Genomic DNA, 72,089 nt, shown 5'->3' with positions numbered 1-72,089 from the left:
TGCGTTGCAGATCCGGGTAGTTGGCTGGCTACCCCAAGTTGGAGAACTGGTTCGAGAGAAGATCGATAACAAGAAAGAGTTTGGTCCCTCATATCGTGCACCAGTTCGAGTTCTTGGAGTGAAGGGCACAAGAACAGTCATTTTACCACCACTTCCAGGTCGTAAGGAAAACAGATTTATCTCAATTGATAATGTCAAGACACACAGGGTGGCCGATTCTTCATAGCATGACACCGGCTGTATCCTCTCCTTCCATGGTGAGGCACTCTGTGCCAGGACCGGACTGGCTACCGGGCAGTTTGGAATGCTGCTGAGCTGGGGGCTGATTTCGTTGATGGGGACCTGCATGTACTAAACAAAATTCGTTCTGCTTTCATTATTTCGAAGCACACGCAGGTCTCCATGAACGAAATCAGCCCCCACTGCAGTAAAATCAGCCCCCAGCTCGGCAGCATTCCAAACTGCCCGGTAGTCAGTCCGGCCCTGCTCTGTGCTGGCTATTACTTCTGGTGCAGAACCGGAGGTGTCCCTCGAGATGCCTGCTGTTTCCAGTCCTTTATTAAATACTATTCCTGTTACTAACATTGATGAGCTGAACTACACATATCCTGCGGATTTATCAATGCCTGATTGGCAGACTCGCTTGGCCGACCAGTCCAGATTCTCTTTTGACTCTGTTTCGGAACTTTCAAAGAAACCCTCAACTATTGTGAAATATGCCACTTTATTTAAAAAACATTTTTTAATTCCCCCTTGGACATACATTTGGTTGATCCTATTTTCGTTTTATCTTTTTATGTCAATTGGTTTTGTGTTTTATGTTTTCCGTCTGATCGATGGTCATTATGTCGAAGAAAGAACAGGAATTCGGTACCTTAATGGAACATTGGCCCCTCTTTCCTCCTCACATTCAGCACACAGACTGAAACGAGAATTGAATACAGTCAACAATACTGCTTGGCCTGTCCTTGATGGGATTGTGTGGGATGTGGTTAGATTTCAAATACATGGCCCCACTGAAGTGATTAATGTTCCGAATGTGCTTAGAGTAAACATGGGGGATGTGATTAAACAAAATATACGTTCTGATGATTGGGATATTCAGGCCGTAGAAGCATTATTCTCTGATTTAAAATATTATGCGGCTTTTGATGCTGAAGACTTATATTTAGATTCTGTTAATTATGGTGATTTGTTTTGCTTCCAACATTATGGTAATCACTTTCTCCATAAGACGAATTCCAGGAGGGTTGCTGTGAATTACACGCAGTGGGAGCACTGCCCAGCTCCTTTAATAGGAAGCTCCAGTACATTTCTGAAAAAATACAGTTATTTTACAGATTTTAATAAATCGAATCCTGAGTCATTTTACTTCAGAATGACACAAAAGTCCATGTCCAAAGTTAGACTTACTGATACAAAGTTGCTGTATTCGAAGTCCTTTCTAGACAAGTTGGCTGTAGATGGCTACGAGTTCTGGAAGGGAATAATTGACCTTAAATCGGTTTGGGGTACCAAAGATTGGCAGGTACAAGGCACTGAGGCTTTGCACCGTGCATGTCTCATCCCGAATCACATGTTGTTTCTAAATTCTACTATTTCCCAAACAACATGCTTTGGATTGGCTACTTCTAAAAAATTAAATACACCAATTATCCTCGAATTAGAAGAATATTCAGGTTGGGGTAATTTTTCTGATTTGTCTATTTGTGAGATACAGTCTCTATTACACAATTCGTCCTTTAATGTATCCAGTTTGGATCCAAAGGGTTGGCTGTTGTGGCAAAGAAGCGCTGATTCTTGCCAACGTCGCTTTCTGGGGTTGGCTGAAGGGTTCACACAAGTCAGACCAGATCCCCGTTTTGAAACTGATTATACTGTTACCACTTAATCTGTGGGGAAACTGTGTCAGAATTGGTTACAACATTCCACGTTAGCTGCAGTTAAACTACATCTGTCTCAGTTAACTGAAAATGTGGATTTAAATGATTTTATCAAAGGCCCGGCTAAGGGTAGATCTAAACGGTGGATTTATGCGGTTTACAATGAATTTTGGAAAGTTTCTCAAATTGAGGCGCTAAGCGCCTAAGGGCAATTGACCAAGCAAATTTGGAAAAAGTACTTGCAGTTGTCGATAACAGTATTAACATACTTTCTTCCCAAATTTACACGTTGAACAATATTGTTTCTTCTGTTGTTGACATTGTGCATGATGAAGTGTCCGTATTGTATCATGGTCAAAATCAATTGTGTTCTGTTACGCAGTTTGCTTGGCCACTACAGACTCTGAAAGCTGGTCGAGTGCTTTGGAGTTACATGAACGTCTCATCACTATTTGCCCCATTTAATTTGACTGACAAGCAGCGCATGATTTCCACGCGAGATGCATCCTTTTCTATGTTACACATTGAAAAATTAGAATCTTTGCCCTTTTCTGTAGCTGAGGCAGCTGCTGCTACATGGTTTATCCATGGTATTATTACTTTAGCATTTGCTCTGTATAAATTTACAAATTGTATGCGATATATTGCTATAGGGCGATATGAACCACTAGGCAGTGCTTTCCTACATGAGACATGGTCTTTACCATACACATACAGATGTCTGAAGGAAGGGAAGGAAGTGAATCTGAATGGTGAAGAATGCACTCAGTCGCCTGACCGTTCACTGATATGCAGACACATCCAGTTGCATGGTTCTTGTAATCAGGACCGGCCAAATTTACCCTGTGTTTTAAAAGGCACACCGGTTCTTGCAATAGTTCCCACATTCACTTTATTGACTAACGGTAGTTATTTACTTTTGAATAACGAGGAGTGTTGTGGGTTAATGGTCGGTATCGCCTATGTGGTTACTGTATCAGAACGTGTGGTGTGTTGCAGGAACGTGTTATATCCACCCATGCATGGGAATTCAGATGTTTCCATCTGGCCGCGCATCGCAACCTTGAGAGCCGAGTTCAACGTTTTGAGCCGAATAAGAGCCCTTTTGTCTCAAAAAGAAGTGGCCCTGAGCTCGGCCCGTGAAACTTATGTCCTTCACATAGCTAACACACGCACAGAGGTGCAGGCACTTTTTAATACTGACTTGCTGTTTCATTTCTGCGAGCTGGTTCATCAAATCTTTAATGCCTCCTCCACGTCTGGACTCGCACATTTTTTTAAACTGGTTAGCAGTGGTCTCGTGACTACGTTTGAAAAAGTATTTGGTATTATCCCTGCGTTCTTTCATTCTATATTCGCAAGTTTGTTTGGCCGATTCCCTGTTTTGGTGGCTTTGGCTGCAGGCGTTTTGGTGATATTTTGCTTTATAAAACATGGATGCCCATCTTGCGCAAGAAGCCGCTCAGCCCCTTCTGACACTGTTTCGCAACCGGATGCTTGATTACTATGGCACCTTGCCGCTTGCGACTTTAAGCACGGCTTTTGGATTATCATTTTGATTTTCCTATTTCACATGTGTCCAGCCTGTGTTTCATTGCCTGAGCTGTGATTTCGACTGGGCCATTGATTTGTGTCTCTGCTTGACGACTTCTCCTGACGTCGATTTTGATCAGCTGATGAGCCCCGTTGTTGCTCACGAGTTGGTTTGTTCTGGCGAAAGGGTTATGGCCGTGGCAGCGATGCATGGACTAATGGGTCAGTGGGACATACCCACAGCGGCGCACGACTTTCTGGCACATAGCATTCTCGAGAACCCACTGAGTTGTCCTCTGATGTTGCTAGAGGATTCGGTGCTGGAGGAGCACGTATGTTCTTTCCCATTGCTTAATTGGATGGCTGAACTGTTTTCGGATGATGACAGTGATTTCATGTTGGAAGCTGTGGCTACCTATTTTGCATATTCTATCCACCCATGAGTGGCTTTGGAGACTTTTACTATTATGGCACGTGACTTTTTAGTAATTCTGAATGGTGCCTTTTCTGTTACGAACATTCGGCTTTTATATGTTCTGGGCCTATGATTTTATAATTGGCCTCAAGTTCAAGATTTTTTATATTTTTGTGTGGCCACTATAGGCATTCATACATATTTTGTATTATTGATTTTTATATACATCTACATACATTTAGCGTGGCTCAATATTGTTGAACTCTGCTTTCATGTTTTGCCTTTCTTATAAGTATTGGCTTGTTTTTTTCCTTTTTGGCCGTCCTCGGATCATTGGGGGGGTGTCATATGGTTACTGCGTTTCTATATATTGTGTTAAGTTAGCATGAGTGTATTAAATGTTTAAACAACATATTTTCCTTCAGCTTCAGTTTGCACACGACACCTAATTGTTATTGTAGCTTTCAACCTAGACGAAAGATGTGATTTATTTGAGAATAATATGTTATTGCTCTGATATCAGTTGTGCTTGGTACACTTGGTACAACTGTCTGCACACTGAGAACTACACCCTCTAAGAATAACCTAACACAAGGTTGCTGTAGGCCTGATCCTCGCACCACATTAGACATAACACAAATAATGTTGCTGCCAACATTGGGCTCTACGCGGGTTTAAGATAGAGTTACAGGGAATGAATCAACACACTTGATGCTTCGCATGCAGAGAGCTGGTAGCTGTTGATGTGATCTTCTCCTACTGACATTTAGAGGTATGGGCCCTCCCTGCTAAAAACCAAAATGAGACCTTCTTAGATATAATCTAGTATGCTAAATAGGGTGCGCGAAATATAGGTGATACAGATTTCTATAGAGTTTGTATTATAATATGCTATCACCTTTTGCTTACTATGGATTAGTGACTATGCTGATAACTCTGATTTTTATAATATGTATGATGGTATTATATAAGATACTGCGTTTGAGAACCTTGCATTGAAAAATAAACATTTCAAACTTGCACGTGTGTTCTTTGACTCCCAGTTTTGGTTTGTAATGATTATATAACGAAAGAGTGTTCATGTGTTCCACGATACCTGCGGTACCCTAAGTTCATGTTCTGAATTGTCTAAGTCATTGGGAGTTTATTAGAACCAATGAGACACTGTAGCTAGCTCGGTAAGGGGATTTCTGATACTAAGGTGAGTTTTGGGTTACCCTAACTCACCCAGGTTCTAGATCTCTATGCACAGTTCTGTGTGAGAACGGAAACCCTGCTACACCATCAGTTTCCTTTCAGCCCTGAAACCCGCCACACACAGACATCACCATATCATCAGCACGGACAAGAGGACATCCTTCAGGTAGGGCATAGGCACCAACACACACAACATCAAGGAGCTCATCCGCATAGTGAGTGAACTATCTAACCCCAGCTCTCCATCCAAAAGACATACCACCCTTGCAAGGCCAGGGGAATCCCTCGCAACATTCTACCACTGCAAGCTTGTGGACATACACAACAGCCTCGCCACACAGAGACAGACAGCGCTATTATCCATGGGACATACCCCCCTCAGGTCCTGGACTCCTCTCAGCAGCAAAGACACCACCCGGCTCATGTACACCATCCACTTCGGCTCTCCAGCAGGACCCTTCCCACACAACATCTCAATCACAGCATACCCCATCCTTGAAGCCCACCGCCGGCACGTCATGAATGTCTCCTTTGAGTACACCACATGCCATGGTAGCTGGAGGCATGCAAAAACCCAGGCCCTTCTTAAACAACGGACGGCAATACCGCAGGATCTCCTGGAATATCACATTGCTTCCCTACCCGGCAAATGTCATCTCGAAGACAGTCAACGAGCAACAGATCAACTCCCTCCAAGCAAACACCTTTAGGCAACCCGCCCCAGTCCTTCTTCCACAGTAATCAGAACACTGCAACTGGCCTCGTTGCCACCACCAACAACATTTTGGACCCTGCTCAACAATGGTGAGACCACCACCTTCACCCCCTCGATGTCTCAACGGCATTCTACACCATGTGCTACCACACTGTCAAATCATACATCTCCAACACTGGGATCCAGAGGAGGGCCCAGGATTAAATCACCAAGTACCTCACCAGCAAGGCCCAGGGAGTCCGCCTCCCCCTTCAGCACGTAGTACACTGGGGTAATCTGGCCCATGCCCCAGGGCTCATCACTCAGCGTGACAATCTTCCATGTCTCCATGTCCCCCCTCTCCACCATCACCTGCGCACACAACCTCATCATCATGTCCTATGCCATTGACACCCAGCTGCTCCTCACCCTCAGCAAAGACCCAGCCACTCCCAGATACAACCTTCAAGAAGGCATGAGGTCCGTTGACAAATGGATGAACATTAGCCACCTGAGGCTGGACTTGGACAACACTGAGGTCATCATCTGAGGATTGTCCCCTTATGGCTGGGACAACTCCTTGTGTCCTACTGGCCTTGGCAGCACACCAGCACCCAGTGGCCACGCATGCAAGCTGGTGTTCATTGTAGACTCCTCGCTCACAATTACAATGCAACTCAACACAATCTCTACCTCTTGCTGCAACACCCTCCACATGCTGCAAATGATCCTCAGATAGAACCACTCCTAAGCAATACAGACAATCACCCAAGTCCACGACACCAGCGGGGTCAACAACGGCAGCGCCCCTACACAGGAACAACAGCCAGATTCCAGGAGGACTTGTACACAACCAGGGTGCATCCGCACACCTCATCCTCAACATGCCCTGCCACAGCCACATGACCGTCCACCTGAGATACCTACAATAGGCTCACTGTCAACTGCAGGATCACCTTCAGACTCCTGAGCCACACTCAGGAGGCACTCCACAACCCCAGACCCAAAAACGACCATGGACGTCTCTCATCCCACACACCCTTGCCCCAACTCCATCCAGCCAACGTTGGCCTGGCCACCATTCATCACATCCACAGAACAACTGCAAGCGGGAGATAGTTCTCCCGCCTCACCAAACAGACCTTGGACTCCCTCCCCGGGCACCTCCACATGACCCATGACCTCTACGCCTTCATGATATTCTTCAAAACCTGTCTGTCTGAGCAGTATGGCAAGTCCCCCCACTCAGCAGCTTGAAACCATCATGGGTGAGTTTTGCGCTCCATGTATGTATTTGATGATACAATGTGACCTATGTGTGTCCTCGACCGGACTCAGAGCCCAGTGCATGGATGGCTTGAGTTCCACACTCGGGCATACTTTGACATGCCCCCACTCGTATGTTGTTGACTCATGCAAAATGACTGCAACATCAATTTTCCTTGTGATTGTTTTCTTTATTTATCTGTCAGGTGTGTGAATCATGAGTAAGTGATAGGTGCTGTACAAAAATTCTGGGAATCCAAAGTTCACAGAGGGAGTTGTGATGCCTTGCAGTTGGAGTTACCAGAGTCCAGACCATAGTGCTTGGCATCATTGTTCAGACTGCAACCAGCAAGTCCATGTTTCAAAGTAGGACAGTCAATGAGGTGCACACAAAGTCCAGGTGCCAGACCAGGTGACCTGGGAGATGTGCATAGCCTGCTGCCTCTCACTGTCTTTTCCGTAGATGACCCATTTTCCTTGGGGGACTCTCATATGGAGACCTTGACGATGCATGGGATGCTCCGTCGGACGATTCCTCCATCCGCCCTTGGTGTTCTTGTTGACTGGCGTGTTGCTCGGCATGCAGGTTTTTGATCTCTGTGAGGGTCCCCACTACTTGGCTCATCTCCCTGGTGTCCCGCCGGTATGCCTCCATGATGTTGCGTAGTTGAGACATACCGGGCCCTACAGCTGGCTGGTCAGGTTCTCGCCTCCGCCTGATGCCACTCCCACCACCCCTGCCCACACGAGCCTGGCCTGCCGTTGTGGGCACATCGTGTCGACGGGACCCCTGAGGGATGGCAGTAGTGGTGTTGTGTGCCACCTCCTGGGTGCCCGGCGATCCTTGTCCCTCATTGTCAGACTGGCTCAGTTGTTGACTGTGGGCAGGGCTCCGAGATGTCTGCTGGGATGTGGTAGGAATGGTCGTGATGGTTGGCATACATGTTCCTGATCCAGCTGCTGCACGGATTTGTGCACCAGAGGTGCCAGGTTGGTCGGGGTCATCCGTGGAGTGGTGAGAGGTGTCGCTGTCGGTGGGATCAGGGTCCTACGTAGCCTGGAACTGTGATTCATCTCCCCCATTGTTGGGGCAGATTCTGCACGTTGCCCTGTGGGTGTGAGAGACAGACAATGTTAATGTCATTTAATGCAACATCCATGTTTCATACACATTGTAGTTGGCATTGTTCCACCTGGTAGTTGTCTATGCTTTGGATTGTCCTCAATGTTCACTTCTGAATGGGTATGTTGTGGGTTCAGAATGATCTGTGCTCAGGAGTCATTGACATGTGGGGGCATATTTACAATCACTGGCACAGCCCTGCATATCAGCAGGGATTCGCCAGTCATTGTGCACCACAGCTATGCCAGCTTGGATGCAACACATTTACAATGAGGAGCACCATGGGGGAAAGACGGCACAGCTGCATCATGCATCTGTGCCGTAGAAGTGGCGCATTGCTGGAGTTGCGTCTCCAGTGCAACGCAGCTCCAGCAATGCTCTGTGGGGCGCTATGTGCATAATGCTGCGTCAATCCTTATGCCTGCTTCAAGAATGCGCAGGGTTTTGACACAGCATGTGCTTAAAAGTGACTGAGTGAAATCTTGTAGATTTCACACAGCCACTTTTGGGAGGTGTTGCTGCACCGGAACGCCGTCCCCCCCCCCACCTACTTCTGGCGCAGGGCTTTAGAACGTGACACATCTACCAGATGTGTCAGCTTGTAAATACCCAGCACCATGGTGGCACTTTTGGGTGCCACTTTTGGGCGGCAGCAGCGCCATGCAGCGGTGGCGTGAAAGAAGTGCAAGGGTCTTGTGAATCTGTACCGTACATTTTTTGCTTGGATGCTTCAGCAGATCTGTATTGGTTTCGTTGTGGTACATGGCCATTGTGACAGTGGGGCACTCCATTGCCTTTCCCAGGAGGCTATGTTTGTGTAAGGGGTGTGTGTGAAAGGCTGTGCTGGGATTTTGAGTTTGAGTTTGATTTGGAACTGGGCCTCCCTCGTGGTGTGGCTATCCCCCCTTGGAGCATGCTGCCATGACAGTGGTTGTGTGTTCCTGTCCAAGATATCTGACCTTGTTTTCATGGTGTTTGTGTTTGCACTGGTCACAGGAGGGCCTTGTGCTGCCTACACCAGGGCCCAGTGTCAGCTATCTTGTCAGTACTTTCCCACTCCCTGTGCATTGAGCATGGTACATGGGTGTGTACCTGGGCCATATGGGATGAGGTAAATTGGGCATGGGTGTCCACAGATATGTTTATAGGGGTGGACAAATTTGTAACTTCATCACCATCCCCCTTGCACCCTTATCCCCACTGCCTTGCACCCTTTTCGCCCTCCCCCTTGCACCCTTCTCCCCCCTTGTACCCTGCTCCACCTCCGCCTTGTACCCTTTTCTACATTGCACCCTTCTCCCCTCTGCCTTGCACACTTCTCCCCTCCCCCTTGTACCCTTCTCGCTCTCTGCCTTGCACCCTTCTCGGACACCCCCTTGCACCCTTCTCACCCAATGGAGGGGGCTGCCACCTGGAACAATGTCACCATTTCAAAAGCAAGTGCATCTGCACATGTCGATGGATTTTCAATAAGGCTTTCATCTGAGCAGCAACGGTGGGGTGGTTCTGCACATCACTAGGTACGGTGATTGACAATGTATCTGCATGATATCCCGTGTTAGCTCTAAACGGGGACTCTCCAGTAGAATAATGCCAAGCATTGTTGTATGACAGTTCAGCCAACCACAACAAGGACACCCATGGTTCTTCTGCCTCTTCAGCATAGCATCGCAGATATTTTTTAAGAGTCTGGTTCAGTCTCTCCGTTTGACGATCAGACTGGGGATGGAAACTAGTCGACAAGGCATCCTTCATGTGTAACGCCTTACACCACATATGCCAGAACCTTGCGACAAATTGCAGGCCACGATCAGAAATGATGACCTTAGGAATATCATGCAACCGCACCACCTGTGTTAACAACAACTGCTCCGTTTGTGCAGCCGTAGGAAGATTCCGGCATGGAATGAAGTGTCCCATTTTAGTCATGCTATCCACCACTACCAGGATGGCGTCACATCCTTTGTCCAAAGGCAACCCCAGTACAAAATCCATACTTATCACCTGCCAAGGTCTTGAGGGGGAAGGAAGCGGCATTAGCAATCCCTTACTCCTGGTTTGTTCACTTTTAGCTCTAGCACATGTCTCACACTGGTCTATCCAGACCTTCACGTCCTTTGACATTCCTTCCCACCAGAACTGTCTTTGCAATGCATGAATGGTTTTCTGATGTCCCGGATGACCAGCAACCATGGCGTTATGACACCAATTGAAAGCCATCAATCGCAGATCATGCGTGGGAAGAAACAGTGTGTTATTACGCATTGGTAGGCCATGTTTCAATTTTTTTTGTTTACCAGCCCACTTCTGCCATTGTGTTAAAGAGCGTTGATTATGAACCACATCAAAGAACTGCTCAATTGTTGTGGAGCACAATACCATCTCCGGAGATAGAATTGACAAAGGCTCTCCTTTTTGCAGATGCTTCAGAATCTAGTTGTCGAGATAATGAATCTGCTTTTCTGTTTTCCGCACCTGGAAGAAAAGTGATGGTAAATTCGTACTCTGCAAAAAACAACATCCAACGCATTTGTCTTTGCGAGAGGTGCCTGGCCGTCTTCATATACTGAAGGTTTCGATGGTCTGAATACAGCGTGACAGGATGTTGACCCCCCCATAGGTATGGCCTCCACTCCTGAAAAGCCCTCTTAACAGCCAGTAGCTCTTTCTTAGCCACTGTATAATTCACCTCCGCTGGATTCAGTTTTTTGGACAAAAATGCGATAGGGTGCAGTTGACCAGATTGTTTATCTCTCTGCGACAGAACAGCCCCTATCGCCACATCCGAAGCATCAGCTTCCACTATGAACGGAACATCAGATTGTGGATGTCTCAGTATTGGTGCAGTACAGAAGGCCTTTTTCAACTGGTCAACCGCTTCCCCAGCTTCAGGGGTCCACCAGCAGGAAACGCCCTTTCTCAACAACCGGGTTACTGGAGAGGCTAGCTGTGAGAAATGAGAAATAAACCTCCGATAATAATTGGAGAAGCCTATGAAGCATTGCACATCTTTCACACTCCTAGGAGTTGGCCACTCCTGAACAACTTTCACCTTTCCATCAGCCATCCTAAAATCCTGGGGACTCAAAACCATACCCAAAAACTCCACTTCCGAAACCCCAAACTCACACTTACTGAGTTTGCAGTACAAGCTGTGCTCCTGCAATCTTTGAAGGATTAGAATAACCTGACTTACGTGTTGAGCTGGAGTGTCCGAATAGATCAAAATATCATCGATATAGATGACAACAAAGTGATCGATGTATTCTTTCATGATATCATTGAGAAAGTATTGGAATGTCGCCGGGGAATTGCAGAGCCCGAACTGCATCACCATGTACTCAAACAAACCTTCCACTCATCCCCGGCCCGAATACGCACCAAATGATACTCCCCACGCAGGTCCAACCGGGTGTAAATGTTGGCCTCCTTCACTTGGTCTAACAGGACGGGAATGAGCGGAAGAGGATAGCGATTTTTGATTGTGATTTTGTTCAACTGTCTGAAATCGATGCAAGCGCGCAACTCGCCATTGGCCTTCGAAATAAAGCAAAGAGGCGAGGCCGCGGGAGAACATGATGGACGAATAAATCCCAGCGAACAAAGATGTTCCAGATACGATTTCAAAGGCTTAGTTTCGGAGTCAGACAACGCATACACACGGCACGTGGGTATCTTTGCACCCTCCACCAAATAAATACGACAATCATAGTCGCGATGAGTTGGGAGTCTCTCAGCCTCCACTTCACTGAACACAGCCTTATACCATTGGTATTCTAAAGGCAATACAACCTCTTTCTCTTCTGCTGTAGCCACCTGAAACACCTGAGCTAAGGATAGCGTGTGTGCTACATTGTCTCTTCTTAAACACTGGGACACACATAAATCTGAATTGAAATGGATGGTTTTTAACTTCCAATCCACAACCATGGCATCCCTAGAATAACCTCGTATTGTGGTGCCTCTATCATATTCAATACAATGTTTTCCACATGATCCCAAGGCTGGCCACAAAGAGACAGCTCCATCAATTCTGTATGCTCCACTACGGGACCGGATTTTAAACGGGTACCATCCACTGCCAAAACTATCTCGGGTTTGCGAGTGGGCACTTTGTTAAGCCCCAACCGCTTCACCAAACCATAGTCAATGAAATTCCCTGTAGCACCGGAATCTACCATAGTCCTTACCGGATGCTGTTGTTGTCCTGTACCCAGGAACATAGACAATACATCATGTGACTCTGAATCCGCTCTATCTGCCACCCCTAAAGAAGGTATCCTCCACTCTTTAGTAGGTGTTTGTACACTCTCAGAGCTACCACTTACTTCTGGTCCTTCAAAAGTACCATCGGCTAACACAGCCGCCACCTTTTTTGCAGGGAAATAAGGACTCCTTTTCTGAGGTTTCATAGTACAGTCCTGCACATAGGGCCCTTTTTTACCGCAATACATACATAAGCCTTGGGCTTGTCTGCTTTCTCTTTCTGCTTTCGTCAAGGGAGGGCAAACAGCCCCTACTTCCATCGCTTCTGGTCCTGATTCTTTCTTACAGGGGGGACTAACCACCTCATAACCACCCCCTGTTCTATCATCCCTCCGACGTTCACCTCCCTCTCAGAAAGACGATGATCCAGCCTCAATGTAAGATTGATTAAACCTATACAACTAGTGGGCTGGGGTCAATTTGTGCCAACACATCTTTCATTTCCTCATTCAACCCCTGATAGTATAGCGCCATTCTCTTCTCCTCCGGCCAAGCAGTTTCCCCTACTAGTCTATTAAAAGTGGTCATATAGGACACAAGGTCTTTTCTCCCCTGACGAAGACCCAACAGATCACGATCTGCACTGAGGGTGATTGCCCTTCTATCAAACACCCTCTCAAATTCCCTTCGAAAGGCCACCCAATCAGTTAACAAGGGATCATCTTTGCGTACTAAGGGGACCGCCCAATTATCTGCGTCTCCCATTAAATAAGAGATAGCAAAAGCCACTCTAAGTTAGTAGGAAAGGAAGCTGGTCTACAAGAGAAATGCAAGGTTATCTGGGTTAGAACATTTGTATCTTAAGGGGGTCCCCCACATATCGTTCAGGGCTGGCCAATGGAATGGGGGGAGGCACGGTAACCTGTATCTGTGGAGTCCCCACTGAAGCATCGAAAGGGTTTCGGGTTTGTCTATCCAACCTTTCCTTAAGGGCCGCTGTTTTGGCGCGAGAATTAATTAACTCTTGCTGCACAACCAACAATGCCTGCATCACATCTTCTAACAAGGTCATCTTTCAGCACCCCCTGACCGGGAGGGGTAAAATTCTTGGGTAAGAGATTCTGTCACAATCGGCTCTTCCTCGGGATCAGGGTGATGCTGAAAGGGGTCCACCTGCTGATTTCCCTACACTCTGACTAAAACAATAACACAGAGCATAGAGGTAATCAAGCGAGGGATAAGTCAGGGAAGGGTAAGGGAAGGAACAGCAATGGAAGGGATAGCTGAAATGACAAAAGGCGAGATTTAAAACATCAAGTCTAACTACTCTCATTCAATTCTCACTAATGAACCTATACATACCCCAATAATCAGGAGGTGACCTCTGCCTCTCTGTTTCATAGATAATTCTCTATAAGATTTGCTCCCTGTAAGTAAACCAAAGGTTACTGTGTGTTCATTAATGCTTTAGAAAACGTTCAAGGACATACACACAACCACACATACCCTTATCTCACTTTCCCGCAAATTATAAGAACTTTCTCCAGTAACCCAGAGCTGGAAATCCTCATCAATGAATAAAAGTCAGTTCAAGGCACTGGAGGGTAAGGATTCAGTAAAGTCAATAAAACGATACCAGTTCATCCAAGGACAGAACAAAAATACACACCTAATAATATTCCGAGCTGGGCCCAACTAAATATGGAACACTAAAAAAAGATTAGAAATAGATCCGACCTCCTCCGAGGCTTACCAGCTTGTAGAGTGATTTGATAAGCACTTATAGTGTCCTGTATCCAATGTGATAGTATTCGCACTCCGTGCAACAACTGGTCTCCTCTGAACAAGTCTAAATCCTTCCTCACGGCAGCCGCACGCGAGAAGGACGGAATAGCCAAAACACAGGAGCTCGGATTATTTCCGCGTACAAGGTCCAAGCCAACAGATCTCCGTTAAGAACACAGGAACATAGTACCCTTCCTCGCGGCAGCCGCACGCGATAAGGGTAAAGGATCGGGATATGGAAGGACTTCCCTTTGTCAGTAATCCCAAAACAAACGTTTCTCCGCCGAGAACACGCACGTCCTTCCTCGCGGCAGCCGCACGCGGGAAGAAAGGACCGAAAACAACGTTCGATTTCCGACGTCTTGTCCAAGGCGGCTAATCTTGCATCAGGAATGCCTTCGAGGTCTCAACTCTTCCTTTACTTGAATTCCGAACAATAGTTCCTCAACAAGGAACCCACAACGAAACAAACAAGGTTCAGAATAGTAATCTCTTACAGCGCGCCCTGGTGAACGCTGGGAATATAAGGGTTTGACTCCACCCTCTTCTTAGCATTCTGGGAGTCGTAGTCATGCAGGCGCAATTAGACAGATCATGACAGTAGGTACTCTTCGTCCATTTTCCGCTTGATCATCCTCCGCAGATCGTACCACCTGGCCTGGCACTCCTTCCTTGTGCATCTGATGGGTGCAACAGCATTCACCCTATTGACTATCCTCTCCCACAGGTGTGTTTTCTCAGCCAAACAGCTGTGGCTCGACTCTCATGACTTCATCTACAAGGATCTCCATCTCCTCCTTTGTGAACTTTGGATTCTTCTGTGCAGACATGGTGTGGGGTGACGGTGTGTATGAATGTGGGTGTGTGGGTCTGAATGTGATTGGGGGGTGTGGGTCTGAATGTGATTGGGGTATGTGTGAAGGTGGATGCATGCAGTTGGTGGTTTGTTGTCATTGTCTCTTGCAAATTGGGTCTGTTGCAAAGGATCATGGTTTGTGTGTGTGGGGGCCCTTTTTATTGGTCCATTTGTGGATGGGCTTAGTTTAAATTTTTGGTGGGTGTGTTATAAGGGGTGGTTCTGAGTTAGCCCCTCTGTTTGCCTGCTTGGATCTGACCAGGACATTCATTTCCATGGTTTGTACACTGGAGACGTGTTCTGTGGTGTTGTGTGAGTCGTTTTCATCCTCCTTGTGCTATTTTACAGTGTCCACGTGGTTCACTATGGCTCGTTTACTTGTATTTGCTTCTGTTTATTTGTGTGTCCAATGCGACGTTCTCGGGGTGCGGGTCGTTTTCAACCTCCTTGTGCTGTTTTACGGGGTTTGCTTGCGCTTCGTTCAGTGTGGGTTCGTCTCATGTTTAATTTTGAGGCTCGCTCATACGCGACATTTTTACGGGATTCATGTGCGATTGGTTCAGTGTTGTTTCGTCTCGTATTTGATTTTGTGGCTCGCTCATACGCAACATTTTTACAGGGTTCGCATGCGCTTCGTTCAGTGTAGGTTTGCCGCAAATTTGATTTTGTGGCTCGCTCCTACTTGAAGATCACACATTCAAAAGAACTAAGTGCTGAAGTGGGTGATGTATCTAAAGGAATGTCTGGGTCTAAAACTAATATGATCAGTGTTATAAATGATGATATTTTAATTGTCAATCTATCACAACATGTACTATCTACTGCAGAAAAAAAATGTTCTAAAGAAAGGCTTAAGCTTCTGCCCAATGTCTAAACCTTATTTTACTAAGATCCATATTGATTAGTTTAAATTTGTGCGCAGGCTAAAACTAAAAACATTTTGATGCCAATCAGAAACTGTGTCTAATTTCTATTTTTTCGGTTACCAAGAGTGACAAAACAATTAAAGACATTCAAGAACTACACATTGTGTTGTCATTAGATGAGCAAACAAAACAGGTGATGGACCGAATGTGGATCAATGTCACACACTCACCCCAGTCCGAAGATCTGGGCCCAAATCCATCGTTTTTTTGCACTCCACACCACCCTGGGTTAGACAATGGCGATATGCAAATCAGCTCTGACCCTGTGCCCCAAGGGAACAGTCCAGTCCGAACTACAAAAGCCATGTCCTTCACAGAACGGAATCAAGCATCCGAGGACCGGACCGGTTTCGAGGTAACACCTCTCATCAGCCCGGCTAGCTTGACTCCAGTGGTGTGGAGTGCCTGGGACCCACGTCTGGGCATCCCCAGCGCACTTAGGGCGGAATACGCAAACAAAACAGGTGATGGACCGAATGTGGATCAATGTCACACACTCACCCCAGTCCGAAGATCTGGGCCCAAATCCATCGTTTTTTTGCACTCCACACCACCCTGGGTTAGACAATGGCGATATGCAAATCAGCTCTGACCCTGTGCCCCAAGGGAACAGTCCAGTCCGAACTACAAAAGCCATGTCCTTCCCAGAACGGAATCAAGCATCCGAGGACCGGACCGGTTTCGAGGTAACACCTCTCATCAGCCCGGCTAGCTTGACTCCAGTGGTGTGGAGTGCCTGGGACCCACGTCTGGGCATCCCCAGCGCACTTAGGGCGGAATACGCAAACAAAACAGGTGATGGACCGAATGTGGATCTGGGGTGAGTGTGTGACATTGATCCACATTCGGTCCATCACCTGTTGTTTTTGCATATTCCGCCCTAAGTGCGCTGGGGATGCCCAGACGTGGGTCCCAGGCACTCCACACCACCGGAGTCAAGCTAGCCGGGCTGATGAGAGGTGTTACCTCGAAACCGGTCCGGTCCTCGGATGCTTGATTCCGTTCTGGGAAGGACATGGCTTTTGTAGTTCGGACTGGACTGTTCCCATGGGGCACAGGGTCTGAGCTGATTTGCATATCACCATTGTCTAACCCAGGGTGGTGTGGAGTGCAAAAAAACGATGGATTTGGGCCCAGATCTTTGGACTGGGGTGAGTGTGTGACATTGATCCACATTCGGTCCATCACCTGTTGTTTTTGCATATTCCACCCTAAGTGCGCTGGGGATGCCCAGACGTGGGTCCCAGGCACTCCAGACCACTGGACTCAAGCTAGCCGGGCTGATGAGAGGTGTTACCTCGAAACCGGTCCGGTCCTCGGATGCTTGATTCCGTTCTGGGAAGGACATGGCTTTTGTAGTTCGGACTGGACTGTTCCCATGGGGCACAGGGTCAGAGCTGATTTGCATATCGCCATTGTCTAACCCAGGGTGGTGTGGAGTGCAAAAAAAACGATGGATTTTGGCCCAGATCTTTGGACTGGGGTGAGTGTGTGACATTGATCCACATTCGGTCCATCACCTGTTGTTTTGTCATTAGATGAGAGCACTTAAACAGCACCAACTGCTGGTGAAATTTTACATGATTTGGCTATAGCCACAAATATAAGTTTCGATAGTGGACTTAGGACAAAATCCACCTTTGTACCCATGTTGCCACCAGAGAATCTGATTGATTTATTTTACAAGGCTGTAACAAATGATCTATATATGTTAGAAGACAAATTTTACCGCAAACATATTAGATTTTAAGACAATTTTAGTAAAGACGAATGCACAGCATTACAACAATTATCAGGTTATTCGGAAGTGGCAATCAAGGAGGCTTACAAGGGGGGCAATATTGTTTTATTGGATTGGTTTATATGATTTTTCTCAATTTTACTACTACTAAACTGAGAAAAATCCTAATTTTAAGACTTTCGCTATTCACAGAAGGCATTTAGGCATCCTAAAGTTAGGACTCCTAACTTTACTACTACTAAACTGAGAAAAAGCCTAATTTTAAGACTTTCGTAATTCACAGGAGGCATTTAGGAATCCTAAAGTTAGGAGTCCTAACTTTACTACTACTAAATTTAGAAAAATCCTAATTTTAAGACTTTCGCTATTCACAGAAGGCATTTAGGCATCCTAAAGTTAGGAGTCCTAACTTTACTACTACTAAATTTAGAAAAATCCTAATTTTAAGACTTTCGGTATTCGCAGAAGGCATTTAGGAGTCCTAAAGTTAGGACTCCTAACTTCTGTGAATACCGAAATGAGTAAGTGCCTTCTGTGAATACCAAAATGATAAGTGACTTCTGTGAATACCAAAATAGTAGTGAGTTTAGGATTTTGTCTTAAGTTAGTTCTGTGAATCAGGCCCTATATGAGCATACCAAAATGGTTTTGGAGCTTACGCGTCTTACATTGGAAAACAACTTTTTCATACAGAATGGTACATGGTTTAGACAATCATCTGGGGTTGCCATGGCATCTAAATATCCCTCCTCTTTTGCTAACCTCTAATTGGATTTCTTCGAACAGCACCATATCTGGAGAAGCTGTGCGCCAAGCATGACAGGATCTATCATTTATTGGGGCGATTTATAGATGACATCCTTATGATCTGGGGTGGAGATGACAAAACTCTCAAAGAATTTCATCTTACATCTCAATAACAATGTATGCAATTTGAGGTTCACATATCAGATTAATAAGAAGGAGATTGATTTTTTGTATATCTAAATAGAAAACAATAAGATTGCATCTAAGCTCTATCACAAACCAACGTCGTGCAATTCTGTGCTACACAATGACAGTACGCACTCCATTACACAGATTAGAGCTATTCCCTTTGGGGAGATGACGTGTCTAAGAAGGTACTGTAGTAATGACACAATCTCTCAGGAGGAATTGAATCTTTTGGAATCCTGTTTCACAACTAGAGGTTTTGACAGAATCACCTTGGAGAAAGCACAAAGTAAGATAAGGTAAAGATTGTGAACTAAGGTTTTATGATCTGTCAACAGAAGAAAACAACAGAGGACTAATGTGGCACTCATTACACAATACAACTCACATGGTAATGATATCTTTAAAATCATACACAAGCACTGGTACCTTCTTAAACTAGATCACAGCTTAGACCAATATGTAGCTAAAAAAACACAGATCACATACAGCAGAGGGAGGACACTTAGGAGCAAATCGTGCCCATCCTACCTTTCACCTAAAAAGACAGGAGCGGGCAAGACGTGGTGTACTGCATGCAATGTGCAGAAAATAGAACAATGAGCTTCAGTTACAATACAGGACAGGCCTATAAAATAAGACATTTTATAAACTGTGACACTAAATATGTAGTGAACTGTATTGTATACCACTGTGGCCTAATTTATGTGGGCAGTACAATGAGGCCCTTAAAAGGATGGATCCAAGAGCATATCAGAGCTATCCTGAATGGTAACACTAATTACCCACTTGCTTTACATTATATAAATATGCATGTAGCAACAGAGATTGTAAAACTCAGTTTCCATTGAATTGCAATAGCAGATGAAAATGCACGGGGTGGTGACAGAAAGTTAGCACTGAGAAAACTAGAAACTAAATGGATGATAAAACTTGGATCTGTAGACCTAGGGCTCAATATTGATAGAGAGTTACATATTTTTCTACATGACTGATATGTTGATTTGTTAGACTGTTTATGCTAACTGATACTCAATAACTGTATAAGTATGCCTCTGTTTATAACAAATGAAAAATAACAGTTGATGGACAGAATGCAGAACAATGTCATACATTCACCCCAGTACAGAGATCTGGGCCTAAATCCATCATTTTTTTGTACTCCACACCACCCCAGTTCAGACATGTGCAAATCAGCCTTGACCCTGTGCCTCATGAAAACAGTCCAGCCCGAACTGCCAAGCCATGTCTTTCCTGGACCGGAATCAAGCATCCTAGGACCGGTATCTGGCTATCAGCCGTCTTCAGCCAGGATAGCTTGACTCCAGTCGTGTGGAAAGCATGGGACTCACGTCTGAGCATACCCATCCCACTCAGGGTGACAAATGCAAAAATAACATTTGATGGACAGAATGTAGAACAATGTCATACATTCACCCCAGTGCGGAGAAATGGGCCTAAATCCTTCGTTTTTTTGCACTCCACACCATTCCAGTTCAGACATGGCCATATGCAAATCAGCCTTGACCCTGTGCCTCATGGGAACAGTCCAGCCCGAACTGCCAAGCCATGTCTTTCCTGGACCGGAATCAAGCATCCTAGGACCGGTTTCTGGCTATCAGCCGTCTTCAGCAGGATAGCTTGACTCCAGTGGTGTGGCGAGCATGGGACTCACGTCTGAGCATACCCATCCCACTCCGGGTGACAAATGCAAAAATAACAGTTGATGGACAGAATGCAGAACAATGTCATACATTCACCCCAGTACAGAGGAAAGAGTATAATGTACTGTGGATAAATTAGTTATAATCTGAATCAGGAATCACTATGCATCAAGGTTTGTGATACATATCACCTATCCCCTCTTGGAGATAAAATTAGAATTACTATGTATTAAAGCTTGATATACATATTGTTGACTTACTGCCCTGGGTTTCTTTATCTAACTCTCTGTATTTGGTGAGCTTACAATTGTTGACATTTAGAATTTTTGACATTTTTTGTGTATGCTAACCACCCTAAACATACAGTGTGGTGGGAATGGCAGACAAAATTAATTGAACATGATGGACTGACATCACAGGCTCTGTCTATAATTACCTAAGTATATGGGTCCATAATATCTGAGATCCAGGGACACTATCTATGTTAATTTTACTCATCTTGGTACAATGAAATAACACAGTAGTGCTAGCTGCTATCTGTCCCACTCAGTTTCGGGCACAAACATGCCGGGCCTAACAAAGATACATCCATTCACTGTCTTTGATATGGTGAACCTCAGGAAAATAACAAATTTATGTGCACTTTGACTTATGGAGACCGATAGTTTGATACTATCACTGCATTGTATATTTCACATTAGACCTCTTCAAAATGGCACTGCTGATGATTCTGCAATGCTAGAATTCAAATATCAGCATATGGACTTTATACGTAGAGTTCACATGTACAACATGGTCATGGTGATTATCAGAATTTTACAAGGTACTGCGAACATCAAGTACTTTATAGACTAGTACTATTATTATACTCTTTTGCTTTTCAATCAATCAATCAATCAATCAATCAATCAATCACAAGATTTGTATAGCGTGCTACTCACCCGTGAGGGTCCCAAGGCGCTGGGGGGGGGTCGCTACTGCTCGAACAGCCAGGTCTTGAGTTGTTTTCTGAAGGAGAGATGGTCCAGGGTCATCCGTAGGTGAGTGGGGAGGGAGTTCTATGTCTTGGCCGCCAGGTAGGAGAAGGATCTTCCTCCAACTGTGGATTTCCGGACTTGTGGGACGGATGCAAGGGCGAGGTTGGCGGATCGGAGCTGGTGGGTGGGTGTGTAGAAAGTGAGGCGGCCGTTGAGGGTATTTCGGGCCCATGTTGTGGAGATCCTTGTGTGCGTGGGTGAGGATGTGGAGAGCCTTGTGTGCGTGGGTGAGGAAGATTATATATATATATATATTCATAAATTATACACACAGGATTTGTAGTTTGGGACTGTTAATGATATATAGTAGTCCCATAGTATTGTGCAACAAGACACCAACAGACTGCAAAATATATAGTATATGGAAATACAAGATTGCACTCTAATCGGGACTTGCTTGTATGGACAATACTAAGAATATGACCCCTTCAAAATGGCGTTGCCTTTTGTGCCGTATTTCTAAAGTGGGCTTACCAATGCTTGATAGGGAAGTGCAAGTGTCACATTACTACAGACAGCTTTGAAATACTGAAGGAAATGGACGTGCATCTTTGTTGAGGATCGCACAGACTCGTGTTCCGGTCAAACTGAAGATTGCTCTTGGGTATGTGTGATTAATGGGATAATGAACGACTGGAGTAGTAGTGCACTATCTCATTTAATGGGCCTTATATTCATGGTAATTTACTGATAGTATATTTTGTGTAACTTTCATTTACAGCGAGGAAGATTATCAGGGACTTCCTCATCAATGTTCCAACTCAGTCCTCTTTTTTGCGATTTCTTATGACAATCCTAATATTGCCCTGAAATCCCCAACTAGTAGTGTGCCAGGAGGAACGTTTGCAGAGTAGAAAGAGGGGCAACGCCTCCAAAGACCATCTTATCATACCACTGTGTGGGACTTACTGGAGGTAAAAAGAGGGGTATTTGCCCCCAAGGACATCTTTGGGAGCCAACTACCCCTCCTACTATCTCCACTAAGTCCAACACAACAGGATTGCTGAGATCTCATAGCAGGCCATGCTCCCTTTGCCCACCACTCTGCAAACATGCCACCTGGCATGATCTGAGTTGGGGGATGAAGTTCCCATCGCTTGTGGGGGTCATTAGGGGCCAACAAGCCTACCTGTTATCTACAGTAAGCCCCAGACAGTCCCCTAGGGACCCTTAGGATTGAAGGGGACTTAATTCCCCAACCCAGAACGTGCCAGGAGGCATGTTTGCAGAGTGGAGCAGGGAGGGGGCGGGCCTCTGGCAAGATGCCAGCTTTTCTTTAAAAAACATATTTTTTGGAAGGGGGGCAGTGTGGGCCTCCTCCTTTTAGTATTTTATGGGACCTGGGGACCCCATCCCCCAGGGCCTGACCAATTTTTTCAACTTAAAAAAATAAACAGTAAAGGGGCCACACCGCCCGCTCCTGAGGGCAATTTCGGTCCTGGGGACCCCATCCCCCAGGCATGGCCACTAACAGACTGACTCACACACTCATAGAGGTCCTTGCAAACCTACTCAGACACTCTCATGCCTACTCACTGAGACACTCACCCAAAAACTCATGCTCCCAGTCAGAGACTTATGATCCCACTCACAGACCCACTCATGCACTCACTTGCAGACTGCCTTACCCACATGGTGGCATCTGCCAACTCACTCAGACACTAACACTCAATCACAAACCAACTCAGACACTCACTCAGACACTCATGCACCCACCCAAACACCTACTCAAACACTTACACACCCACTCACAAACCCACTTAGACACTCATGCACCCTCTCACACCCCCACTCAAAGACTCACAAATCAACTTATAGTCCCACTCAGACACTCATGCACCCACCCACAGACTCACTCAGAGACTCGTGAATTCACTCACAAACCCACTCAACAACTCATGTACTCACTCACAGACCCACTTACAGACTCATACGTCTACTTACGGACCCAATCAGACACTCATACACTCACTCACAGATTTAATCATACGCTTATGGAGGCAGTTGCAAACCCACTCAGACACTCTGACACCCACTCACAGACCCACTCAGACACTCACAGACCCACTCAGCTAGCCATGCAGACACTCGTGAACTCACTCACATACTGACTCACACACTCATGCAAGCACTTGCAAACTCCCCGGGACAATCTCACAAATACTCACAGACCCCCTGAGACACTCAGTCAGCCACTCATAAATCCAATCAAGAACTCCCTTACAAACCCACTCAGAAACTTTTACATTAACTTACAGACCCACTCAGATACGCATGCACCCACTCATAGACCCATTCAGAGACTCATGCGCTCACTCACAGACCCACTTAGAGATTCATGAATTCACCCATACACCCATTCAGAGGCTCATGCACTCACTCACAGACGCACTCAGTGACTCATGTACTCACTCACAGGCCTACTCGCAGTCTCATACATCCACTTACAGACCCAATCAGACACTCATGCACTCACTCACAGATTGACTCATACACTTATGGAGGCAGTTGCAAACCCACCCAGACACTCTGACAACTCAAAGACCCATTCAGATAGTCACATACCCACCCAGACACTGACTTACACACCCACTCAGACAGCCATGCAAACACTCATACACTCACTCTCATACTGACTCCCACACACATATTGGCACTGGCAAACTCACTCAGACCCATTCATACACTCATTAAGATACTCATGCACCCACTCAAACACCTATTTAGACACTCACACACCCACTCAGAGACTTACTCGGACCTACTGGCAGCCACTCACAGGCCCACTTAGGTACTCACAAACCCATTCACACACCCGTTGAGGCACCAAACACTCACTCACATACCCATTGAAGCACTCATACACTCACTTACACAATCACTCTCAAAGGCTAAAGTTTATAGTTAGAATTTTTTTTTCAAATCCTAGAAATTCACTCAAAAAACCAAAGGTTACAGCTTATAGTTAAGAATTTTTTTGGGGAAAACAGAAATTCAGTGAAAAAAACAAAGGTTACAGACAGCGCCGGAGCCAATGGAGAGGGCCAGCCCCGGGGATGGGATTACCAAGGCTATAAGTGGCCCGTGAGGGGGCCCCCTCCCCAAAATAAAAGCCCCCCCACACGCCCCACGCCCTGGGGACTGCCACCTCCCCGGGGCTCTAAATATTTACATTGGGGGGTCCGTGACGGAACCCCCCGGCTGGACCGTGGGAGGATTGGGGACCCCTTCACGGTCCCCAATTGAGAGGGCCAGCCCCGGGCAATGGGATTACCAAGGCTACAAGTGGCCCGGGAGGGGGCCCCTTCCCCAAAATAAAAAAAAAGAACAAAGGCTGGCCCTCGGGGCATTTTAAAAAAAATACCCTGTGCGGGTGGGCTCAAGGCCCCCACACACGCCACACCCTGGGGACTGCCACCTCCCCGGGGCTCTAAATATTTGAATTAGGGGTCCGTGACGGAACCCCGAGGGCTTTGTAGATTGTGGGAGGGGGCCACACAGCCACCCTCCTGGAGCCTTGTCATGGCCCTGGGTACCGCCACCCCCCGGCTCCTGCAGTGTCCTGAGGTGCCCACCCCTGGGACACTGTAATTTGCTATGGAATGGCAGGAGCCTAGCGGCTCCCATCCTGCCAAAGCAAACTGGTTTGAATTTTGGAAGAGAGAGCAGGAAAACCTGATTCCTCTTTCAAAATTCAAACCAAATTGTTTTCCACACGGGGAGCTGCATCTTAGCAGCTCCCCATGTGGAAAAGCAATGCCGGCTCCCGAAGGACGTGGGAAGCCGGCTGGACCGAATTTGTATTCTGTACAATTCAGGAACGTGCTGTCGTAGTGCTTAGAGGTTGCAGACTGTTCCGCTAACAAATCACATACTCACTAAAGAATATATAGGATGGTACTCCTATAATATATAGTACAGGTCCTATATATTCTTTAGGGAGAAGGTGAATAGGAACCGCAAATAGGAATATAAATTAGAAAATACCATTCAGAAATGGAGGGTTTATTAAATATTTAAGTAGCAAAGTATGCATGATAGCTATATTTTTTGTTCTGCTGTTTCTTAAAATATGTTTCTTGAAAAAAATATCTGATCAAGTACTTTTTAATATTTGAAAGTTATATTACAGATGGTGCTGAAAAGTCTCCCATTCCTCTTCTGTAGCAATAGGAAAATCTATTATAATTTAACAATTGATACCATTGTTACAGTAAAAAGAAAAGGAAAATAAAGTTATGTATTTAACAGAACATCCATGATGAAATACTTTCGAGCTGTAATTGTTTACTGAACTTCTTTTCTTCGGGAGGTGAAAAAGTTTGATCTTCGTGGCGACGGGTCATAAACTTCTCTGAGTTCATGATGGTGAGAATAATAATATGTATATATTTTCACAGCACATGATCACAACGGAAAATAGACTGAAAGCCGCCAAACGGGAACGTTGCTTACTTATTGTTACTCTTTGTGATGAGGGATCGTGAATTCCACTAAGATCACCAAGACTGTTAATGTTACATTAAACATATTAACAGTATGTGATCTCTAGGGGAAAACACAATAAAAAGTGGAAGATGGTGACGTTGATTGTAAATGTTTAGGGTTTGCGCCAACGGGTCACCAGCACCTCTCAAGTGAAGTACAGTGTCAATATTATAATATAAAAAGTCACAATATATAAGCTGAAAGGAGCCAGAAAAGGAGCAATGTTTTTTATAATATATCTGTTTCTAAAAACAAGCTGCTGATGTTACAGAGAAAAAGCGAAAAACATGCAATAACATTTTTTTCTAGATATAAATGTTTAAATATTGACAAATAGCCACAAATTATAACTAAGTACTATGCCTATGCCATATGAAACAACTTACAACTCCGGAATATGTTTGTTGACGCAAAAATAGAATCCGATGGCCGAAAACGGAACCTGCAACACAGATTGGCGAAATATCTCGGGGAAAAGAAAACTAATTTCACAGTAGGGGCTCCATTAGGATGACGGGCGGTGGCACCACCGCGGTGGTGGCGGGGAGGAAAAACCAGCAGTTACCACCCGCGAGCAACGGAAATGAAGACCGCAACATTAGGATAGGTAAACACAGGTCATTTCCCGTCCGCCGCTGTGCGCCGCACACCGCCATCAAAGTGCGCCCACCAGAGCGGTGGAGGGAGCCAATCGAGACCCTCCGCCGCTGCCGATGACGTCCGACCCGCCCAACAAATTAGGATGGCGCAAACAAGCTGACGCACCTCTGCGGACACACTGCACAGCTGAAGCAGTCGGAAAGTCGACAGTGGAGCACGAACGCCGAGACCCGACATGAACCCCATGGACCCAGCCCTCCACATGCACCCAGTAATGTACCTGCTGCAACTCTACCGCCAGATGGCCCGCCGCGGATGGCGCCGCTGGTACGTCATCACACATATGCACCACACAACACACATGCCGGCACTGGCCCCAAGCTGCACACAGGCAACCTGCTGGGGGCCATAACACCCTCCGCATGCCCCCCCCCCCACATCACCCACCTCACAACAAGGAACCCCACATCTCCCGGAACACCCAACGACCGACAACCAGCATCGACGTCACGGTCACGGTGACGTCACCGCCGTGGTCAAAACATGCGCACCATGCAGAAGGCAGGGCCACACCAAGGTATGGGCAGGGCACAAACACCACAGGCACAGACCACCCACAACCAGACTGCACCCCACCCGAGCCACTCACAGGCCATGTGCTCATTCCGTGCACCCCCATGCACACCAACAACACTCCAACAACAATCCCAATACACACACACAGCAACACACAACACACACCCAGGGACCCAGGCACTGCAGGACTGGCAGACAAGGAACACACAACAGTTGTGCACTCCCACAGCCCACACAATTGTATACAACCATCCACACAAGGAAAGACAAAACAAACAACAGGCATACAACTCCTGGCTGCCACATGTGTGTCACACTATACAGGGGCACACATGCATACACCACAAACGTACACCCTTCACACTGCACACCTCTGCTACACCCGACACCACACATGACATGTAAGCCATGCCACTATGACTAATGACCACCACAAGATGACTATACACATACACGCCTGGCCAGAAAGAAAGGAAAAGACACACAGCTCATGACAACACACCAGCAACAAACCCACTGAACCGTAGCCCACCCTGTGCTGCCAGTGTCCCCCAACATGACCTGTGAACAGTGTATGCAACATTAGCAAATCACCAACAATAGAACTGCAGTCCTTCAAAATGCCCATCACAGAGTACAACATCAGTAGTGGCAGAATGGACTGAAGACCTAGATACCCCTGTTCACACATCAGATGGCTACAAAGAGCCTTGCAAGGTAGAAATGACCAATACAACATGTCACACAGTCAAGGCAATGCAAACAAGAAAATGACAGTAACCAGCAAGGAGACCGAGAAAACCACACACCAGAAGTAACTGTATTTATTCACAAATAGCACAGATGTAGCAATACAACATCAGTACACAACAGCAAGCCACAAAAACAGGTCCAAATGGCATAGACTAAGGACAAGTGAAACACAAAGAAGAAGGACAGAGTCCATGGCAGGGGAGACAGCAAGTACATGAGAGGCTGCACAGGGGAGAGCACAGCATATCAGAGCAACAGGCCCAGAGTCCATGGCAGGGGAGAGCACAGCATATCAGAGCAACAGGCCCAGAGTCCATGGCAGGGGAGACAGCAAGTACATGAGAGGCTGCACAGGGGAGAGCACAGCATATCAGAGCAACAGGCCCAGAGTCCATGGCACGGGAGAGCACAGCATATCAGAGCAACAGGCCCAGAGTCCATGGCAGTGGAGACAGCAAGTACATGAGAGGCTGCACAGGGGAGAGCACAGCATATCAGAGCAACAGGCCCAGAGTCCATGGCAGTGGACAGCAAGTACATGAGAGGCTGGACAGGGGAGAGCACAGCATATCAGAGCAACAGGCCCAGAGTCCATGGCAGGGGAGACAGCAAGTACATGAGAGGCTGCACAGGGAAGAGCACAGCATATCAGAGCAACAGGCCCAGTGTCCATGGCAGGGGAGACAGCAAGTACATGAGAGGCTGCACAGGGGAGAGCACAGCATATCAGAGCAACAGTGCCAGCAACACAAACAGGTCTCAAACAAAGGACTGCACTAGCACACTTGTGTGGGGCACAGGCATATGAGTGTGTTGACAACTCACTCCTGGCTGTCAAGCGGACTGGGACCTGGCTGTGTTTTGTGGACAGCAGGCCCACTTGACTGGGCTGAAAGAGGCCCATGTGATGTAGTAATTACAGAGGGCCTGCAAGGTGGAGGGCTGTGTGGACCAGGTGGCACAGTGGCACGTGGAGGTGGAGTCATGCACACCCCTGACACAGTGTGGGTGGGAGAAGTTGGAGGGGTGCCCTTCTACTTTTTTGGTACATGAAAAGGCTTACCTGTCTTGGGGTTGATGGGAAGTGGTGATGGCACAATACGCACACACAACAACTGCCCCACATCAGGGCCAGACACTGCCACTCCCTCTGGTGATGTGCTTGATCCTGCAGAACGCTTAGGCTGGCTACGCCTCAGGACCACCTTACCCTCTCCGGAAGGTGTACCCCCTACAGTGCCCACCTCCACACTATCCCCAGGGGTGGTGTTTACATTACCCTCCTGTCCCTTCTTGCCAGAGCTGAACATAACACTGACCTCCTTTCCCTTTATCACTGTCCTGGACCCAACACTGGCTTCCTACCCTTTATCACTGTCCTGGACCCAACACTGGCTTCCTTTCCCTTGATCACTGGCCTGGACACAACACTGGCATCCTTTCCCCTCACTACTCGCCTGGACCCATCACTGGCCTCCTTTCCCTTAATCACTGGGCTGGTCACAACAGGGCTACCCTCTGCCTCAATGACTGGGCTGGTCACTACAGGGCTCTCCTCTGCCTCAATGACTGGGCTGGTCACAACAGGGCTACCCTCTGCCTCAATGACTGGGCTGGTCACAACAGGGCTCTCCTCTGCTTCAATGACTGGACTGGTCACAACAGGGCTCTCCTCTGCCTCAATGACTGGGCTGGTCACAACAGGGCTCCCCACCACCTTCATCGATGTACTGTGTTTTGGGGTTGATGTTGTGGGTGGTTGTGTCCCTGTGCTCCCCCCAGTAGTACTCATAACACGCCACACATCCTCTGTGGGCATAGGACAGTCAATTACTGGAGATGCCTCAGCATCAAATGAGCCTGATGTGTGGCTCAATGATCTTCTGGCATTGCTCTTCTGTGACTTTTCCTTGTCTGTGCATATTCATGGGGCCCTGCTCTTCTTAGGGGATGGAGTCTCTGGACGTGATTGTTTTGTTTGCGACTGACGTGTGCTCCGAGTGTTGTATCTTGTAGGTGATGTAGTTGACAAGTGGGGACTGTGATCTGATGTGGCCACTGAATGGCTTGTCGTCGCAGGCACATGAGCTGCAATGGGAGCATGTGCCTGTTGGAGGGCTGACGTGACTGTGGCTGACAATGCCTGTACTGTACGGTGTAGGCCACCCACATCAGAGTGTATGCCCTCCATGAATGCAATCACCTGCCCTAATTTGTTGTCGTGTGCACTGAAGGCATTGAGCAGGGCGGTCTGGCCCATGCATATTTGGCGCAGTACCTCGACACACTCTGCACTGAGGGCAGCAGGGGGGACAGGTGCAGGTGCAGCAGTGCCAGGTGTAAATGTCACTCTTCCCCTCCTAGTAACACGGACACGGCCAGCACCAGAGGAAGTGGATGGGAGGCTGGTCAGTGGCCGCTGGCTGTCAGATGTGGCAGCAGACTCCCCATCCCCTGTGCCTGCTAACATGGATGCCTCACCGCTGGCATCTGATGAAGTGGTACTTTGTCTCTCGGCCACGAATTCCTCCTGCATACGCCTGTCACCCTCAGAAGCGCTGTTTATCTCACTGTCACTTGGCTCAGTCTCAGTAGGCTCTGCTGCCGATGTGGTGCTGGTCTCGCCGCCACTTGTCTCCGGATCATGTTCCGCTGTGGTGTCTTGCGAATCTGCATTAGTGAGAGTAACAGGGTCGTGTAAGTGTCATCATCTTGTTAGATGATTACAGATCAATGCAGCACTGTACAGGCCTTGGCCCACATGCTAATCATCACACCCTGCAATCACTATTCCGCAACACCATATAGTCCACAACAGTGCCTGTCATGCCCACAAACTGCATGGAGTGAGTATTGTTGAGCAACCGCCGGAGGAAGATCCTTCTCCTACCTGGCAGCCAAGACTTGGAACTCCCTCACCACCCACCTTTGGCGAACCCAACACCATCTCTCCTTCAGGAAGCAGTACAAGACCTGGCTGTTCGAGCACTAACATACCCCTCTCCCCCAGCGCCTTGAGACCCTCCCGGGTGAGTAGCGTGCTTTCCAAATGCGGTGATTGATTGAAACATCACAACACCCTGCCAGTGGATTAAGTGCCCCCACCCCACTTACACCTGCCCCATGGACATGATGTTGCCACTACACTAATCACCACTGACAGCCATACATTGCACCACAGGGTACCACACACACCTGTACTCACTTCACATGGCACAATGCCAACCAGGCCACAGCAAGCACCATGTGCCAATCTGTGTTCACATTGTCATCAGATGTTTGGTCCTCAAACCAAAAGGTGCATGCAAAGTAGACAAACATGGAGTCACACTCATGAAGTGTACTTTGCAGTTCGGCAAAGTATGCACTCACCACACCATCCCAATGAAGAGTGACCATGTGGCCACAATACATCTATCACGGATTGAGGACTGCAGGCAGGAGCAGCGCTGTTAGGCCATGTTGGGCCAATGCCTCATGCAGGCACACATGGCAGTCGCCACTCACATCACACATCACAGCATAGCAACACACGCACATCACATGTGTCACCGATGCCACTGGCCCTGTACACATGCATCCACTCCCCCACACACTAGCTCTCCCCAGATACTCACCATCTCTGTCTTGCAGATGATGCCCTTTCAGACGTGCAGACAGGTCTGGATTGGTCACTGCCAGTATGCGTCCCATCTGCGGCGTCATGGTTCTCCGTGCCAAACGCCCTGTGCGTGGTAACATCCCCAAGGTCATCTCTGCCACTTCCTTAGCCAGCAGGCTGATGTCGTCCCAACTCTTGTGACAGTGTGTGTGTCATCTGTTTGATACCCCCAGGGCTCGCACCTTTGCTGCTATGGCCCTCCACACGGGCTTACGTTGGTGAGGCTTGAGCTGAAGGTATGGAAATAGAGAAGGCAAAAAGTGACTTTAATGACATGTGACAAATCAGCATCCATCAGTACAGCGGCCACACACTGTCTCAGGACTCACAGTAACCTCCCTCCCTCCATAACTGAGGGTACCCTCACGAGGGCACTCAGCTTGACATAAACATTGTGGTTCTAAGTCTCAATGACCTTCACACAGATGCATGATGCCTCAACCCAAATGCATCGGCAGCAGTGTGAACACCAGTAATTGTAGAGGGCACTGATGGGGCATATGTAATATTCAGCGTGCAGCTACTGTATCAGGTCAGTCTGTTGATGTACATCGACTGGCAGTGCTGCCACTGAACCTACTCTGTGGGTCACACTGACCCTGACTATAGGGGCACCCACTAATGTGCTCACAAGCATTCACTGTTCTTCTATCCAATGGGACAACAAGCGTTGCTTCTGTATGTGCGACAATGGAACACACCCCACTCACACATACAGGTACAGGGCTATAAAAGAGTTACATGGCAACACACACACTCCGATGAGTTGGATCCAGCTTGTCTGTCAGTGTCTGTCATCACCCCACATCCCCAATCATATTATGCTGCATCACCACTACACGTCCCACACCACCCTGCCCTACAGCTCCCTTTCTGGTGACTTACCACAACATTGGGCCCACCGAACAGCCGTGGGTACTGTGCCAGCACCTCATCCACAAGGACATCTAGCTCCTCAATCGTGAATCGACTGGCACGGATCTTATCTTGACATCCCTGTGGAAATGGCAGACCTGTGGCGGAACTGAGTTGTGAGGGCTCCCAGACAGCAGGCTCTTGGGGCAGCAGCAGGAGAGGCTCCCAGACAGCAGGCTCTTGGGGCAGCAGCAGGATGGGCTCCCAGACAGCAGGCTCTTGGGGCAGCAGCAGGAGAGGCTCCCAGACAGCAGGCTCTTGGGGCAGCAGCAGGATCAGCAGGCTCTTGGGGCAGCAGCAGGAGAGGCTCCCAGACAGCAGGCTCTTGGGGCAGCAGCAGGATGGGCTCCCAGACAGCAGGCTCTTGTGGCAGCAGCAGGATGGGCTCCCAGGCAGCAGGCTCTTGGGGCAGCAGCAGGAGAGGCTCCCAGACAGCGGGGCAGCAGCAGGAGAGGATCCCAGACAGCAGGCTCTTGGGGCAGCAGTAGGAGAGGCTTCCAGGCAGCACGCACTGTGAGCAGTGGAAATGTGAGGTTCACACACACAGATTTATAGCCCCCTAGGGTCATTTGGAAGGTCAAAAGCAGCAACAATTGGTTGTCCGGGTCTGCATCGTTCAAAAACAACCAATGTCCGCTTCCGCGGTTGCGGAGCACACCTTCCGCGATTTTCAAATATGCATCATGCCACCGCCATCATCGATGCCATTGGCCGCATGCAATGCTCCATGGCTGTGACGCACCGCGGGTGCCCGTGTTGCGGTACCGCGATGGTGCATCATTCAAAAGCAACCAATGTCCGCCTCCGCGGATTGCGGAACACACCAATCCAGTGATGAGGACAGTGGAGAGGATGAAGGAGTCGACCTGCGCCAACAGCTAATTGAACGCTACTTCTCTTGAGGTGACTAGGTACAACGTGTACATTGTCTGGTGTTGTTGCTCTTGTTATGAATGGCTATGCGGTGATGTCACCGATTGGCACATGTTCTGGCACCCATGTGTGTTCTTTGTGTAAATGACGTTCATTGCCGTGATGTACATTGCAATGTATTTGTGCAGATCTGGTAGACATTGTGCAATATGCCTGTGATGTATTGGTTATTTGCTGTGCTGTGGTCTGTGTGTTGCCACAATGAGACCAGTGACTGTTGTTCTGTTGTGTCTCCCTAGGTGCTACAGAGGGTTCCTGCAGGTAGTGCAAAACACAGCAGCCAGGTTAGTACTTAATGCACCGCCCAGATCTCCTTCCAAACCCTTACTACACAAACTTCACTGGCTGCCTATACGTCAACGAGTGAAGTTTAAGACCTGCTGCATCATTCATAAGGACCTCAATGAATTGGGACCAGAATACTTGGCTAACACATTTTTTCCATACGTTCCCACCCGTACCCTTAGGTCTAGTGAACAGCTCTTATTGAGCGTCCCTAAGATAAACAAAACTAGGCTAGGCGGTAGGGCCTTGTCTGTGGTGGGTCCTAATTTTTGGAACTCGCTCCCACTCTCTCTGAGACAATGCTATAACCAACTTCATTTTAGAAAATATCTGAAAACTTTTTTGTTTAGTTCACTTTAACCATCCACCCTTGCTGGGTCTTAATGAGTTCTTTCTGAATCATTTTAATATCATTTCGCCCTCTTCAGTTCCTCCGGCAGGTTGTCACAAGCGCGGAGATACTCCTCCGGGAGTTTATTCATAGCGCTATATAAACCCGCTGATAAATATATAAATAAATAAATACTGTACATCATTTCTACACATCATGGACATTGTCGACAATGTAAATACTGGACTACATAAATCACTACACAGATTATTGGTATTCACCTGTTACAACGCATTTTTTACAACGCACTACCACTACAACGCAGGCATTACAACGCATACCATTACAACGCATAGCGCTGGGGGGCGCTCTAGGATAAGAGGTAAGTTTAATTTACTATCCAACACCTTCCCTAGGGTCCACGGGGACTGGAGTTAGAATAGTAAATTATACTTACCACTATCCAGCACCCCAAAGCGCTATGCGTTGTAGTGGTATGCGTTGTGAATACCGCGTTGTAATGGTATGCGGAGTAAAAGTATGCGTTGTAACGTCATACATCCCAGATTATTGTGCTTAAGGTATTTTATTTTGTGAGTGGACATGTGATTGGTGCGGTAATATTTACATGAAGGTGTGGAATGAGCAGTGAGTTGACAGTCCTGTTCAATGAGATGGTACAGTAGACACCACATGGATGTGGTGGCCCAGTCCACCTGAGAGGTGCCTTTGCCAGGGCAATGTAGGGAAGATAGTCCAAAAGGTGAATGCTGTTGGGAAGAGGGTTGTCTTCACGGCTGGCTCCGTGACTGGCGTGTCGTAGGTCCTTTGCCTCCCATGACTCCGAGGCTTTTCTTCGGACGCCCCCTAGTTCTTTTTGGCGGTGGGGGGCCTGCTGAATGGCCAGCGGCGTCAGGGGAGTCGTCTCTCTCTGTTGACGCAGGGGAGGATGGTGCACTGTCATCCTGCGGTGCAACAGAAGGGGACGGAGGTGGTGTTTGGGACACAGGCCTGTCCCTCTGCAACGCCACTTGCTGGCCCATGAGGTCCACCATTTGTCCCAGGCGGTTATCGATGAACCTCATCAGCACGATCAGCTCCCTCATGAGTTCATCCGACCGTCCACTTTGTCCCTGGAGCTCTTGGTAGGCCTCCACAACTCGGGAGAAGTGGTCCAGGGATGGTGTGCACTCCTCCAAGGTATGGTGGTGACCCTGGCCCTCCCACGTGCTCTGCTGCCACGGACCTCTTCACTTGCCACCGGGGGGCCACGCACTCTATCCCTGCCCTCCACAGCTGTTGGTGTGGGATGGTCATTCCTGGGGACAGGGTGGGTGCTGCTGGTGGTACTGGTGGTCCTGGTGGCTGTGGTGGTTGCGGTGGTAGAGGCCGTGCCTGCAGGGGTCTACTGCGTTGTAGTGGCAGCAGAGGTGGTGGTGGTGAGGATGGGGGCCTGGGACCTCTGGGTCTGTGGCACACCAGATGTGCCGGGCTGGAGCTCATCATCCATACTGCCATGGGAGTCCACATCCGAGAGTCCATGTGCTGGGGGTGGAGACTGGCTCTGCTGGTCGTTGGTGTTGTCCTCAGCAGTGAGTTTGTCACCTGTGGAGTAGATGGGGAGTGGTCAGTGTTTCTGTCATTGGTGTTTCATCATCTGTCTGTACACTACTTACATATGCATTCATCAGTAGTACTTATCATGTAAACACCGTGTAACTTTTAATAGTGCTGAGTCACATCATGGAGTCATACATGATGATTGTCAATGCTTTGGGTTCTATTGCTGTAGGTTGTGTGGCTGCAGGTCACACACACACACCATGCAGAGTAACAGTAGATACATGCCTGTTAGGTGATTGTGCAGGATGGAATGGCTGACACATGCTCCTGGGTGGGGAGGCCTCCATGCTGATGGCCCGGGGGCCAGGGGGAATGGTGGTAGAGGTAGTGCAGGCCTCCCTCCCTCCCTCCCTCCCTCCCTCCCACACCCTCTCAGTGAAGATGGCTACCAACCTGTAAGTCTGTTTTTTAAACAGTGCAATGGCTGACACTTGCTCCTGGGTGGGGGGGGGGGCTCCATGCTAATGGGGTGGGGGCCAGGGGGAATGGTGATAGTGGCAGTGCAGGCCTCCCTCCCTCCCACACCCTCTCAGTGAAGATGGCTACCAACCTGTAAGTCTGTTTGTTACACGGTGCAATGGCTGACACTTGCTCCTGGGTGGGGGAGGCCTCCATGCTGATGGGGTGGGGGCCAGGGGGAATGGTGGTAGAGGTAGTGCAGGCCTCCCTCCCCCCCTCCCACACCCTCTCAGTGAAGATGGCTACCAACCTGTAAGTCTGTTTGTTAAATGGTGCAATGGCTGACACTTGCTCCTGGGTGGGGGAGGCCTCCATGCTAATGGGGTGGGGGCCAGGGGGAATGGTGGTAGTGGTAGTGCAGGCCTTCCTCCCTCCCTCCCTTCCACACCCTCTCAGTGAAGATGGCTACCAACCTGTAAGTCTGTTTGTTAAACGGTGCAATGGCTGACGCTTGCTCCTGGGTGGGGGAGGCCTCCATGCTGATGGGGTGGGGGCCAGGGGGAATGGTGGTAGTGGTAGTGCAGGCCTCCCTCCCTCCCCCCACACCTTCTCAGTGAAGATGGCTACCAACCTGTAAGTCTGTTTGTTAAACAGTGCAATGGCTGACACTTGCTCCTGGGTGGGGGAGGGCTCCATGCTGATGGGGTGGGGGCCAGGGGGAATGGTGGTAGAGGTAGTGCAGGCCTCCCTCCCTCCCACACCCTCTCAGTGAAGATGGCTACCAACCTGTAAGTCTGTTTGTTACACGGTGCAATGGCTGACACTTGCTCCTGGGTGGGAGAGGCCTCCATGCTGATGGGGTGGGGGCCAGGGGGAATGGTGGTAGTGGTAGTGCAGGCCTCCCTCCCTCCCTCCCACACCCTCTCAGTGAAGATGGCTACCAACCTGTAAGTCTGTTTGTTAAACGGTGCAATGGCTGACACTTGCTCCTGGGTGGGGGAGGCCTCCATGCTGATGGGGTGGTGGCCAGGGGGAATGGTGGTAGAGGTAGTGCAGGCCTCCCTCCCTCCCTCTCACACCCTCTCAGTGAAGATGGCTACCAAACTGTAAGCCTGTTTGTTACACGGTGCAATGGCTGACACTTGCTCCTGGGTGAGGGAGGCCTCCATGCTGCTGGGGTGGGGGCCAGCGGCTATTGTTTGAGTTGTTGTACAGACCTCCCTCCCCCATACAGGCCTCCTCAGCAGGATGGCTGGCTACCTGTTAGGTGGGGATAGACAGTGTAATGGTGTTTGTGTATTGCAAGGTAGTAATTGGAATTGTGGTGGTTGTCATTTGTCTGTACTTACCAGCCTCCGCTCCCCGGCTACTCCTGTGAGACTCCCAAGTAGCAGTATGGCAAGCCCCTTTTCCTCCCATGGTGTGAAGGTCTTTGGTGGGATGGGAGGGCCACTGCCAGTCTGGTGAGCCAGCGTCCAGTTCTTGCTCCTCCTCTCCTTGACAGACCTCTTCAGATCATGCCACCGCTTCATGATCTCCTTCTTGGATCTTGGGATGGCCCCTAATTCATTCACCCTTTGGACTATCCTTTCCCACATTTGTGTCCTGGTGGCTAATGGTGTCTGTTGGACCAGGCTACCAAATCGTTGTGGCTCTACTCTCACATCTCGTTGACCATGACTATCAACTCACTGTAGGTGAATTTGGGCATTTCTGGTGCTGTCATGGTGTGTGGAGGTTGAGGTGTTTGTGGGTGCAGGGGTGTGTGGTTGCAGGGTTGTTGTGGGGATGTATAAGGTGGGTTGTGTGATGGGGGTTTGTTTGTGATGGTGTGATGGTGGTGTTGATGGCGGTGGTGGTGTGTGTGTGTGTGTGTGTATGTGCTTAGCTTTATGGTCTCTCCTGTCAGATGTGGTGTATGGCCTTCTGATCTGGAGTGATGCTAAGGATTGTGGTCAGTGAAGGGGGTGGCTTTGTACTCAGCTGTGTGGGTGTGTCCAATTGGGATTAGGTTGTCAGGTGTGTTGTGGGAGGAGTTCTGTGGTTTTCTCTTTGAGTTTACTACATCAATTGTATCTGTATGTGTGTGTGTAGTTTATTTTGGGGGCAGTGCTACTTTTTTAATGGGATTTCGCCACCACTGAGGTGTATTCACATCCACCGGCATATTTTTCATGTTTGTCCGCAGCGGTGGCTTTGCTGCTGCTTGTGCGTCATTTCTCCAATTCGCTCCTGGGTGCGACCGCGCCGGTCGGTGTCGGCGTTTCCGACCGCGACACACTCTGGGATTTTGTAATTTACCGTGCGGTGTGTGCGTTTTCCATGCAGTGGGATGTGCCTTTTCTGCTGCTTCACCGTCCGCCGCGGTCCAATTTTTTCCGTCTCTGCCCGCGTCGGGCGGATTTGCTTGGCCCGCTGGCGCCGCGGTCGGTCTTTTGTGGCGGTACATCCTAATTTTGTGGACGGTATTTCCGCTGTCCTGTCAGGCGGTGTTTTTCCGCCTCCATGGCGGTCGGGGTGGTTTTCCACCCGCTATCCTAATGGGCCCCTTTGTGTGGATTATATAGTTTTTGGTTGTTTAGTAGTCTACGGAAGGAAGATGTGGCTCTGCCTATTTTTAACTGTTTTACTTCTGCACGTGTTGAGAAAAGTTACAAACTGTGAAGCTGTAAAGGTATTATTATCTACATACGTTGGAGAGTTTAAAAAGTGTTACTCTTAAACTGTGTTCTTTGCATTTTCATGATTAAAAACATCTAAATAGTAGACATAAAAAATATTGTTATCATTAGAAGAAAAAAAATGCTAGCATTTGTAAATCGTAAACGTACCCTCGGAAAGGTGTGCTGTTGCTTGGGGCGTTGGGAAGATTAAGCAATATATTACCTACAGTGGGATAGTGGTGTCATTGCTGATTCAGTATTGTACTGAGCTATTCAGCAGAATGTCCTTGTCTATGCACTGTGCTTAAAATTAAGGTCTCATACATTTTAGTCAGGCACTCTCCTTGCAGAACTGTAATCATCCAGTCCGTACCCAAGTAATCATGGAGCAAAGTAGGGCTTAGGCCATGGACTGTTTTAAACCCCTATAGAATATGCTTGCAATCTTCTATGCACTTGCAAACGTCTCTTTTATACCTTCAATTCTTAGTCTGTATCGTTACACTTTCACCAAACACTCTCACACTCTTGTTTTAGTATTGTAGTGAACCAATCAGCAGTATGTGCTTATCTATGTACTGTGGTAAAACTGAAGCAGTTATAAATTCAGTCAGGCACTTTACTTGAAGAACTATAATCATCCACTCAGTACCTAAGTACTCATGCATTAAAACAGGCTTTAGGCCATAGACTTCTTAAAACCTCTACACACTATGCATGCAGTCTTTCATGCACCTGCAGACTTGTCTTTTATACCTTCAATTTCCCAGTCTGTATCTTTACACTTCCAGAAAACACTCTGTTATTGCAGATTCAGTATTGTACTGAGCCATTTGACAGAATGTCCTTATGTATGCACCGTGCGAAAACTGAAGCTGTTATAAATTCAGTCAGGCACATGGCTTGCAGAACTATAATCATCCACTCAGTATCTAAGTATTCATGCATTAAAACAGGCTTTAGGCCATAGACTGATTCAAACCTCTATAGACTATGCATGCAGTCTTCCATGCACCTGCAAACTTTTCTTTTATACCTTCAATTCCCCAGTCTGTATCCTTACACTTCCAGCAAACACTCTGTGATTGCTGATTCAGTATTGTACTGAGCCATTCAGCAGAATGTCCTTATCTATGCACTGTGCTAAAACTGAAGCTCTTTTGAATTTAGTCATGCACTCTTCTTGCAGAACTGTAATCATCCAGTTAGTCCCCAAGTAATTATGGAGCAAAGTAGGCCCTAGGCCATGAACTCCTTTAAAGTCCTATAGACTCTGCTTGCAGTCTTGCAGTCTTCTATGCAGCTGCAAACTTGCCTTTTATACTTTCAATTCCCCAGTCTGTATTGTTACACTTTCACTAAACACTATCACACTAATGTTGTAGTATTATAGTGAGTCATTCAGCAGAAAGTCCTCATCTATGCACTGTGCTAAAACTGGAGCTCTTATAAATTTAGTCAGGCACTCTCCTTTCAGAACTGTAATCATCCAGTCAGTCCCTAAATAACTATTAATTCCCCAGTCTGTATCGTTACACTTTCACTAAACACTATCACACTACTGTTTCAGTATCAATTCAATTCAAAAGACCTTTATTCGAGTTTCATAAAATCCATAAAAGTACAACATAAAAACAAACCGTACAATTTCATAAAATAGATTAAATTTACAGTAATCATGATCAAGAAAATTTTTGTTACAGCTCTCATAGATCAAATTTTCAGGGATTTTCCATCATTTTGCACACGCGAGATATCAGTCTTATAAAAGTGCTTGTGCGAAAGGTTAGTTAATCCGTGTTCAGTGAAAGCAACATTAATAAGATTCCCCTAGAGAAAGGGGCCTTCTTTTTCTAAAATATGGGGTTAAAAACCAGATAATATACTTTAAATAAAATTTACAGAAAAATAGGAAGTGCAAGTCATTCTGTGTACTTATACCATCGCACCGACATGGGTTGTAGTGTGCTGTATAACAATAACCCAAAGGGAAACCCAATAACATTTTTACAGAGCCCACCCTAAGGCGGAATAACAGTGACCTTTCCCAGTTAGTCATGGGGAGAGTGAGGTAGGGTGGAAGTAGTTGTCCACACAACTCATTCCCCATGTATGTCGCAATGGTGGATTTAAGTGTTTCCCTTCCCATTCTCTCTGAATTATAAAATGCATATAAAACTTGTTTTACCTTGTTCTTATCTTTAGGCTCAATCCTAGATGGATCAGAGAAGAGATCTCCCCAGCCTACGGCATGCAATGTCTTTGAGACTCCCGCAAGCCAGGGATAGCTAGGCCCTTTTCGCATTTAAGACAGTCTTCTATGATATCCTATGTTAGGGCAACTGAATTGTTCCTCCAGATCCTAATCGAGAATAGAGCTGGTCTAGTTCTAATAAAATCACATGTATAAGGAAGGTTTAATTCCTTATGACAAATGAATTCAGAGGATGAGATAGGGGCGCCCAGCATTCTTCTACAGAACCGATTTTCCTCTCTTTGAATGCTGGGACTTGTCCCTAGACCCCAGACCTCTGTCCCATATGTTGCTGCAGGTACACACTGTAGCCTAAAACATTTTTAATCGCTCTAGTGGCACCTATTTTCTTTGGGCGTGACAAGCTCAAAATAGAATTGGTGGCTTTCGAGAACTTGCCCGTGGCGTGGGCCAAAGGCCCATTCCATGAGCCGTTCACAGCGAAAACCAGCCCTAAGTATGGAAAAGTGTTCACAGATTCTAATTTATCTGTCCCTACATGTATTGTATTGAGCTTCCGCTTCCCAGGCCCACATGCCATGATAAAAGATTTTTAAAAATTCACGCACAGATCTAAACCCTCCATATATTGAACAAATATTGAACCCAAAGGGAAACCCAATAACATTTTTACAGAGCCCGCCCTAAGGCGGAATAACAGTGACCTTTCCCAGTTAGTCATAGTTAGTTTATATTGAATTAAAAGTTTTAATAAGTAAACGGAGGGCATTAGGTGTGCAGCTCATAAGAACTGCATCATCGGCGTATAATAAAACAGGTAATGGTTGTCCCTGGATAGTTGGAACATCTGTAGTCACTTGTTTTAGAGATTTAGCTAGACCATTGATGAAAATGATAAAAAGCAGGGGGGCTAAAACACACCCCTGTCCTACTCCCCTACCTATTTTAATGGGACCTGATACTCCCCTGCCTGTCCCGATCCTGACCTGTGCCTTAAGGTCTGTATGGGGATAGGCCAGGAAATTAACAAGAGCTTCGTCCAGTCCATAGTACAAAAGAATGGACCATAGTTTGGATCTATTGACTAGATCAAAAGCGGATGAAAGATCCATGAATGCAAGGTAAATAGGGGACGTCCGAGCGATTATTAACTTCAAGTTCAGACATTGCTCCACCGTGCCCACCCTGCTCCTGAATCCCATCTGACAGGGGTCCAATAAGTCACTATCTTCTATCCACTCCGTTATAAAGGACTCGCCCCAGGATTTTTAAAGTGTTATCCAAAAGTGAGATAGGACGATAATTGGCCGGTCTGATCTGTCGCCCTTTTTAAAAATTGGGACTATTGTACTCATAGACCAAGTATCAGGCATGGGCACAGAAGGCAGGCTATTAAAAACATTAAGAAGGATTGGTGCCCATAAATCCGGACTAAACTTAATAACATCAATGGGCAGTCCATCAGGGCCCTGAGCCTTGTTGCCAAGGCTCTGTTTGATGGCTATTTCTACCTCATGGAGACCAAACTGTAAAACAATACAGTTGACCGGGAACAAAGCTGGTTGTTAGCTCTCTAGGTGAAGCATATATTATAGAAAAGTGGGCTTCCCAAACACTGCTGGTTATATTAGAGCTAATTGGATTTAATCGTTTGCCCATATCTCGCATTTTCCTGACGGCAGTCCAGAAGGGGCCGCTGCTCTTCAGATTTGCACTTCCAACCAGTGACTCCCACTGCACCGTCAGTAATGTGGCTTTCCGTTCAGCTATTTTAAGTTTGTAATATTTCCTGGCCACCTGTATTTCTTCTATGCATCTAGGTTTATTAGATAGTGCCTTACGTAATGCCCGATTTGCCAATGAACAGGTGGGGTCAAACCACCTCAGGTCTTTCTCTTTCTTTGGCAGTGGGACCGATCGACAAGTTTTTATAACTAGACATAATTTGTCAAACTCTGCTATTATCCTAAGGGAGTTCCCATTAGAGGATAAGCAGGAGGAGATTAAGTGGGGATGTTCCTTTTTCACATTTTCTAATATAGTCCCACTATCAACTCCCCTCCATTTTAATCGCAGACCATCTCCCGAGGGTGTGATGTCCCTAGCACCATTTAATTTAGCATATACTGGATTAGGCCCTAGATTCAAGGTGACTATGAGAGGATTGTGGTCTCCAAATGTTGTTTCCAATACTGTGGATTTTGCTATTCGGTCTATTAAGTGTGGGGACATAAAAATAAAATCAATGGTTGAGGAGCAATCTCTACCTCTAAACGTAGGGCACAATAAATGCTAGAGGTATGACCTACATCTAAGGCGTTACCAAGGATGTGCTCAGTTAGCATAGTTTCTAATTCAATACTCCTTCGTTCTGCTTGATCTAGGTTTTTTCCCTCAGACTGATAATTCTTTGGAATTTTCGCATTAAAATCCCCCCTCATGAGGATCCCCATCTTCTTTTCTATTCAAAATTGGATTCCTGGTTCCATAAAGTCTTAGAGAGCGCTACAAAATTCTTATTAGGTACAGAATTAAAATTGTTCTTATAAAAATTTATTAAATAAATCCGGGTCTTTCTTTTGAATTCAAGGACCTGTATATTCGGGTTCCCTACTGATAGATCTCTAATAGTCCCACCAGCTAATATTTTAATCCCGATGAATAATCCACTCACTGCACGTCCAAAGTCAGGCTTCAGTGCAGTCACACTGAAACAATGATAGCCCTCTATGTGCAAATTTCCTGTAGCCCATGTCTCCTGGAACATAATAATATCTTTGTCATCCAACAGCTGCACCCATTGCGGGTCTGACAATCTTGATTCTAACCCAGGAACGTTCCAGCTGATGATAGACAGGTCAGGATAAAGCAGAGAGCTTGTTAACTTGCTCCTAACACCTTCATCTGTGCTCTTCTTTGCTTTAAACTCGATTGGAATTGCATCATCAATTGTGGCTATAGTTAAGGGAATCTGATCGTGTACTACTGTTCCCTGAACAATTTTAGCTTTAGTGGCCATTGAATATACCTAATTGTCATTATTTACCTCCTCAGATGTGATATACCTTTCCCCATTCCCCAGTCAGTTCTGATCTTCTAAATTTGAGAAAGCTTGTTCAAACCGGTTGTAAGTTGGAATGTTATATATATACCTTACCTCATTCTGAGGCATATATTGGTTTTGGTTGAAGCTTGGTTTAAGTCTCTCTCTTGGGTTGTACTGAGGCGGAATAGGGAGGCGTGAGTAAGACATCGGTTGGGCTGGGTATATTGCCTGGTGACACAGTGAGGGAATATTCCTAAAATTTATATTTGGGTCCTGATAACACAGAGGGAAATTATTCCTGATCTTCCCAGTATTATAGTTTATATCCTGATGACACATCATGGAATTGTTCCTTAAGTTAAAATTTGGATCCATTAGGGGCCTATAAAAAAAGCCCAAAGGAAGCAAGGTAGTATTAAATTCCCAAGGTGAGGGCAATGGGGCATTGGCGAGGGTATTCTGGGCCCAGTGGGGAGACCTAAAGTTTATAATGATGCAGTCCCCGTCAAACTTTTTTCTCAACGGGCCCACCCACCCCACTCTTTGAGTTTGAATGATCTCATTTGATTCTTCCAGTGGAAAATTACAGTTTCCAACTAACCAGTGGAGGATTCTATTTTTAAGGCTTGTGGAGTTTTCCTCTTGGTCCTTCCTAAATTTGGGGACATTAACTAATACTGCAACATAGGCCCCACATTCCAGGGGTAAACTGATGCGGGCCGGAATCTGTCTCGTGTTAGTTGCCGGGGTTGGGCCCATCATAGCTGCTGAAGGATTGTGGGCATCCTTGTTGGCTTGTCCAGGAGGTGCCCCTTTATTTTTATCAGCAATGGAGGTGGTACCCTCCACTACCGTTTTCGCGCAAGGATTAGGAACTCGTTTAACTGGGGGTTGTGCATTTGCTGAGTTTTTACTTGTGCTTGATCTCGGTGTTAGTTGGGGTGGTTTATTGTGGGCATCTGTTTTTGTGTTGGCCACGTTGTTTTTGGCCTTGATTCCACTAATTGTACCCATATTAGTTATATTTACTGGGTTATGCCCTGTGCCCAGTTTTACTACACATCTTATCTTCTTATCTTATCTTAATAGTCATTTCTTGAGCGCACGTACACCCTTGGGTTTCTTGGCGCTATAGAGTCAAGACAACAACACCATTCTTAAGCGTAAGCCTGTTGGAATAGCCAGGTTTTTAAAGATTTTCGGAACGTCAGTAGATCCTTGCTCTGTCTGATAGAAAGGGTGAGAGCATTCCAAAAGGAGGCAGCCAGATGGTGAAAGCAGCTGCCGCCCTGTCGTTTTTTCTTAAATGAGGAGACATTTGCGAGAAGTAGGTGTTCAGAGCGTAGGTTGCGCGAAGGAGTGTAGTTGGTGATAGATTGCCTGATAAATCTAGGGCCAGAGTCATGGAGCGCCCTAAAGGTGATACATCCTGATTTGAAGGCAATCCGCTGGGCCACTGGCAGCCAGTGGAGTTTTTCTAACCCAGCTCTGATTGATTGCCACTTTGGTTGTTTCCAGATCAGTCTTGCCGCCTGGTTTTGGACCATCTGTAGACTTTTTAGTAGTCCCGCCGGGAGACCTAAGTAGAGACTGTTTAAATAAATCTAACCGGAGAGAACAGGGGCAATCACCACTTGAATAAGTGCAGAGTGTGTTAAGAGATGGGCAATTTTTCTAATCTTCCTAAGTTGATAAAAACTATCAGAAACTACTGTTCCCACCTGTCCCTTGAGGGATAGATCCTCATTAAGTGTAATCCCCAGGCTTTTTACCGATTGGGTCTTTGTTGGGGGGGATCCCATGTCTGTTGGCCAGCACAATTGTCCCCAGCTCAGTCCACTTTCCCCGGGCAAAATCAGTTCTGTCTTGCCTGGGTTCAACTTAAGATGGATTGAGGTCATCCATTTTTGTATGTGTGACATTATGGCTGAGCATTCGGCTGCGGAATTTGGGGAGTTTAGAGGGATGATTAGCTGAAGATCGTCAGCATAATTAAATAGGGTTATTTTGTAATTTTTTAAGGAATAAATCAGTGGGCGGAGGTAAAGGTTAAATAATAAGGGGGACAGTGACGAACCCTGGGGGACACCACAGGTCGATGACATCTTGGGGGCTGTAAATGATCCCAAACGCACCGATTGTGTGCGGTTTGTGATAAAAGAGGCGATCCAATTTCGAGCGGGCCGCTGAGGCCGGCCTGTTCGACACGGTTGATCAAGATGTTATAGTCAGCCGTGTCGAACGCGGCCAACAAGTCAAGGAGCACCAGGGCCTGGTGGATGCCTTTGTCAGCGTTAGATCTTAATGTGTCTTGAACGGCCAGAATGACAGTTTCCGTGGAGTGGCATGGCCGGAATCCTGCTTGGTTTGGTTCCAAGTATTCAGAGCTTTCAATGAAATTGGATAGACATCTGGAGACATGAGCCTCCAGAAGTTTAGAAAAAAAAGGAAGAAGGGAAATAGGTCTATAATTAACTAAAATTGAGGGATCAGCTCCTGGTTTTTTTAATAGTGGAATCAAAGTGGCGTTTTTAAACCCGTCAGGGACTTTGCCCTGATTGAGTGATTCATTCAAAAGGGGAAGAATTGCTGATGGAATTGCTAAGCACACTTTCTTTAAAATGTGAGGGGGGCAGCTGTCAAAAGGCGAGCCTGATTTGACACGTGAGAGAAGTTCTAGCAGGGTCTTCTCGTCGATAGGAGGGAGGGTGTCTAGTGTGGTTGGATTGAAGTAGATGTCTTCAATAGGTTCCCCCTTAGAGAGACCTTGAATATTCTTTTTGATAATGGCGATTTTCTCTATAAAAAAGTCATTTAAAGAGTCGCAAAGCTCCTGTGAGGTCGCATGGGGAAGTGCAGTTATATCGCTATTACAGAGGTCATTTACAATGTTGAAAGTATCCTTTGTTTTATTTCGGGAGTTTAAAATTTTTCCAGAGAAGTAGTTGATTTTGCTTTGTAGGATAAGCTTCGCATATTTCCTGCGGGCCATAATATATTCCTCCTTATCTTGAGGTTTATATTTTGCTCTCCATTTCCTCTCTTTTTGGCGTACCTCGAGTTTTAGATGTTTGAGATCCGAGGTGAACCATTTATGTGCATCTCTGGTACGTGCACGTGTAAATTTTGTGAGAGGTGCATGAGAGTCAGTTGCCTTTGAGAGCCAGTGTGTAATGTCCTCTTCCATAAGATTTAAATTTACCTCCTTTTTGGACACTGGTACCGTAGATGCCAGTGTTTCAATGAAGGCAGGTAAATATATGGCTTTCCATTTCCTGGTCTCGCCGCCCACCAAAGGTGGATTTTTTTTATATCCATCAATAGTTAGCATAAACTGGATAATAGCATGGTCAGACCAAATGCAAGGTATTATAGAAGTTAATGTGCAGGAAAGATTATACGACCAAATTTGGTCTAGCGTGTGACCTTTCTTGTGCGTAGCTACATGTATATGCTGTGTTAGGTTAATGTCGGATAGTAGCTCTGAGACTTCCAGTGCCTGAGGGTCACAGGTAGTATTGTCGAACCAGTAATTTAAGTCCCCGGCCAGGAGTACATTTGGGTATTTAGTCACCAAGTGTGCTATCTGTTCTGCTAGCGACACAGGGAAGGTAGTCATGATTTGAGGAGGTCTATAAATCAGGACAAGTACTAGTGACCCCCCAGTTGTATCCATGTTCATTACTATGTTCTCTGTGTCACTCAGAATAAGAGAGGGCAGTTGTGAAAATTTGTGCTCTTTGCGGATAATAGCTGCCACTCCCCCACCCCTCTTGCCCATCGGGCGATTCTCTGCTAGAATATAGTAATCGGAGGGGAGTGTTGCGAGAATGTCCGGTAATGAGTCCTGGGAGAGCCAGGTCTCTGTAATTAGGAGGATGTCCGGTTTTCAGTGGAGAGTAGTAGAAAGATGTCAGTCTGGTGTTTGACAATAGATCTGGTGTTGAGGTATTTGCACCGTAGCTTTGTCTGGGAAGTATTAGCCGGTGAGGCGGTGCGGGGTATATCCGTTGGATAGGCTGCCGTGTCTTGAGAGATACCATACATGGCCGTACGTCGCCGTATATAAGGAGCAATGGGAGGGCAGAGATGTGGTAGAGGTCTGAGGGAGATAAGTTCCTCTGCTGAATAAATCATTTCTTGGCCATAATCTCTGGCCCCTGGGCCCGGCTGGGCGCGGATGGGCGCAGACGGGCTTGCCTTAGGCGCGCCTTCGGTGCGCCATCGGCGCGCCCGCTGCGCTCGTCCGCTGCGCGTCCAGTCTTTGCACATGCTTTGTAGGAGCGAAAGGCGTGGTTGTGGGGGGCGTGTCCGACCGTAGTGGGCGTGGCCTCTGGGCTTCCCCAGTGACGTCGACCAACCGGAGGTGAGGCGCTGTAGCGATAAATCCGCTACGCGTGCTGCTTCCTTGGGGTGGTTTTAAGGGATCCGAGTGCTCACAACAGAGTGCAAGTTTAAAAAACAAATCAAGTATTTACACAATTATTCACGGTTTAAAAATAGCGAGCTAACTCCCGGCTGTGCCTCAGGAGGTGGGTGTCAAGGGCGTCGCGCTATCTAGTCAGCGCTTTTATACAGCGTGGTTGTGGGGGCGTGTCCGACCATAGTGGGCGTGGCCTCTGGGCTTCCCCAGTGACGTCGACCAACCGGAGGAGAGGCGCTGTAGCGATAAATCCGCTACGCGTGCTGCTTCCTTGGGGTGGTTTTAAGGGATCCGAGTGCTCACAACAGAGTGCAAGTTTAAAAAACAAATCAAGTATTTACACAATTATTCACGGTTTAAAAATAGCGAGCTAACTCCTGGCTGTGCCTCAGGAGGTGGGTGTCAAGGGCGTCGCGCTATCTAGTCAGCGCTTTTATACACATTCATCTATCGCTCTCAGCCTATTTTCGATAGATGTAATTTGTAGGCTGATGGGCCCTAATAGTGTAGAAAACAAAGTCTCCATCCTACCCCAAAAACCTTCATTCCCCAATACTGCACTTTCATCTATGGTTTGGGTATGTATGTCATTGGGTTGTCCCTCCCCCTTGTCCCCTCTCTGACCTGCAGATCCGGGGGGCCCTCCTCCATTGCTTGCGCCCCTCCTTGCCTCTTTGCTTGTTTGTTGGTGGCTCAACAACCAGGTTTTTCTGTTTGCACCTGGCCTTTTGCCCCCTAGTTCGTACTGGTGTACGAACACTCTTTTCCCTATCAATACTTGACATATCAGGGTCCGGGCACAAATCTATGCCTTCTAAATGTTCAGAGTCATTTACTGACAATGGTAAAGAGTCTTGGCTCGTAATCATGTTTGTCGTGAGCATGGTGGGGGTTGATGACAATCTACTTCCTGTCAGAAGATGGTCTGTAGGGGCAATTTCCGGAGTTATACAAATCTCATTATGGCCAGCTCCAGGAAGCCCTGCATATGATGCGGCAAGAAGAGAATCAAATGAATTTTCTGGCTGCGTAAGTGGGGGCATGCTTGGTGGAAGCGATAAACGTATTTCAGTGTTCTGTATGGCTGTTGCCACAACACTAATGGTCTTCTGGAGCATTTTGTCTATGGCCGTTAGGCTTGGCAGTGGGGTAGTAATGGTAGTTACGGCCGTCTTCTGTCTATCCTTTGGGCCAGACAATACCAGTGTTTTTTCCCCATACTGTATAGTGGTTAAATTTTGCTCAGAAATATAACGACTGGCTCTCTTCAGGATGTAAATCGCCAATAACCTCGGGAGTTTGGGGGAAGTATCCTAATCTTTTCACTGACCTGATATCCTTGCAACTGTCGGGTATGTTCAAGGGACGTGTCCGGCCAAGGGGGGTGGCCCAGTCCAGCCCTGGACAGCCCCGGATGGCCACAGATGGCCCGCCCTTTGCCCGGGCTTCGCCCGGTTTGTCCCGCGCGCGTCCCGCGCTGCGGTAGTCGGAAGTACCTATTTGTTCCGGTGTGCAGGGGGTAGGGCTCCTCGCAGCTGCAAGTACGCACGGACTCATGGTCACTCAAGTCCCATGCGGCGACCGGCGAGTGGCTTTGCGATCTCTGCCCCCTCAGCAATGTCAGGCAACACTCCCTTGATTTAAATCCCCTCCAGGGGCAGCAACAGCTCCGGCTCTGGGAGTGCAGGACAGGCGCAGCGGACTGTTTCAGTATTGTAGTGAACCATACAGCAGTATGTGCTTATCTATACACTGTTCTAAAAGTGAAGTAGTTATACATTCAGCTTGACACTCTGCTTGCAGAACTGTTATCATTCAGTCAGTACCCAAGTTTTCATGCAGTAAAGTAGGCCTTAAAATATGGATTACTTCAAACTCCTATTTACTATGCATGTACTCTTCTATGCACCTGAGAACTTGTCTTTTAAACCTTTAATTACCTAGTTTCTATCCTTACACTCTCTCCACACACTCTGCCACTACTGTTTCAATATTGTAGTGAGCCATACAGCAATATGTGCTTATCTATACACTGTACAAAAAGTGAAGCAGTTATACATTCAGCTCGACACTCTCCTTGGAGAACTGTAATCATTCAGCCACCACCCAAATACTCATGCAGGAAAGTAGGCCTAAGGGCATGGACTGCTTTAAACACCTATAGATAATAAATGCACTTTTCTATGCACCTGTAAACTTGGCTTTTAAACTTTCAATTGTCCAGTCTGTATCCTTACACTTCTTCCAAACATTCTGCTACTGCTATGTTAGTATTGTAGTGAGCCATACAGCAGTATGTGCTTAGCTATACGCTGTTATAAAAGTGAAGCTGCTATATATTCAGCCTGACACTCTCCATGCAGAACTGTAAGCATTCAGTCAGTTCCCATGAAGTCATGCACCAAAGTAGGCCTTAGGGCATGGACTGCTTCAAATCTCTATAGACTATGCATGCACTGTTCGTTCTATGCACCTGCAAACTTGTCTTTTATACCTTAAATTCCCTAGTCTGTATCCTTACACTTCCAGCAAATACTCTGTGATGGCTGATTCAGTATTGTACTGAGCCATTCAGCAGAATGTCCTTATCTATGCACTGTGCTAAAAATTAAGCTCTTATAAATTCAGTCATTCACTCTCGTTGCAGAACTATAATCATCCAGTCAGTACCCAAGTAATTATGGAGCAAAGTACGCCTTAGGCCATGGACTGCTTTAAACACCTACAGACTATGCTTGCAGTCTTCTATGCCCCTGCAAACTTGCCTTGTATATGTTCAATTCCCCAGTCTCTATCCTTACACTTAGACCAAACACTCTGTCACTCCTGTTATAGTTTTGTAGTGACTCATTGATCAGTGTGTAGTAATCCATTCACTACATTAAAACACTAATGGGCAGATGTACAGTAACTGGCACATCCCCAGGGATATGCCAGTTATTGTGCACTGTGACATCACCACCATGGATGTGCCGTATTTACAATGTGGTACAAAAGGGGGTGGTGATGGACGGAGCATCTGAACCAATCAAACACTCACACCCAGTCAACAGATCTGGGTTTAATCCATCACCGTTCTTCAGCCCACTCTGCCACCCCAGTTCAGACATCGCCATATGCAAATCAGTCTGACCCTGTGCCTCATGGGAACTGTCAAGCCCGAACTGCCAAGTTATGACTTCCCTGGACTGGAATGCTCTGGGGGCTCTATGCTCAGATTGCTGAGTCAATCCTTACACCTGCTTCATGCAAGTGCAGGGTTTTGACACAGCATGAGCTCAAAAGTGACAAAGTGAAATCTTGTAGGTTTCACTCACCCACTTTTAGGAGGTGTTCCTGTGTGGAACGCTACCCCATCCCCCTGTGTAGGAATGCCTCCTTCTGGTACAGGAATTTACTATGTGACACGCCTCCCGCATGCATCATATTGTAAATACCACACACCATGACGCAGCTTTTGCACCACTGCTGCATCAGAAAAGTGATGCAATAGCAGTGTAAAAGAGGCAGAAGGAGGTTGTAAATCTGCCCCTAACACTTACAAATTCACCCAGGCAGTTTCCCCAGCAGTGAAAAGGGAAGCATAGACTTGTAACATATTTATGCACATATGTTACATTGAAGTACTTTGAAAGTACTATAGTATAGTATAAGTAAACACCTTATAGATTTATGGTTTACCACTTCCTTATAGTTCTGCACTTTCACATTCACCATACACTACTAATGTATTCATTCCTTTATTTAAGCAGTACACATTCAATCAGACAAAGTTTTACACACTATTATAGAAATATAGCTCTTTTTTTGACAAGTGAAGGTAGTTATGACAAGAACTGTTTTTTTTGTCTTTTTAGTTTTGTATTATTTTTGTATTTTTGAACAATTTTTTTTAAACAAAAAAATGAAACAGGAAGGTATGGCCGTGGACAACGGTGCTCCCGTTTCCGGCGTACAATGAGGTCAATAGTTTGTTCCCCATAGCATAATAATTCATCGCAAAATTTGCAACGAATAGTCAGATCTGCAAAATCTGGTTGTATGTTTGCATGCGGACTACTCGGTGAAGGTGGTTGTGCACTTGATGTGCTAGGAACAGCAGCTTGATGTTCCTCCCGCAACCTTTGTGTTCCAACTCTGACATAGTTGTTCAATTGCAGATTCTTCACATGGCGCACCATGCTTGCCGTCCCGAATTAGTATTTTTTGTTGGGGTCAACCCTAGAGAGAGTAACTTCACAAATTTCACAGGTCACTCTTGGAGCGTTGACCTTTTTTTCCTCTTCAGGAAATGTAAAAAAATTCCAAATAGCAGCTTTCTTCCTCTTCTTCTGAGGCTGCTCAGGTGGAAATTCTTCATCAGAGAAATGTTGAGAAGAAAACAAATTGAGCCATGGTGAATTTTTTTGTAAATGACTGAAGCTCCATAGAAGAGATGCTTCTCCTGAGAAAGTCAAAGTAGAATGATTAAAATGGGAGTGGGCTATGAACAGTGGGAATGTGAAGTGTTATGAACCAATCAAATCTGTTCTTTGAAAGTCACATAGCTTTGCGTACGCTTACGGGGTGCTTACTGTGATCTTACGGTGCGTGTATGAATGATGTATCAACTCGATTTGTGTAATTGCTTTTTTGTTTTTAAAAGTAATATACGCTTATTAAAAGTTAAAAAAAACTATTTTCATGATTATCCCAGATAATGTCTACCCTTAAAATTTACGTTAACTACATAGATATATTGTTTTAAACATCATAAAACTTTTGTGGGGTACGCATACGGGGTGCCGTACAAGCGTACATGATGACACGGGGAAGCGCCGATGTGCCGCGTAGCGTCAAAACGTATTTGTGACGTGTACGCGGGTACGCGCAGAGTACGATTAGCCGTTCAAAGGACGGTGCGAACACCGTACGCGAACCGTATGATTATCCTCCCAAAAAATTGAAAAAGGAAATATATAGAATTTAATTTTAATATATTGAAAAAAAGATAATAATTAAGAAAATATTTTTGAAATTTGTTTTGTTATTATTTTACATCAAGAATATGGAATATAACTTAAGTTATGAAATAACTATAAATAATTATAATAGAAATGTAGGAAATTAGTATAAAAAGAAAGAAATATAATAATTAATATATTTAAAAATTATCATTTAAAAAACCTTTGAAATTCACTGAAAAAACAATCGGTTTCAGCCATGTTATAGTTAGGAATTAGCATTTAAAAAACCTTAGAAATTAACTGAAAAAACCATAGGTTTCACACATGTTATAGTTAGCTGGACATTTCACTCTTACAAAACCATTGAAATTCCCCCGTTATTGTTAGTTCAGCTAACTATAACTCGCGCCCCCGCAATGCACTGCTGATGACGTCACATATTGCATCACTCATGACATGGTCAGTGACATCATTCATGACATCACTGGTGACATCTCAAATGACATAACTGATGACATCACTGATGACATCATCATTGTTAAAGAGTTGCAGACCTCCAAATATAACCTTTGATACACACATTGAAAAACAGAAATTAACATTTTCAAAAAAATGGAGATACCAATACCAGTTACAAAAACGTATTCAGTAATTCCAAAATCTACATAGACATCTACTTATTCACCAACAGTTCTATATAGTCACTCATACATGTACTCACTCATCGTATGTACTCATATACCTATACATCCTGTTACACATTCCTAACTATAATGTTTGTGAAACCTATGGTTTTTTCAGTGAATATATATATTCACTGTAAAAACCATAGGTTTCCACACAAGTTATAGTTAGGAATTAGCATTTTAACAACCTTAGAAATTCACTGAAAAAACCATAGGTTTCACACATGTTATTGTTAGCTGGACATTTCACTCATACAAAACCATTGAAATTCCCCCATTATAATTAGTTCAACTAACTATAACTCCCGCACCCACAATGCACTGCTGATGACATATTACATCACTCATGACATGGTCAGTGACATCACTGATGACATCACTGATGACATCTCAAATGATATCACTGATAACATCATCCAGTGAATGTGTGTCTTTCTGAAAAATAAATATTTTTTTATATGTATATCTAAAGGTCCACGGAAGAATACATTTTTTTTTTTTTTTTTTTTTTTTTTTTTTTTTTTTTGGTCCATCTCATCCGACAGTAGCGCCTCGAGGGTGTTGGCGCTCTGAAGTCCTGCAGGGAGGGGTTCTATCGGAGGAGAAATGGTGCTCTGAGGAGCTGAAGAAAGAACTGAAGAAGGCGGGTCCGGGCTTCCGGGAGGCGGTGGGTTTGAGCGCCATTTTGCGTTGGGAGGAAGCGCGAGCGCCATCTTTGAGCGTCCAGGTCACCTGGGACGCCGAGACGACGCTATTTAGGGCGAGCTGACCGGAAGGTGAGCCTGCTTAGTGCCCCTTAGGGCGAAAATACTATTTGGTGCCCTGCTGTTGTGAGCGCTGGTCGCGCGCCTTCTCTGCTGGCTATTTTTAAAACTTCCCGTTTTTTCTCCATTTTTGTTTATTTTAGTGCCTTCTCCCCTGCTTTTAAACGCGCTTTCTGGCCCCTACCTTGCACCTAATTCAGGAATCACCACCGCTGTTTGGCGGGTCCGGGCTTCCGGGAGGCGGTGGGTTTGAGCGCCATTTTGCGTTGGGAGGAAGCGCGAGCGCCATCTTTGAGCGTCCAGGTCACCTGGGACGCCGAGACGACGCTATTTAATGCTCGCTGGTAGCGCGCAGCGGTAACGCGCAGCGAAGCGCCTTCCCTGCGCCTGAGTCGTGCCAGAGTCCTGCCCGTCTGCGCTCGTCCGCGTCTCGGAGGCGGACGAGGCTGGACTCTGGCTGTCGGCGCTTGTTGCCTGCTTGCCTACAGGTTGCCTCCTTGTAGCTTGGGGATGTTGGTGTACAGTGCTGCTACCTTGTATGCCTTGCGCCCCTCTTGCTCGGCCTGTCCGGTTCTTTTCCCTGGCGGCCGCCGCTTAGGCAAAGGTTGCCCCGTGTGCAACTGGCACTCCACAGGACCATCTACCTGTGTTCATCCTACCCCTCCCCAACATTGCCACTGCGCGTTGCTTAACACCAGGTCCCTTCCTCGTCACACCTTAGATATTTGGGATCATCTCACGCAGTCCAAGATCTCCTGTTTATTTTTAACTGAGACTTGGTTGGGAGTGGGTTCGGAACCTGACATTGCCTGTGCCGTTCCGCCGAACTACACCATTTTAAGGAGGGATAGAACGGAGGGAAGAGGTGGCGGGGTGGCTCTGATAGTGGACAAGGCTTTCGTTTGTTCCTCCTTTGCGGTGGACAACATTGCCGGCTGTGAAGCCTTAGGTTTTACGCTCCACTTATCAGCGTCCCAGACCTGTACTGGTATTCTCCTCTACAGACCTCCTGGTCCTATTGGGTCCTTTTTTGAGGATCTGCAGTCGGCCCTTTCTGTACCATGCATGCGCTCTGCGCATTGCCTGCTACTAGGCGACCTAAACCTTCATATGGATTGTCTTACTGACGCTGATGCCGTCAAGCTTCGTGATATCACGGCGATGTTAGGGCTAGCCCCTTTTATCCACAGCCCCACTCATGTGAAAGGCCACACGTTGGATGTTATATTTTCCTCTAAGCCTATTGAGGCGTCCCCTCCACTCCCGGTCCTTTGGTCAGATCATTATTTGCTAAACTTTGCCTTAATTCTTGATTCTAAATCTAGCCAAAGGGCTCTTAAGGTAGGGTCCCGGCAGTCCAGAGCTTTCCATCTTGTGACAGCTGAAATGCTCTCCGATGCTCTTGGCCAATACCCGTGTCAACTGACCGGGGTTCTGGAAGCCGATTTAATCCTGGTCCAGAATTGGATGCAGGCAAGATTCGAGGAGCTGGCCCCTTTGAGGGCTGCTAAAACAGCCCCTGATCTTAACTCTGCCCCCTGGTTTTCCTCCACTCTACGCATAATGCGTCAAGAATGTAAGAAGCTGGAAAGGCGCTGGCGGCGCAATTATGAGCCGGTGGAGAAAACGAAATACAGAGACGCGATAAAGGCGTACTACAAACAGATTGCCTCAGCAAAAAAGAGCTATCTTGAACAGAGAATCGACAAAGCCGATAATATCAGCCGAGAACTCTTTAGAATTGTAAAGGAGTTTGTGAACCCAGTTGTAGCCACCCCTGTTCATTCACATACGGAGGAATGGATTAAACAGTTGGCCGACTTTTTTGTGACCAAAATCCTAAAGATTCAGGCCACCTTTCCATCTGTGGACTCCCGTATGGCTGACGCCTTTTTAGACCCCTGTCGGGATGACTCTGGGCCCACACTATCTGTTTTTCCTCAGCTGTCCTGCGAAACTTCGCTGGAGTTGCTATCCCGGCTGAAATCTGGCTCGCCACTGGACGCCTGTCCGGCGAAATGCCTGGGCAGGGTGGCCTCAGCGTTGAACAGCTTGCTGAACCCCCTGCTGAATCTCTCATTGAGCTCGGGGGTTGTCCCACGACAGTGGAAACATGCACTCATCCTGCCGTTGATTAAGAAGCCTCTGTTAGACCCCCTGCAATGGGCTAACTATCGTCCGATCTCCCTCCTCCCTGCTTTGGCGAAGGTGTTGGAAAAACATGTTCAGCTTACTCTTTCCACCTTTATTGAAAACAACAATCTGCTGCATGACTCCCAGTCCGGCTTTCGTGCAAATTACAGCACGGAGACCGCTCTGGTAGAAGTCACGGATACCATCAGGGAGACACTCGATCATGGGGGACGGGCGATGTTGGTCATGTTGGACCTTTCGGCGGCGTTCGACACCGTCCCACACGCTGGCCTTCTCTCAAGACTCAGGGAGATTGGTCTGCGAGGGACGGTGCTGGACTGGTTTCAATCCTTTCTTGCCGACCGCCGACAGGTGATCTGGGCTCCGCCGTTCTCGGCCGAAATGCCTGCGCTGGAGGTGGGGGTGCCTCAAGGATCTATCTTGAGCCCCACCATTTTCAACATATATATGGCCCCTCTAGCGGAGGTAGCGGAGGCGTTCGGGGCCCGGGTCATCTCATACGCTGATGACACCCAGCTTTTGTTCACCTGCAGGAAGGGAGAGGTCTTCAACGGCGGCAGAATTAAGGACTGTCTGAGCGCAGTCTTTGCGTGGTTTCAGCAGCACAGCCTGAAATGCAACTCAGACAAGTCTGAGCTGCTCTTCTTTGGCTGTGCCCCAGACCCGGACTGGAAGTCGTGGTGGCCCCAGGACATGTTCCCCCCTGAGACACCATCAGTTCAGGTAAAAAATCTCGGAGTGGTGTTTGACGATGATCTGTCTTTTCGTCCCCACATCCTGGGACTTGCAGGGAAATGCTTCAGCATCCTCAAGATGCTTAGAAAATTTCTGCCCCTGCTTTCTTTGCAATACCGCAGGAATATAGTTCAGGCGTTGGTGGGATCACGCCTGGACTATGCAAATGCGCTCTTCGCAGGCCTACCTAAATATTTGTTATCTAGGTTGCAGGTCATACAGAATTCGGCGGCCAGAGCCATCTATGGCCAGCCGAGGAGAGCCAGAGCCTCAGCGCTCCTAGCCAGGCTTCACTGGCTACCAATCGCGGAGAGAATTAAATTTAAACTCCTCACATTGGCGTTTAAAGCTCTCCATGCGACCGGCCCCTTTTACCTGAGGAAGCGTACTGCTTTCTATGTGCCAAGGAGGTCTCTGCGGTCGGCGGACCTGGCCAAAATGGAGGTGCCTGTGGCCAAACGTGTGCGGATGGGAGGTCGCTCCTTCCAACACGTAACAGCTTGCCTGTGGAATGCACTCCCTCTTTCCCTCCGGAAAGCAAATAATCTCTTGGCCTTCAGAAAGGAGCTGAAGACTCTGCTCTTCACCTAGTAACCCGCGTTTCTGCAGTTTGCTTACCTTTTGGTTTTTCTGTTTCTAGGGGCCTCTTTGCTAAAGCGCCGGGACACCCTTTGGGGTAGCCGTGCGCTCTAAAAGTGTGGCTAACATTAACATTAAATAAGTGTCTAAATGGATGTTGTTTTGTAAAAAAGATTGCATAACTGACTTATGAAGTGTATCTTAGTGAATGCATGTATTAGCGAGTAATATTTAAATATGTAAATATCTGTATCAGTGTCTCACTTTGCCTATAAGTGGCTGCATGGGTTGGTGAGTAGCTACATGAGTGTGTATATGGGTTATTAGTTGTTTTTTGAGTATTAGTATGAGTGTCTGTATGGTTCAGTGGGGGATATTACTTAGCGCACAGATGCATAAGTGACTGACTCACTGTTTGTATGTGTTTTGAAGACAGCATGTGTGCAGGACTGTGTGGGTGGATGAGTGTTTGTATGGGTGTGTTAGTGAGTGAATGGCTGTCTCAATAGTGTCTTTATGAGTAAGTACATATGTTTTAAACTAGTATATGTGAGTATTGATGTATATAAGTGAGTATATGTGAGAGTGAGAGATTGGAAGAGTTTCTGTATAAATAAGTATGTCTTTCTATAAGTAATTGTTTAAGAGAGTAAGTATGTGTATGTTTCTGTAGAAGTGAGTGTAGTGTTGTGTGTATAGCTGTATATGCAAGTAAATTAATGTTTGATAGTTTATTTGTATGTGTGAGTATGTGTGTAAGGAGTATGTGTGTAAGGTAACTTTATGTATGAGTGTAGGTGTGTAACAGGATGTATAGGTGTATGAGTACATATGATGAGTGAGTACATGTATGAGTGACTATATAGGACTGTTGGTGAATGAGTGGATGTGTATGTAGATTTTGGAATTACTTAATAGGTTGTTCTAACTGGTATTGGTATCTACATTGTTTTGACATTTTTGTTTCTATTTTTCAATGTGTGTATTAAAGGTTATATTAGGGTGAGAGGAGGTCTGCCACTCTTTCACAAGGATGATGTCATCAGGGATGTCATGAGTGATGTCATCAGTGATGTCATGAGTGATGTCACTGACCATGTCATGAGTGATGTAATATGTGACGTCATCAGCAGTGCACTGCGGGCGTGCAAGTTATAGTTAGCTGAACTAACAATAACGGGGGAATTTCAATGTTTTTGTATAAGTGACATGTTCAGCTAACTATAACATGTGTGAAACGTATGGTTTTTTTCAGTGAATATATATATATATATATACATATATATATATATTACCTACTGGCGGTCGCCAGTAGGTATATATAGTTAGGATTTTTTCCCTATGGGATTTCTGAAAATTCTATGTCTAATAACTTTGGCGTTTGTGGACGGAATCGGCTGAAATTTTCAGGAAAATGGCACATTTTGTTTCTGAGCAGCTCCTGAAAATTTGGGGGGGGTTCGTCAAGGGGGGGCCGAGAAAAAAGGGGGGTTCCAAAACGCGTTTTTCCCATGTTAATTTCCATAGGGCGGTTGGACTCACTTTTAGCCCGAACGGCTGAATGGATTTCCACGAAACTTGGCAAAATTGTAGGGACTGTTAGCCCGATGTGCCTTTGCTAGGTCTCAATATATGTGCTTCAGTGGATTTTGAGAAATTAACGTTTAAATCAAGATATATATCTGTAACAGCGCTCCGGGCAGCGATCCGGTTCGCGTACTTTTCGCTTATCGGAACTTTGCGAAGCGAAGCTGATTGGCTCTCCGGTGTCTGTCAACATTCTAAACAGTCCGGTGCGGCCGCCATCTTGTCTCTCGGTAGGATCGAGAGACAAGAGGAGGCCAAAACAAAGGGGGAAATGAAGGAAAGGGGGCAAGGTAGACCCCTTCTGACCCCCTAGGATTGATGAGGGGATATTATAGAGCCACGCTGGGCCCAAAAAAAAAAAAAAAAAATCCGATTTTTTCGCCGTAGAGACGCGTCTTGGTACGCGAACCGGGCAGCTAACTGGGCAGCTAACCGGGAAGCTAACCGGCAGTGTAACGGGAGTCTGACGAGTAGCTGATTGGCTGTCAACATTGTAAACAGTCCGGAGCGGCCGCCATCTTGTCTCTCGGTAGGATCGAGAGACAAGAGGGGGCCAAAACAAAGGGGGAAATGAAGGAAAGGGGCAAGGTAGACCCCTTCTGACCCCCTAGGATTGATGAGGGGATATTATAGAGCCACGCTGGGCCCAAAAAAAAAAATTCCGATTTTTTCGCTTTAGAGACGCGTCTTGGTACGCGAACCGGGCAGCTAACCGGCAGTGTAACGGGAGTCTGAGGAGAAGCTGATTGGCTGTTATCATTGTAAACAGTCTGGAGCGGCCGCCATCTTGTCTCTCTGTGGGATCGAGAGACAAGAGGTGGAAAAAAGGTGTAAATGAATGAAAGGGGTAAGGCAGACCCCTCCTGAACCCCTAGGATTGATGAGGGGGCTATTAAAGTTCCCTGGGGGGTGAGAAAAAAAAATGCGATTTTTCGCGGTAAAGGTGCTTCCTGGTACGTTAACCGGGCAGCTAACCGGCAGCGTAACGGGAGTCCGACATATTGTGTTTTTTGAACGTTTGTGATATGTGCACGTGTGGATTTTGTCTAATTAAGGTTAAAAAAATATATATATATCTTTAAGCGTGTTTTGGCGCGCTTACGTTTTGGGTTTGGTTTGCGCTGCAGAGACGATACGTCACGGTTATGCGATGCATCATGAGGCGTCTCACGGGCTACGTGATACGTCACTTAATAAAGAATATATTTTACAGCTATAGATATTAGCTTTTAAAAAACCAATGAAATTCACAGAAAAAACCATAGGTTATAGACCATATATAGTTAGGAATTTGCATTTACAAAACCTTGAAAATTCACTGAAAAAACCATAGGTTATAGACCATATATAGTTAGGGATTAACATTTAAAAAACCTTATTTTATTTGCACAAAACCATTGAAATTCCATATATAGTTAGTTGCACTAACTATATATCGCGGACCCGCAATCCACTGCTAATGATGTCACATATTACATCATTCATGACATGGTCAGTGACATCACTGATGACATCAGTGATGACATCTCAAATGACATCACTGATGACATCACTGATGACATCTCAAATGACATCACTAATGACATCACTGACATCTCATTTGACATTACTGATTACATCACTGATGATATCATTTATGTGATAATACATCTTCAGACTCTAATATAACCTTAGATACACTCAGTGTAAACAGGCACTCACAGACTGTCACACATCCATGGAGTTACTCACACACCTAGTCAGTCATGCAAAGAATCAATCACACCTCCATTTCCTCAACTATACAGTTATACACACCTTACTTATTCAAACATATACTAACACATATTTACTCTCTTATACAATCCTTGATACAAGTTCACAATGATTCATACAGCCACTCTCACATTCACTGGCTCTTATGTTCAGTTATTTATATATGTCAACTCTCACATGGAGTGTGTTTTACATATGTACTTACTTTGACATGTAGAACTGAGATATCCATTCACTCACCAATATACTCATGCACACAGTCAACTGTCCATACAGCTGTTTCTACATGCACTTTTGAAGCCATTCACCTAGGGAATCAACTGCTCACACATCTATGCACAGAGTTATACACCTCCCAGCCACCCACACACATACTCAGTCTCCCATACAAATACTTGGGCAACCATTCAATAACTCATATAGTTACTGATATAGCTACTGATTTAAACATGCAGCAGTTTACAGAAGAACATAAATAATGATTGCCAAATTAAGACACTTTAATCACTAACCCATGCACTCAGTGAGACACATTTAATCATTCTCTCATACAGTCAGTCATGCACCTACTAAATCCTTCATCCAGACACTTATACATCCACTCATTCTTCAATATGTAAGACATATTTTAACTTTACAGAAACATACAGTCACTGGGTGTTGTCATCAGTGATGTCATCAGTGATGTCATTTGAGATGTCATCAGTGATGTCATCAGTGATGTCATTTGAGATGTCATCAGTGATGTCATCAGTGATGTCACTGACCATGTCATGAATGATGTAATATGTGACATCATTAGCAGTGGATTGCGGGTCCGCGATATATAGTTAGTGCAACTAACTATATATGGAATTTCAATGGTTTTGTGCAAATAAAATAAGTTTTTTTAAATGCTAATCCCTAACTATATATGGTCTATAACCTATGGTTTTTTCAGTGAATTTTCAAGGTTTTGTAAATGCAAATTCCTAACTATATATGGTCTATAACCTATGTTTTTTTCTGTGAATATATATATATATATATATATATATAATAGTTTATACTTACTTGTATAATACACACATATTTGTGGTAAAGGCATCTGTGGCAAAGACATATTTGTTGTATAAATAGTCATTGTAAAAATGTTTGTGGTTAAGAATATTTTGTTGTTAAGGCATCATTGTAAAAACCTTTGTTCTTATGGTGATTGTTGTTCCATCATACATACCTCTACAGAGCAAGGACCATCCGAAGCAGACCTCCAAGTTTTCCCACCTAATTTAGGTAGAGAGAATTAAGGGTCAGTTTTCACTGCCCGTCAATGACAGGAAAATCCTGTTGGTAATGGGCAGTGAGAGTTGTTAAATGCTACCCTCATCATGGGAAAAGACTCCCATGGCATGCAGAAAATTGTCTTTTTTATTATCAAAATTACGATCCTGCTTGCTTAGGGTTTTTTTTTTAAATAGAAGACAAAAGAGTTTGGCGCAAGGCTATGTCATGTTGTTTCAACCAGGCACCAAACGGTAAGCAGCATTGACAGGAACCACCGTGGTGGTGATTCCTGCCAATTCTTTCGAAACATCCACCAGCATGGAGGTCATTTCAAAATGAGGCGGGTCGCACATCCTTCAGTGGGACATTGTAATTTGCTTTGTCTCTCTTACCAATAAACTGGCTGCCCACCCCTATATAAATCAGTTCCTTAGCCTATTTTCACTTCTGTTTTATGATTCAAATAACAAGAACCAGAGAGAGTGAAGTGGACATGCATGATTGCCATTTATGATCAGCAAAAATGTATTGTGTCCACTGGTATAGAGACATAAGACTGAATAGACAGAGGTCATTTTGGTTGTAAATGTTTTTCATGTTGAGGGACATTTTTTAGCCCTTACCAGAACCCCACACAGAGATTCTTTGCAGGAGCAAATACATTTACTATTGAGAATTTCTTTACCAAAAAATGTGCAGTATAATTTCTACTTGAGCGTTAAAGAAGTGGGTATTCAAAGGCATAGTGTACCATTGACCTTTAGAAACACCCACAATTCTTCACTCTTATGGGCTTTGCCACAATTCTGTCAGACCCCTTTCAACCTAATTCCAAGGAAAAAAAATTCCAAGCGGAGAAACAAAATGTCGAGAAATCAGCACCTGGGGATCAGGAGCCTTTCCGAAAAGTCAAATGACATTTTCAGAAGTATGCCCAGAATCAGGAAACAACCATTACAACGCAGTCACTACAATGTACTACATTTACAATGCAGTCATTACAACGCAACTGCCTTTACAGCGCATGCCATTACAGTGCATGCCATTACAACGCACCCATTACAACGCGTGTTACTACAACGCATGCCATTACAACACATTTCGCTGCAACTGAAGTAGGAAGCAACATTTTTACCCCTACACTATTCAACACTTACCCTACTGTTGCCCTAAAAGTATTATGGGTTGTAATGGTATGTGTTGTAATGGTATTCTTTGTAATGGAATGCGTTGTAAATGTTGTAAATGTAGTTTCTAAAAATGTGTTGTGATGGTATACGTGGTAATGGATGTTGCGATGTAAAAAACACGTTGTAAAGGCATGCATTGTAAATGTTTGCATTGTTGCGTGTCCTATTCCCCAGAATCTCTTGCCTGGGGAATGTTTTGGCAAAAACAAACTTTAAAAAGTAAACTCTGGAACAGATGCAAATCTCCCAGGGACATTCAAAAAGGTAACTTACTCTTGAAAGTAAATTTACATGTACACTTTTGAGTAACTTCACTACTTTTGGCTAGTCACAAAATCTTACTGTAAGTTACTCAAAAGGTGTAATTTACAAGTCTCCACCACTGAAAAAGAGGTTGGAGCCTATCTTAAAATTGTAAGTTAATGTTAAACAAAAACAGGAGTAGGTGTAGCAAAACAAATGGGAAACCCCTGATAGTGAAACACCTTCCCATAGAAAATAGTGAAGGTGGGAACATAGAATAAAACCCAATTGGGAATAATTTTAAATTACATTAAAAGATTTAAAATACTAATAAATATAAATAAATATAATTTTTAGTTAAAAATACTTTATAAAAAAAGTACATGTTTTACATTTAAATATAAAGGGGCAGATTTATGAGGCCATTGCGCCACGTTTACGCCGCTGTTGCGTCACGCAAGGGGGGCGTAAACGTGGCGCATCCCTACGAACGATTTACAACGTGACGCATCTAGGCAGATGCGTCACGTTGTAAAGCCCTGCGCCGCTTGTGGGCGTTCCGGCGCAGGGTGGGCGTTCCGGGTCAGGTGCGCCTCGCAAAAGTGGCTGAGTGAAATCTATGAGATTTCACTCAGTCACTTTTAAGCCGATGCTGCGTCAAAAGCCTGCGCCTGCTTGAAGCAGGCGTAGGTCTTGACGCAGCATTGTTAAAATGGGGCACCCCCGAGCCTTGCTGGAGCTGCGTCGCGCTTGCGACGCAACTCCAGCAATGCGACACATTTCCGGCACAGATGCGTCACGCATCTGTGCCGTTTTTACACCATGGTGCGCTGCATTATAAATGTGGTGCACCATGGGTGGCGCAGCTGTAGCGCACTGTGGCGCATGTAAACTGGCGCATCCCTCGGGATGCGCCAGTTAACATAAATCTGCCCCAAAGTATTTTAATCAGGATTTTGGCATTTATAAATTAATGTAACAAAACATTTTATTAATGAGTGCTATATGCCATATTCTATCACTTTTAATGCATAATAATGCATCATATTGTTTTAGATGATATAGGACAATGCCTCTTAATGCATGATCACCCCCATTTTATCAGATTGATACTACTGTTTGTTTGATTCTGTGCATCAGGACTCTGCTAACCTGGCCCCAGTGCATGTGCTCTGACCCCTAAAACATGTCAAAATTGGCTATATTCCTAATTGGCAAAATAACCCTATCTAAAAGTCCCTAGTATATATGGTGCATAGTGTACCCAAGGACTGTAAGTTGAATGTCACTAATGGACTGCCGCACCCGTTGTGCCACCGACTATGCAAACATGTCACCAAGCCTGCCACAATAGGCTGTCTTTGCATCTTTAGAGCAGCAAATCATACATTAAAAAACTTTTTGACAGACCTAAACCATTCTGTTAAATATTCATGGGTGAACTCTGTATAATCTCGAATGCCCTTAAGACTGGGTGATTGGTTTTTCAAAAGTAGAACATGTAAAGGTTCAATGTTAAAAATATATTTACAGCAAAAAGGAATTAAAAGCTATTTTCGCCCCGGTGTTATCTGTTCTATAGGAAAGCATTGGAATACAACATTAGGTTTAATATTGGTATCTTCTCCTAGAAAATGGCTACTAAGTTAATTATTGGACTATAAAAAATATGTCTTTTTACAAGCCCAATTCAATGGTAAAATATTATTTCAATTAATATTTCAGAAAAATACCCTTTTGAAAGTTGTTCTTCTTAAACCCTCTATAAGAACATTTGCATGAGCGTCCAGCTCTCATCCAGGAGCTGAAAAGTCACTTTGATGAGGTGTGATCTAGTTCCTAGTGCTGCAGAAAAGGCCTTGGTTGTTGAGAGTTCCTGGTTCCTTTGGCAGGAGGGCCATCTGGACTGTGCCCAGGAACTTGAATAACTTCAATGAGGCCTACCCTGTCACAAGCAAATGTTAGCTGACATCTTGGCAGGGGACACTTTTGCCTACCTATTCAGGAAGGCACCATTCTCAGTAGATGAGGAATTGTCCACAAAAATGATTTGAAGTGACCACAGTTAGAATTTTTAAAAAATCACTTTCCATGGCAAGTTTGACCTTACCTTAACTACACACCCTCAATCGTTATATTACAAGATCAGTAAATACTTTTTATTAAAAAATTCACACATTGTGAAGAACATTACTAATAACTGTTTCTTAATTAACTTACTCATGTAGTTAACAGTACTAACAATTTAAATACTCTTTGACCATCAACCAATTTAATTTCATTTTGTCTACTGATTTCATAATGAACACCATGAAAATCGGGCCATCAAGCTTAAAGTTGTTTGCTTTTGAAACCAGCTTGTTGAAACCGTGCATATGAACCTTATTAAAGGACGACTCCCAAATCATTAATTCCTCTCTAAAATGAGGGATATACACAGGTAATCTGAAACAAGATATCATAACCCCCACTAAAGAAGTCCAGAACAGGCATAACACTTTTTCTAACTGGTAAACCCTGTCTTCTTAACCTTGCATGACAAAAAACATTCAATCAATAGTTACCTCTCAACGGAAAAATAATCTAGAATCCAATAGGTTACTCTTAGATAACTGATCTGGATTTAGATCAAACAAATCCTCAGCAACAAGCATACTGACCACCAGAGAACAATTACTTGTTATACAGGACAAAGGTTATAATGTGGCATTTTCACAGCATTCAACCCTATCCACCATGAGAAATATCTTAGATTCCTTGGAAAATTCTAAAGTAGTCATGCACAGGCTCTCACTTGGTTATGATTCTTTCATATAGGAAACAATTGGCTAAATTCACAATGGGAAATTGTTAGATCTGGGGGTCTCTAGTTGGCAGAGGTAGGTGCCAATGTCCAAATAGGGACCCTTGCTTCTAGTCAGGTTAAGGGGGATACACTCTTTGGATAACCCCCCTCACACCCTTGGTAGCTTGGCACGAGCGGACAGGCTTATCAGAGGCAATGTGTTAAATATTGGTACCAAGACTCACAGTAATAGAGGGAAAATACCACAAATGGACTCCTCACCAGTTTAGAAAAATAAACTATCTCTTTCTAAACTACACAAGACCAAAACAACAAAATTCCAACATACACTGTTCCAAAATAAGTCTTTGAAAAGAGTTCAAAGTATTGCACCAAAATAATCCACAGTTGCTTCACCTGTACCTATAGATGTGACAAAAGTTCCAAGGGGGAGCTGCAGCGTCAGAAAATAAGTGGTGCATCACTCCTGAGACCCTGGGGAGGCGATGCGACAACCCCACTGAACGCAGCGGGCGGGATGCGTTGAATCCAATTTGTATGGGGAGCGATGGGATACCTCGTATGGATTCCGGTTTGTAGGTTCACCGATAAGTAGCATCTCGCACAGGCATGATGCGACAATCTTCGGGATGGCGACGATCTTCGGTTCAGTGGCAATGCGCGGTGCAGCCTTGATCTTCTTCTGTCACAGCCCATCGATGTGTTGACTCTGCGACGATGTTCGCAGCGACAGGTTGTGGTCCGCAAGCAAGCGGTGCGATGGTTCTCACAGCGACGACAGGCTCTGCTACGATATTCGCTGCAACAGGAATCTTCCCTCACCGGGGTGATGCGCTCTGCAAGCGAATGATGCGTCGGTTCTTGCAGCGGCAACAGATGCTGTGACGATCTTCTCCGCAACAGGAATTCTCTCGCACTGTCAACGATGCGCTCTCTGCAAGCGAGCAAAGCGTGCAAAATTGTAGATATTTTTCTTTTACAGCTCCCCAAACAGCAGACAAAAGCCTCCAGAGGCCCCACGAATGGATGAAACACTCGGGGCAGGTCAGAACTCACAGAGCGGAGTTCAGGAGGGAAGCTGAGGGAGAAGTCCTTTTGTTCCTGGGACTTCTTAACAGGAGGCCATCTCTTCTCAGGCCCTTGGAGATCTCTTCAAGCAGTGGACACAGCAACAGCAAAGTCCTTCCCCTCTCCTTGGCAGAATAGCAACTGCAGGTCAGCCCTCAAACACACAGCAGGGCAGTCCTTCCTCTTCAGTCTTCCAGCTTTTCTCCTTGGCAGAGGTTCCTTCTTGATTCCAGGATGATCTGAAGTCTTGGGGTCTGTGTACCCCTTTTTATAACAATATTCTCCTTGTTCTCTGAAGGCAGAGAGGCCTTTGCCTAATCCAAACCAGTTCTGGTCAGTCCTGGAGCACTCTGTTTACATGACTCCTTCTTTCCTTTGAGAGAGAGGGGCAGGGTCATAAGCTGCCCAGCAGGTGGTGAAGTCAGCATTGCGTAAGGCAGGCACAGCCCTATTCAGGCCCAGGTGCTATCCCCTCCCACCACTCAGGATGCAGATGAAGCTATTCATCCTAGTGCTGACTCACCCAGCCTCCTGGAGCCACCCCAGCCCCTGTCACTCACAAACCAGACAGTCAATTCACAAACAGGCAAATGCACACAGAAAGGTCAGACAAGAAAACAGCCACTTTCTAAAAGTGCTCTTTTCAAACACAGGATTTAGAAACCATCCTTCCTAAAAAGATGGTTTATTAAATTCTGAGTTCATGGATACCAGACTTAAATTTTCCATTGCGATCCTATTGGAAAATATGCAGGTAAACATTATACACAGCATGCCCCATTCTAGCCTATGGGCAAGCTAGCCTTTCAGTAGTGAAAAACGAAATTGGCAGTATTTCACTATCCGAGCTTGTAACCAATACTAGTACATGCTCTACCTTTCACATACACTGCACCCCGCCAAGGGGTGTACCCTGGGCCTTCCATAGGGGTGTTCAATGTGTACAGAAAGGGAAGGGTTAGGCCTGGCCAGTGGGGACGCTGGCCAGGTCAGTATGGCAGTTAGCAACTGCACATAGGCACTGCAGTGGCAGGCCTGAGACACCATTTTAGGGCTACTCGTGTGGGTGGCACAGTCAGTGCTGCAGGCCCATTAGTAGCATTTAAATCACCAGCCCTGGCACACTCAGTGCACTTTACTAGGGACCTACTGATGAGACAAATCTGCCAATTAAGGATAACCAATCATAATAGTAATTTACCTCATCCCCTGTCCATTTTAGCTCAGTTGATGGAGAATGTTATCACAGGCAGTATCTCATATATCATGGTAATTGTCCAGCGGAAATGTTCATCAACCAGTCTTGAAGAATAACACTATAGGAATCAGTTTACTTAGAAACAACCATGTCCCTAACCCTAATCACGCAAATTATCTCTTGAAGGTGATGTGGACTCGTCAAAAACTATGAAAATACCAACTTTGCCTCCAATAATGTTCATAATCAAGCCCATGGCAACTTCTTCAACATGAAACACAGACATCCCTTCTCATTTCCATGATCCAAGAAGAAAGTACCTGCCTACCTCAATCAACTCCCCTATTAACCATTACACTATCAAGTCATCAAGTCCTCCTAATTCTTACTGATTTGCCTGCTACATAACTGCCAATTTGCAGTTACTCGCTTACAGGGGAATCTGTGATACAATTTCAAGCTCTAACCTGCATACCATGGAGCAATGAATCCTCAAACATTATTTGTCTTCTTTCTACCCCCTCACTATTCCATGCTCAGATGTGACCATGAAGGTAGACATTGGTTAGTAGCATTTACTCAAAAGAACAGTTTCAAATACAGATCTCTACTAACTACCCATTATCAGGCCTTCCAGTGTTTATCACTTGAAATATAAGTCCACGGGTCCTCCACTGTCAGACTGGATTGATCTACCATTCCCTGGAGAAAACTTTAAATTGTTCAAAGAATATATGCAAGTTACTATGCCTCAACTAATAAACTTCAAGACCACTATCTTCTGTGAGGATTTAAATCCGCATTGGGATGTGGTGTACAGCAAACCTGTGAATTTATTATCCTCTTTCCTCAGTGATAATTATTTCATTCATCACTACCAAAAACTCATACATTTTAAAGGTTACATTTTGGATCTAATCAGTTCAAAAGATACTTTCCTGGTAGTTGAGAACCACTTCCAAGTTAATTGTTCCGGTCACATTCAAATTAATTTCCCAGTAACATTCTCTATCATGAAATCTCAGGTTAACTACAAAAGTATAACATTTCTGGTTCTGTGATAAAACAAAAATGATATTAACTCTCCCACTAACAGGGTGCTTCACATATTCCCAGCCATGGTCTATACAAAACACTGATGCCATAACTGATAAATATAAGTGCATGGTGGCCCTAATCAATGAATTTGGTACATTAAGGAGCAAGGTTAAAAAACATAAGCCTTCTCTTTTCTGTTCTCAAAAAACCTGTTTGTTGATTGAAAATGTAAGTGAAAATTGAAAAAATAAATAAAGACAACCTCCTTTCCTTCAAGTCTAACAAGGCTGAGAGCTGAGAGAGCAATTTAGAAATCCCACATTTTTAGAGCTGAGTCCTCATACATCAGAAACTCTCCTGGGTGCTTCCAAGAACTGAACAAAACTTCATATTGGAGGTGATTAAGGAGTCAGGCATCTAAGACCCCATACAAGGCAATAGTCACCAGATGTAAAAACATTATGAGTTCTTTGAAGATAAATAACTTCTCCTACATTAAAAAAACTCAGCTGATGTTGAATTGGCTTGGTAGTTTGGTTTGCCCTGTTCCCATCATGCACTGGGACAGGAACGGGCTAATTTGCATGTAGCCAGGTTCTGAGCAGGGATAGTGCAGTGAGCTAAAAAACGGTGATGGATCAAGCTCTGATATTTGAACTGGGTAAGAGTGGTCTGCTTAATTCAGACACTCTGTTCATCACCACCCCCATTTTCTGAATCATTTTGTCCACCATAAGCGTGGAAGGGTATACTCAGATGTGAGTCCCTTGCTCATTGCACCATCAGGATTCAAGCAAGCCGGGCCGGCGACGGCTGAAATGCCAGAAACCGGTCCCCGGAAGCTTGTTTCCTTCCCAGTATAAGAATTGGCTTGGTAGTTTGGTTTGCCCTGTTCCCATCATGCACTGGGACAGGAACAGACTAATTTGCATGTAGCCAGGTTCTGAGCTGGGATGGTGCAGTGAGCTAAAAAGCGGTGATGGATCAAGCCCTGATCTTTGGACTGGGTAAGAGTGGTCTGCTTAATTCAGACACTCTGTTCATCACCACCCCCATTTTCTGAATCATTTTATCCACCATAAGCGTGGAAGGGTATACTCAGATGTGAGTCCCTTGATCATTGCACCATCAGGATTCAAGCATGCCGGGCCGACGACGGCTGGAATGCCAAAAACCGGTCCCCGGAAGCTTGTTTCCTTCCCAGTATAAGAATTGGTTTGGTAGTTTCGTTTGCCCTGTTCCCATCATGCACTGGGACAGGAACAGACTAATTTGCATGTAGCCAGGTTCTGAGCTGGGATGGTGCAGTGAGCTAAAAAACGGTGATTGATCAAGCCCTGATCTTTGGACTGGGTAAGAGTGGTCTGCCTAATTCAGACACTCTGTTCATCACCACCCCCAGTTTCGGAATCATTTTGTCCACCATAAGCATGGAAGGGTATACTCAGATGTGAGTCCCTTGCTCATTGCACCATCAGGAATCAAGCAAGCCGGGCCGACGACGGCTGAAATGCCAGAAACCGGTCCCCGGAAGCTTATTTCCTTCCCAGTATGTTATGTTATGTTATGTTATGTTATAATGGCTTTTGTAGAGCGCGCGGCTACTCAAAAAGAGTGTCCCGGCGCTTTAAAAAGGAGGGCTGCAGACTGTTAACATAACACATTAAAAGAGAGAGTATCACAGAAATACAAAACAGAACAAGAAAAAAAGCCTACTGGGAGAACAGCCAGGTTTTGAGGCCTTTTCTAAAAACTAATAAGCTGGTAGCTCCCCGGAGAGTAAGAGGCAGAGAGTTCCACAGCTGTGGCGCCAGTAGTCCAAAGGAGCGACCTCCCAGGCGCGCTCTCTTCACTCGTGGGACAGTCGATAAAAACAGGGATTCTGACCTCAGAGAGCGAGCCGGCCG

This window comes from Lissotriton vulgaris, chromosome 3_1 (genome assembly GCF_964263255.1).
Source record: "Lissotriton vulgaris chromosome 3_1, aLisVul1.2, whole genome shotgun sequence".
Classification (NCBI taxonomy): domain Eukaryota; kingdom Metazoa; phylum Chordata; class Amphibia; order Caudata; family Salamandridae; genus Lissotriton; species Lissotriton vulgaris.
This window is presented reverse-complemented; position numbering follows the sequence as displayed.